At 33.9% G+C, this 52,915-nt stretch overlaps 1 protein-coding gene across 1 annotated transcript; it reads left to right on the forward strand.

The window, feature by feature from the left end:
- The first annotated feature begins 41,717 nt into the window (after nt 1–41,717).
- LOC123886058 (agamous-like MADS-box protein AGL62) lies at nt 41,718–42,329 on the forward strand. The gene has a single exon (XM_045935397.1). It carries the CDS (start codon nt 41,718–41,720, stop codon nt 42,327–42,329), a length of 612 nt encoding a protein of 203 aa, XP_045791353.1.
- Nucleotides 42,330–52,915: the final 10,586 nt, after the last annotated feature.

Here is a 52,915-nt window from a genome sequence, read left to right on the forward strand (position 1 = left end):
CTCCTTCTTTCATAGTCAGCTTGGAAAATAGTTGTTTGTCACCAGTCATATGCCTTGAACATCCACTATCCAGATACCATGAGTGTTTCATGATACTTCTTTGAGTGGCAGGCTGTATGAGAAACAACTTTAATCATTGCGATAGAACTCTTCATCAAGGTTAATGATAAAGTCATCCCAGTATTCTTCCTCTTCATTTATCAAGTTCTGATTGTTAACTTGAGAACTTGTCAGCCATTGGTCTAGGACATAAGCCCTTCTTCCTTTGCATAAGACTTGTTTCCACACTCTAGGTAGGACATATCCTTTCCTAGTTGGTAAATCTGAATGATACATTATTTCAGCTTTTGGTACCCATCTTCTGGGTCCACGCTTGTTAGTCCATACATGCTTACTATGTTGTCTAGTGTTAGAGAAAAATCTTGGTTTGGAATAATGACCTTTTTGAAACTTTCTCTTTTGAAATCTGTTATTATTCCAGGATTTGGATTGTTTATGATTCCAGGGTTTGTATTTATCACCAATCCCATGTTCTGATTGATTATATCTACTGACTCTAGAATCATAAATAATCTGAGTCCTGTACTCCATCTGAGATTTAGAATTTTTTCTTTTAAAAACTTCTGATCTTTTAGATTGACTAGCTTCAGGTACTGAAGTTCCTTTGGATCCAGAATTTGAAGTCTCAGATGTTGAAGCTTTCAGAACTTCTGAACTGATGTTCTCAGGTTCTGAACAACTTCTATCTTCTGAACTTCTTTCTCCAAATCCTGAGGAACTGGGTTCCTCTGAGCTGTCAGCTTCTAAATTACTCAGATCATCTTTGTCATTTTCAACACTACCAAGATTCTTTCCCTCTTCACTTTGTGGAACAACATAATAAACCCAAGATTTTCCAATCTTTTTGGCAGAGGTCTTCAGCTTTGAATATGTTCTACCATATTCATAGCCAAGTCCCTCTCCTCTATGTCTCATGACATTATAAACAAGATTAGCAGCTTTGCTCTTACCAAGGTTGAGATGCACAAACTGTTGAAGAGCTATTTCCTGCTCATCAATAGGTTTGTGACAAACAGCACAACCCTTTTCAAAGTCATTTACTCTATTCAGAGTTTCTTGATATAGACCTTGAAAATGTTCTGCTTGTTCAGTCAGAGTGTTAAGCTTTTCTTGTAAAACTTTTTGTTTACTTAACACTCTGAGATGTTTCTCAATGACCTTGTTAAGTGCAGTTATAAGTTGAGATTTAGAGCAGTCAGAAAATACCTCATCAGTTACTTCTGAATCTGATTCTGATTCATCGTCTGAGTCTGCATCTGAGTCAGTTGAAGCCATCAGGGCTAGATTTGCCTGTTCTTTTTCCTCAACTTCTTCCTCAGATGATAGCTCTTCAAAGGTAGCCATCAGACTCTTTCTCAATTTACTCTTGAATTGTTGCTTCTTTGAGCTGTATCTTTTGCTTTTGTCTTTAGCAGACATTTCTGGACAATCAGCAATAAAGTGTCCTGGCTTCTTACAGTTGAAGCAGTTCTTCTGATCATCCTTTTTGCTGACAAAATTTCTGGAGCTGTTACCTCTGAAATTTCTTTTGTTAAATCTGTTCCATTGCTGAAACTTGGTGAATAAAGCAAACTCATCCTCATTCATCTCATCCTCTTGACCATCAGCAGAAGATTCTTCTTCAATATCAAGAAGCTGAGTCTTAAGAGCCTTAGAAGTAGTCCTAGTTGACTGTAAAGCCACTGACTTGGACTTCTTCTTAGTTTCTGAGTCAGCATCCAGAACCATCTCATGGCTTCTGAGATTGCTTATCAGAGCTTCAAGACTCAGAGTCTTGAGATTTTGAGCTTCCTCTATTGCAGTGACCTTGGGTCTCCAAGCAATAGGAAGACTTCTCAGAATCTTCTGAACATGGTCATAGGTGGAATAACTTCTCTTAAGAGCTTTAAGACCAGATACAAGGATTTGAAACCTTGTAAACATAGTCTCAATGTTTTCATCTTGTTGCATAGTGAATAGTTCATATTGCCTTATCAAAAAACTAGCTTTAGCCTCTTGAACCTTTTCATTACCATCATAGGTAGCACACATAGAATCAAAGATAGATTTAGCAGTAGACTTGTTCTCTATTCTGACATAATCCTCATGTCTAATAGCACCAACAACAATGTCCTTTACTCTATGATGCTTAGTGTAGGTTTTTAAGTTAGCTGGTGTGAGTAACTTTCTATGCTCAATGGACAATCTTCCATGTTCATTTAAGTTTTCAAAAGTTACTCCCAGCTCAACCAAATCCCACAACTCATGATCAATAGCAGTAATATTGCTATACAATCTTTCCTTCCACCACTCAAATAATGATGCATCACCATTGAATATAGGGGCTTTTCTATTGCCACTATGTTCATGTGATTCATTACTTAAGTAGTCAAAACCAAAAGCATTTCTTGGACCACCACCAGCACCACTGGCCTCACCGGCTTCACCAGTTGTTCTAGTACTACTATCGTCTCCTCCAGACATAGTGTTCTCACAAGATCTTTACTGTCTCACTGTTAAGTGAAAGTAACAGACCAGAGCTCTAGATACCAATTGAAGGTGTGAAAACACAAGAAGGGGGGGTTGAATTGTGTTTTAGTCAAGTTTAAAACTTTTTCAAGTTCTTAACTTAACTACAACGGCAGCGGATAAATAACACAATAAACACGTTAAGAGAGAGAGAGAGAGAGAGATCACACAAGCAATTTATACTGGTTCCTCTCACAAAACGAGAGTAGTCCAGTCCCCTTGCACTTCCAAGGGATTTCACTATAATCACACAAGATTACACCTGCTCAAGCACACAAGCAAGAGACTTCTCAAAACTTTCTTAAGCACACAAGCTTAAGACAACTTACTCAAGCACACAAGCTTAAGTTTCTCAAGTAACAGAAAAGTATATAACAATATACAAATGCTCTTAACAGAACCTAATGAGTGCCAATACAAAGAGTACAGAGTATTAGACTAAAGTGCAAAAACACTTAACAGAGGTTCAGAGCTTGTATATAACTGAGTTCAGAGTTTTGTTTAGCACGAGTTCAAATCTTGATAATTGTATATATGATGTAGCTGATTCTTCTAGTATATATACCACTAGAAAAGAGTCGTTGTAAAAAGAACCGTTGGAGTTGATAATCTTTTGTCTTCAAGCAGTCTGTCTTGATGCAGTTTGTTTGTATCTAAACTGAGTAAGAGTTTCAGATACTTTGACTACTGCAGAGTGGACTTTCCTTATTCAGCTAACAATTCTGAAGACCCACGTTCTCAAGAGAGTACAGACAAAACAAGAGTGGCTGAACTGATCAGGCTTGAAAGGTCCTTTTCTTCATTGGTAGAAGAGTGGACTTGCAAAGAGAATCTTCACAGATATCAAAAAGATCTTCAGAGGTTGATGAGGCTTTAGTCACTCAAGAAGTTCTGAGGACTTCATCCTCTGAAGGTTGTAACTTCTGAAGTCCAACATCTTCTAAGAGCTTGTGAACTTCTGAATTCACATCCTCTGAGCTTCACTCAGAGCTTATCTGATGCTTATATCTGCGCACTTAAAATAAATTTTTAGTCCTTCCAATTGTTTATTAATACTTTGTTATCATCAAAACCTTTATAGATTTAGGGACAAACATTTTTAAATCAATTTTGTTCCAACAATTGAATATGTTGGCTTAAAAATCCGTCCTTTTACACTTGTAATGTTAGCGAATTTTGGTTTACCCCCTCACTAAACATGTCATGTCATCATTTATGAGAAATCTAAAGGCAACATATTCCATGAGGGGATAAAAGGAAGAAACCTTGACATTACATCGGGTAATAAAAAAAATGTTACAAGGGGTAACTAAAATTTGTGAACATTACAAGGGGTAAACACTATTTTACCCTATTAATTGATATCTCTATTCTGGATTGGCTAGAGCTCAATACATAATGTTCAACTCATAATAGTAAAAGAATAGTCATTTCATGGTATTATTCATTATGATAGTCACGTAGTGGAATTGTCACTCTTCATTCATATTCATGCATGATGTTTCCTTTAAATGCACCTATGCATCAGCACTCAAGGCACACACAGTTCACTCAATTCATACACATTCCTCTTAAGCAAATATTGACTTGAGCTTTAATATTTATGCAGGTATTTGTCCCCTCTGTGCTTGAAGCTCTTAACCATAACAAACAACACCTTAGTCTCACCAAAGGAGTTGTTTTGTTCTGCCTATTCAAAGCAGTGGCGTCGTCTGTGGACTTGTAACTTTCCTATAAGTCTTCTTGAATCCACCAAGCTACCATTTTTCTTCAACACAAACAGCTCCAATGCAGGATCACGAACAACCTGTAGCAAAACTGCAGCCACAAAACAAACCTTTGCCCAACAGTCACTCAACGCCAACTCAATTCCTATTAATTTCATTCAAATACCCTTTAGGAATGAAAGAGAGAGAAAACCAACTGATAGCAAAAAATAACAAGTGTCCATCTCTAAGATCATCCACATATTTTGTTTGTTTACCATTCATGCGGGCTTTTTGGACCGTGCTTGCGTTTTCGGTCCATTAAGCCAACTCATTAGAACACTACATCAAAACAAATTCTTCTAATTGCAACCTAAAATCCTATGTGTCACTGCTTAGAGATTGACCATCGAAAGAGGTGCAGTGTTATTCGTCGATCCGACGTTGAAACTTATTGCTCACTGTTATATATGAGTCATTTTTTTATCAAATTTTTTTGCCAGAGGTAAAACATAAAGAGACGGAGAGAGAGAAAACCAACTGATAGCAAGAAATAACAAGTGTCCATCTCTAAGATTATCCAGATATTTTTTTTGTTTGCCATTCATGTGGGCTTTTTGGACCGTGCTTGCATTTTCGGTCCATTAAGCCAACCCATTATAACACTACATCAAAACAAATGCTTCTAATTGCAACCCAAATAAAACACAAAAAAAGGGACTTTGAATATATTAAGTATTGGGGGGTTCAAGTATCAAGCGAATGGGAGCATTTAGCAATGGATCTTCTTAACACTTGGTTGGGTCTTAAGACCCACAACCCGTTTTTCTTGGCCCGCTCGGTTTGGATGTAATTGAGAGCAATGAAGAGACAAAGAAAAAAATCCTATCCATTCATTTTATCCTTTACCATGAGTTCCACTCGATTTTCTCAACTCCCCGTCAATGTTGTCGCTCAATAAGGATATTCGCTCAAGTCATCAAATCGTATCCGTTCATTATCGGGAATGGCTTCTTCATCTGCGGTCAAGTACTGTCATTTTCAATTGTTGTTTTCTTTTGTACTTTTCGACTACATGAGGGACCATTTCATATGACTTTGAAGTATGAATCTATTTGTAAATAATATAGTATACTGTAGATTCATCTGTAACATGTACTTTAGGGAAATAAATTAATACTTTTTGTCAGTTATACACATGTTTTTCAATCTCTTTATATGTCGTTTTCAACATAAATAGTTGATTAGGTTAAAGTTTGCTTTCTTAGTGTTTCAAAAATTGACAAAAGTTATACCATTAGGTGAAAATAATTAATTGCTCTATATGCGAAACCTATAGAGATTCTGAAAGCCTGACTCTGGAAGCAAGTTTCTTCAGATGTGGATTTAATCGGTGTTTAAAAAGAAATATCTGAAGTGGAAGCCCAATATAGCAGGAGGGGTGGGAGCCATCGTAGCAGTGCCCTCATTTAATCGGTGTTTAAAAAGTAATATCTGAAGGGAGGCGTAAAAAATCAAAAGTTGAATGCTATAGTTGTCCTAGATTTTAACATTTGTCTCAAAATGTTGTAGTTCATCTATTCAAATAAGAGGCTAATATTTTTGACGAAAACGAAAATTCAATTGTGTTAGAAAAAAGTAGGTTGAATTTAAAGATCAACAAATCTCTAGTTTTGTTTTGGTGATAACAAAGTATATAAGAGGATCATTCACTTCCTATTGTGTGTTAAGATGTGTAGAGCATATTAGTAGTGGTCTAACGACTCAAGGCACCATATCTCTACCGAGAACCTTGAAACATTGGGTATGTTGCTCACATTTATTATATAGCACATTCATAGTTGACGTTAATAGTCAAATATTGAATTAGATATGACATAGACATGTATTTATAATTGTGTACAATTCTAACCTTATGATCTGGTTTTATAAGATTGGCTTAAGTCCATGTCAAATTATAACGGTGAATGTGACACTGGCCACTCACAGAGTCACACTTAATCTGAACAAATTATACATCTAGCTAGATATTTATACTATTTTGAAACACAAAATCAATATATTAAAAATGAGCAAAATTAATATATAATACCGCAAATAATAAATACCTAGAATTTTTTTCCTGGTAAACTAAAGACATCCTCCACGCACAACTGCAATTAACCTCTTCTAGATATAACTGAAATATTATTCGGAATATTAATAAATAGTACCAAATAAAGTAAAATTACAAATAATGTTTTAAGTTTAGCATGACAACTAATTGTCTAATACATAAACTAAACATATAGTTATTCAATCTTAGTAAAATATCCAGTCCAACATAAATTTAAATAAAACTGCAAATAGCAACATAAACTCCAAGCGACCGCTTCTACATCCAGATGTAGTGATACCTACGCATGTCTATCTGAAAAACATATAGAATGAAATAAGACCTTCACTGTTAATTGTTTATGAATAAAAGGTGTAACACTCAAATTATATCAATTATCTTGATAACTTTTATAATTTAAGGTCACTTTGAGGTGAGCTTTTCACAAAGACAAACAACAGTGGTGGAGCTAGTATAAAAAATTGGGAGGACCGCTATGAATATAAATCGAATACGCAAAAAAAAATTACTAAAAAAATTATATTGAGAATGTGTCCAATATGAATATCTCAAAACTAGTCACAAGATAGACTATTACCATTTTTCATAAATATTATGAAATATATGTTATGTTAAGTCATGGGTAAACTTCATACTCCAACAAAAATTTAAACTTCATTTTTTTTTTTTATACACAGGGTACATTGTCAATTATACAAGTTGTTCCATAGAGATAGTCATATTAACTCACCTCTTCTTTGAGACGAGCATTTTCAAGACAAAGTTGTTCCATGTTTTCATGATTCTTACAAAATGGACGACCACATGTTATGCAAAGAGTATTCTCCAATTGTTCCTTCAACTGGATGTTCTCATTGCGGAGTCTTTCATTTTCAGCACGAAGTTCATTGTAAGTTGCTTTCTCATTTTGAGACTAGAGGTCATAATAAATAAATAAATTATTAGTGTGTCTATATACCACTTGGTAAATCATGAAAATACTTTTGTCATTAAAATGAAAAACATCTTACTAATAAAAATGAAAATATATGTACCTTTTTCATGGTCCTTTTGTTTTGAAACCAAAACTGCACTTGGGTTGGGGTAAGTCCGACCTCTTTTGCTATCTCACCTCTTTGGATCGCAGTCGGATGATCGATTGTCCTAAATATTCTTTATTTTGAAAGAAGAAAAAAAAAGATCCCAAGTATGTGAGAAAATATAGAAAGAACTATTGAATAACACACAAGAAAAAATTGAAACATATAATTTATGAACCACAAATCTAATAATAATAATAATATTGTCCATATATTTTAATTTTTCAAAATAATAACAATACATTATGATTTTTTTATTTAATAATAATTTTTTATTAAATTAAATTATAATAATATTATTTTTAAATTTTATTATTTAACATACACACACACACTTGGTCATTTTATTTAAATTTTTTAAATAATATAATAATATATTATAAATATATTTTTATTATTTAATAATAATTTTATTATACTAATTATAATAATATGTGTTTTTTTTTTATTTCATGTTCGCGATTCGGTTTCGATCGGTTTTGAGGTAAAAACTCATTTGATTCAAAGATAAAGTTACACGCGCTTATTACAAAGTTAGTTTGGTTTATTTTGGATAAGTTTTTGGATATCCAAATTAAAAATTGTAGTCTTTTTATTAAATATTAATATTATAAAAATACAATAAAATATGTTAAAAAAAAATATTACCGAATGTTAGGTTAAAAATATGGGTGTTCAAATCCGATCCGATTCAACGATTTTCACAAAATAACATATCTAAACACATCCAAACATATTTGGGTTTATGCGGTTTGAGATTTTTTGATCGGTTTGAGATTTTAATTTGTATTGATTTGAATTTGAACACCCCGAATTTTAACCTCGACGGAGGCATGCGTTGTTTTTCGTAATAATTGATTTAAAAAATAGGAGCGCTGAACCCATATGAGTTGGTGCATTGTATTGGCTTGGGACCTGAGAGTGTGCTCCTCTTGAGATCTGAGGTTCGATTATCTCTAGTGCCAATTTGAATGGGTTAATTTAGCTTCTTAAAAAAAAAAAACAAATAGGAGCGCCGCCATCCACCCAGACTAGAGATCTAAGCTTAACCATCTCGGGTGGCGTATAGGATCTTGGACATGAATAATATTGTAATCCAAATCGATAGGATCTAGCTAATTAATAGTGGATTGGATGCAAAATCATTAGTCAAAATATAATGAGGGATGCAAAATTCAACAGAATTTTATTAATTGGGTTGGATCTATTACAAGGGATTAAGGACTAAGGTGTAGTCCTCCTCTTTTATATATTTTTGTTTTATTTTTTAAATAAACTTTTGAGATATAGGTATAAAATGGGGGTGATTAAAGGTTCAACAATAATGCAAATTTAATACTCTTTCAAAGGCTAATAAAATGAATTTAAAAGAAAAAAATCTAAGAAATTTTTCGCAAGTAAAGGATCAGTTGTCTTACTCTTCCAGTCTACTTGTTTGAATGACAGAATGACGTTTGATTCCTCTTTTTGGTTTGTTAGAGCCTTCTTGTTGAGCATCAACTATGTTTCTTGACAAGTCCATCTCCAGTTCAAAAAACTTGACTTTTTTTTTATCTCTTTTGACCTAAAAAAATCAAAGGATGGGAAAATGACCTAAAAAAAATAGTGAGTAGTACTTGTAAAGAATTTGCTGCCTCAAAATATAGAAAAAAGTATATTTATTTGATAATATCAAGTATAATTAATTTTACTCAATTTAACGTTGAAATTCCTAAAATATCATTTAAATATTATATTTAAAATAATTAAAAAAGTCTTTTGACGGTTTCTTTTGATGGAAAAAAAGTCTTATTATAAAAAATATGATTAAAAAGTCAAATGTATTTAGGTCAATATTTGATCAAATATATTTGAGATTTTAATTAACTTATATTTAAGACAACAATGGGTATAGTCCCCGCGAGCATAGGTCGATGAGTAGGAACATTGCATATAAATGTCAAGGTCGGGGTTTGAACCCTAGTACTCTCGGTTATTCACTTTAAAAAGTATAAGTTTTATTAATCAGGGTTAATTAGTGTTTATCATCCGGTAATGTTAGGTAATTTTGGTATACACCTTAATATTTTTTCAATTACCCAACATGTAATGTCAAGATTCTTCCTTTTTAGTCCCTCATTGAATATGTTGGCTTAAAAATCCGTCCTTTTACACTTGTAATGTTAGCGAATTTTGGCTTACCCCCTCACTAAACATGTCATGTCATCATTTATGAGAAATCTAAAGGCAACATATTCCATGAGGGGATAAAAGGAAGAAACCTTGACATTACATCGGTTAATAAAAAAAATGTTACAAGGGGTAACTAAAATTTGTGAACATTACAAGCGGTAAACACTATTTTACCCTATTAATTGATATCTCTATTTTGGATTGGCTAGAGCTCAATACATTCAAGGCCCAAATGTTCAACTCATAATAGTAAAAGAATAGTCATTTCATGGTATTATTCCTTATCACAGTCACGTAGTGGAATTGTCACTCTTCATTCATATTCATGCATGATGTTTTTTTTAAATGCACCTATGCATCAGCACTCAAGGTACACACAATTCACTCAATTCATACACATTCCCCTTAAGCAAATATTGACTTGAGCTTTAATATTTATGCAGGTATTTGTCCCCTCTGTGCTTGATGCTCTTAACCATAACAAACAACACCTTAGTCTCACCAAAAGAGTTGTTTTGTTCTGCCTATTCAAAGCAGTGGCGTCGTCTGTGGACTTGTAACTTTCCTATAAGTCTTCTTGAATCCACCAAGCTACCATTTTTCTTCAACACCAACAGCTCCAATGCAGGATCACGAACAACCTGTAGCAAAACTGCAGCCACAAAACAAACCTTTGCCCAACAGTCACTCAACGCCAACTCAATTCCTATTAATTTCATTCAAATACCCTTTAGGAATGAAAGAGAGAGAAAACCAACTGATAGCAAAAAATAACAAGTGTCCATCTATAAGATCATCCACATATTTTGTTTGTTTACCATTCATGCGGGCTTTTTGGACCGTGCTTGCGTTTTCGGTCCATTAAGCCAACTCATTAGAACACTACATCAAAACAAATTCTTCTAATTACAACCTAAAATCCTATGTGTCACTGCTTAGAGATTGACCATCGAAAGAGGTGCAGTGTTATTCGTCGATCCGACGTTGAAACTTATTGCTCACTGTTATATATGAGTAATTTTTTTATCAAATTTTTTTGACAGAGGTAAAACATAAAGAGACGGAGAGAGAGAAAACCAACTGATAGCAAGAAATAACAAGTGTCCATCTCTAAGATTATCCAGATATTTTTTTTGTTTGCCATTCATGTGGGCTTTTTGGACCGTGCTTGCATTTTCGGTCCATTAAGCCAACCCATTATAACCCTACATCAAAACAAATGCTTCTAATTGCAACCCAAATAAAACACAAAAAAGAGGACTTTTAATATATTAAGTATTGGGGGGTTCAAGTATCAAGCGAATGGGAGCATTTAGAAATGGATCTTCTTAACACTTGGTTGGGTCTTAAGACCCACAACCCGTTTTTCTTGGCCCGCTCGGTTTGGATGTAATTGAGAGCAATGAAGAGACAAAGAAAAAAATCCTATCCATTCATCTTATCCTTTACCATGAGATCCACTCGATTTTCTCAACTCCCCGTCAATGTTGTCGCTCAATAAGGATATTCGCTCAAGTCATCAAATCGTATCCGTTCATTATCGGGAATGGCTTCTTCATCTGCGGTCAGGTACTGTCGTTTTCAATTGTTGTTTTCTTTTGTACTTTTCGACTACATGAGGAACCATTTCATATGACTTTGAAGTCTGAATCTATTTGTGGATAATATAGTATACTGTAGATTCATCTGTAACATGTACTTTAGGGAAATAAATTAATACTTTTTGTCAGTTATACACATGTTTTTCAATCTCTTTATATGTCGTTTTCAACATAAATAGTTGATTAGGTTAAAGTTTGCTTTCTTAGTGTTTCAAAAATTGACAAAATTATACCATTAGGTGAAAATAATTAATTGCTCTATATGCGAAACCTATAGAGATTCTGAAAGCCTGACTCTGGAAGCAAGTTTCTTCAGATGTGGATTTAATCGGTGTTTAAAAAGAAATATCTGAAGTGGAAGCCCAATATAGCAGGAGGGGTGGGAGCCATCGTAGCAGTGCCCTCATTTAATCGGTGTTTAAAAAGTAATATCTGAAGGGAGGCGTAAAAAATCAAAAGTTGAATGCTATAGTTGTCCTAGATTTTAACATTTGTCTCAAAATGTTGTAGTTCATCTATTCAAATAAGAGGCTAATGTTTTTGACGAAGACGAAAATTTAATTGTGTTAGAAAAAAGTAGGTTGAATTTAAAGATCAACAAATCTCTAGTTTTGTTTTGGTGATAACAAAGTATATAAGAGGATCATTTACTTCCTATTGTGTGTTAAGATGTGTAGAGCATATTAGTAGTGGTCTAACGACTCAAGGCACCATATCTCTACCGAGAACCTTGAAACATTGGGTATGTTACTCACATTTATTATATAGCACATTCATAGTTGATGTTAATAGTCAAATATTGAATTAGATATGACATAGACATGTATTTATAATTGTGTACAATTCTAACCTTATAATCTGGTTTTATAAGATTGGCTTAAGTCCATGTCAAATTATAACGGTGAATGTGAGACTGGCCACTCACAGAGTCACACTTAAGCTGAACAAATTATACATCTAGCTAGATATTTATACTATTTTGAAACACAAAATCAATATATTAAAAATGTGCAAAATTAATATATAATACCGCAAATAATAAATACCTATAATTTTTTTCCTGGTAAACTAAAGACATCCTCCACGCACAACTGCAATTAACCTCTTCTAGATATAACTGAAATATTATTCGGAATATTAATAAATAGTACCAAATAAAGTAAAATTACAAATAATGTTTTAAGTTTGGCATGACAACCAATTGTCTAATACATAAACTAAACATATAGTTATTCAATCTTAGTAAAATATCCAGTCCAACATAAATTTAAATAAAACTGCAAATAGCAACATAAACTCCAAGCGACTACTTCTACATCCAGATGTAGTGATACCTACGCATGTCTATCTGAAAAACATATAGAATGAAATAAGACCTTCACTGTTAATTGTTTATGAATAAAAGGTGTAACACTCAAATTATATCAATTATCTTGATAACTTTTATAATTTAAGGTCACTTTGAGGTGAGCTTTTCACAAAGACAAACAACAGTGGTGGAGCTAGTATAAAAAATTGGGAGGACCACTATGAATATAAATCGAATACGCAAAAAAAAATTACTAAAAAAATTATATTGAGAATGTGTCCAATATGAATATCTCAAAACTAGTCATAAGATAGACTATTACCATTTTTCATAAATATTATGAAATATATGTTATGTTAAGTCATGGGTAAACTTCATACTCCAACAAAAATTTAAACTTCATTTTTTTTTATACACAGGGTACATTGTCAATTATACAAGTTGTTCCATAGAGATAGTCATATTAACTCACCTCTTCTTTGAGACGAGCATTTTCAAGACAAAGTTGTTCCATGTTTTCATGATTCTTACAAAATGGACGACCACATGTTATGCAAAGAGTATTCTCCAATTGTTCCTTCAACTGGATGTTCTCATTGCGGAGTCTTTCATTTTCAGCACGAAGTTCATTGTAAGTTGCTTTCTCATTTTGAGACTAGAGGTCATAATAAATAAATAAATTATTAGTGTGTCTATATACCACTTGGTAAATCATGTAAAATACTTTTGTCATTAAAATGAAAAACATCTTACTAATAAAAATGAAAATATATGTACCTTTTTCATGGTCCTTTTGTTTTGAAACCAAAACTGCACTTGGGTTGGGGTAAGTCCGACCTCTTTTGCTATCTCACCTCTTTGGATCGCAGTCGGATGATCGATTGTCCTAAATATTCTTTATTTTGAAAGAAGAAAAAAAAAGATCCCAAGTATGTGAGAAAATATAGAAAGAACTATTGAATAACACACAAGAAAAAATTGAAACATATAATTTATGAACCACAAATCTAATAATAATAATAATAATAATATTGTCCATGTCTAAACACATCCAAACATATCTGGGTTTATGCGGTTTGAGATTTTTTGATCGGTTTGAGATTTTAATTTGTATTGATTTGAATTTGAACACCTCGAATTTTAACCTCGACGGTGGCATGCGTGGTTTTTCGTAATAATTGATTTAAAAAATAGGAGCGCCGCCATCCACCCAGACTAGAGATCTAAGCTTAACCATCTCGGGTGGCGTATAGGATCTTGGACATGAATAATATTGTAATCCAAATCGATAGGATCTTGCTAATTAATAGTGGATTGGATATAAAATCATTAGTCAAAATATAATGAGGGATGCAAAATTCAACAGAATTTTATTAATTGGGTTGGATCTATTACAAGGGATTAAGGACTAAGGTGTAGTCCTCCTCTTTTATATATTTTTGTTTTATTTTTTAAATAAACTTTTGAGATATAGGTATAAAATGGGGGTGATTAAAGGTTCAACAATAATGCAAATTTAATACTCTTTCACAGGCTAATAAGATGAATTTAAAAAAAAAAAATCTAAGAAATTTTTCGCAAGTAAAGGATCAGTTGTCTTACTCTTCCAGTCTACTTGTTTGAATGACAGAATGACGTTTGATTCCTCTTTTTGGTTTGTTAGAGCCTTCTTGTTGAGCATCAACTATGTTTCTTGACAAGTCCATCTCCAGTTCAAAAAACTTGACTTTTTTTTTTATCTCTTTTGACCTAAAAAAAATCAAAGGATGGGAAAATGACCTAAAAAAAATAGTGAGTAGTACTTGTAAAGAATTTGCTGCCTCAAAATATAGAAAAAAGTATATTCATTTGATAATATCAAGTATAATTAATTTTACTCAATTTAACGTTGAAATTCCTAAAATATCATTTAAATATTATATTTAAAATAATTAAAAAAGTCTTTTGACGGTTTCTTTTGATGGAAAAAAAGTCTTTTTATAAAAAATATGATTAAAAAGTCAAATGTATTTAGGTCAATATTTGATCAAATATATTTGAGATTTTAATTAACTTATATTTAAGACAACAATGGGTATAGTCCCCGCGAGCATAGTTCGATGAGTAGGAACATTGCATATAAATGTCAAGGTCGGGGTTTGAACCCTAGTACTCTCGGTTATTCACTTTAAAAAGTATAAGTTTTATTAATCAGGGTTAATTAGTGTTTATCATCCGGTAATGTTAGGTAATTTTGGTTAATTAATATGTTGACTTAAAAATCCGTCCTTTTACACTTGTAATGTTAGCGAATTTTGGTTTACCCCCTCACTAAACATGTCATGTCATCATTTATGAGAAATCTAAAGGCAACATATTCCATGAGGGGATAAAAGGAAGAAACCTTGACATTACATTGGGTAATAAAAAAAATGTTACAAGGGGTAACTAAAATTTGTGAACATTACAAGGGATAAACACTATTTTACCCTATTAATTGATATCTCTATTCTGGATTGGCTAGAGCTCAATACATTCAAGGCCCAAATGTTCAACTCATAATAGTAAAAGAATAGTCATTTCATGGTATTATTCCTTATCACAGTCACGTAGTGGAATTGTCACTCTTCATTCATATTCATGCATGATGTTTTTTTTAAATGCACCTATGCATCAGCACTCAAGGTACACACAGTTCACTCAATTCATACACATTCCCCTTAAGCAAATATTGACTTGAGCTTTAATATTTATGTAGGTATTTGTCCCCGCTGTGCTTGAAGCTCTTAACCATAACAAACAACACCTTAGTCTCACCAAAGGAATTGTTTTGTTCTGCCTATTCAAAGCATTGGCGTCGTATGTGGACTTGTAACTTTCCTATAAGTCTTCTTGAATCCACCAAGCTACCATTTTTCTTCAACACCAACAGCTCCAATGCAGGATCACGAACAACCTGTAGCAAAACTGCAGCCACAAAACAAACCTCTGCCCAACAGTCACTCAACGCCAACTCAATTCCTATTAATTTCATTCAAACACCCTTTAGGATGTTGGCGCCTCAAGAAGCATCGAACACACACACTGCACAATTTGCATAGGCTCAAGGCAAGTCTATGAGCATGAACTCTGTTTCGAGCAACTGTGCTTCGAAATAGATGAGTGAACTTCAAATGAGGAAGAAGAAGAATACTCTAGATTGCTAATGAAGAGAAAAGAAAAATTTTATTCTTCCACTAATGGGCCATGTAAAAGTTGTATTACAAGTGATACTCATGCTCCTTATTTATACAATCTAAAAGCTCACTTGCTTTGAAAGCAAGTAACAAACTTCCTTACAAACTAACTAACTTGGTTGTAACTAACTCGCTTAGTTAGTCGTAACCAACTTTATTAACAAACTAAAACTATCCTTCAACTAACTAAGTATCAAATCAGTTGAGAATTATATCACATTCTAACACCCCCCCCCCCCCCCCTTAATTCAAAACTGTTTGACACTAAGTTGCTTCCTTAAGTATTCAAATTTGTCAAGTTTCACAGCTTTGGTAAAACCATCTCTTACCTGCACTTCAGTCGACTCCATTCATTACCTTCTCTCTAATGAAATCGAACCTGGTCTCCATTCATAATCCAAAGTACCTTTAAGATACCAAAAGATCCTCTTTGTAGCTGCCAACTGAGATTTTCTAAGATCATGCATGAATTTGCTAATCACGTTCACTGAATAGCAAACTTCTGGCCTGCTGTTGCACACATATCTCAATGTGCCAACCATCTGTCGAAACATTATTGAGTCTACCTTCTCTTCATTGCTGTACTCATCAAGTTTTGTATTTGTCTCTGATGGATTCGAAATTGGATTGCAGCCATTCATTTCGATTTTTTCTAGTAACTCACCAATGTACTTTTGCTGATGCATCACTATTCCATCTTGCACTTTTACCAATTCCATTCCTAGGAAATATGATAACTTGCCTAGATCAGTCATTTCGAACTCTGATTTTAGCTTACACTTCGGCTCTTCGATTTCACTAGCTTTTCTTCCAGTTATGAGCAAGTCATCAACATAGAGGCAAATTATCACTGTATTTTTGCCATCAGAGTTCAGTTTCACTTTGAACTCCCACTTCACATCTATTTTCTTCTTCTTGTCTGGCAAGGCAACTAGCTTCCAAGTCTGATTCTTTTCGATTGATTTAAGTTCTTCTTCCATAGCCTTCTTCCACTCATTACTTTTCAAAGCATCTATGAAATTCACTGGTTCAGAGTTAACTCGAAGTGCAAAATGAATTAGCTCACCTTTATCATTAACTGCACTGTCATGAGTAACTTCACAGTCATTTGATCTGGCTGGTACATGCTTTATTCTCTAAGGCCTTGCTGATATATGAATTCTATCATCACCATTACTTGAACTGTGCATATCTACTTCATGATTGGTACCTTGATTTTGATCACCACCATTTACTGGTTCGACTTCTTCATAATCTTCTTCTCCATCTAATTCATCACTTGAATCTAGATAGATATGATTATATTGAATCTTGTAACACCCAAACCCAGTATTTATATATATCTACCTTTAGTAAAATCTTTTTCAAAATACGCAACGGAAAATCACATTTAATTTATTGAATATCGGTTCGAGTATTACACTCCTCTATCAAAATAATACTAATGTAATTAATTAGTAAAAATAGTGTTTATACAAATCTTTGAATCAAATAATGTATTTATTGATTATACAAAACAACCTAGACAATAGACTTTATATACAATATAAAACCCTTTCCCGTGTCACAATCAGAGCGGAGCTTCATCGACGACTCGACATCGAATACCACAAAACCTGTAAATCTGGACCCCCAACGGTCCAGCACATAACACATAAAAGAGAGTTAGGAAACATACTCAAAATATAAGTGTAAGTAAATGGTACTTAAACACTTCTTCATAAAAACATGCATAATCATACATTATACATATACCTCACCATCATTCATGCATATTCATATATCATGCATATACTTCATTTATCACATAATCAATCACCCACAAAATACACCAAACATATAGTTTCACGTCGTCTTGGACAATACCAAAACATCAACAAATACGCATAACTCAATTACAAATAGGAATACACATAAAGTTCCTAATGTAATCTAACACCACAAATACACGGTTCAGATTATGGTCATGACGGACCCTGCGTTGTTCATTTTATAGTCATGACGGACTCTACTCCTCACATACGGATTAAAAATCAACATTTACCAAGTACGTGTCAAACATTATTTATCATAAAATGCACACATAATCCCTAATGCAATCTAATGCTTCACATTCATGCTATGTCCTCTAGACAACTCTAATGCATGTGGTACCTTCTTCTTTATCAGAGTATCTCACCTCTAATATTCTTCTTTATCGGATAAATATAATCCGATATCCTTCTTTATTGGAATATCCAATATCACATATATTCATGAATGCATGTATATGTTTTTTCATGAATTCACTCACAATCATTTTAATTAGCATTAAGCTCTTCATTTACTAATGTGGAACACTATCCAACATTACTTCTTTATTAAGATAACACTATACCTTAATATCCTTCTTTATCGAATAACATAATTCGATATACTTCTTTATTAGAATAACATAATTCTAATATCCTTCTTTATTAAGTTGATTAACACCTTAATATACTTCACTTATACTTCATACATGATTAACAATCATGTAAGCATCAACAAGCATCAACAATCATCAACAAGCATCAACAATCATGTAAGAATAAGACACTGATTGAAAATACATGCAAAGAAAGACAGCAGATGAAAAACTGGTGAAAACTGCAACATTTTCGCCTGAGGCGAAACAAATTTCGCCTGGGGCGAAATTCTACTGGTTGCTCACTGACTAATTTTCGCCTGGGGCGAAATATATTTCGCCTGGGGCGAATTCTCTGCAGAATGAACTGGTTCTGATTTCTGCAGGACAGCCTCTCATTGCAACGATCATAACTTGGGCTACGAAAGTCCAATGGAGACGCACATATACTCGTTGGAAAGCTAACAAACAGGGCTACAACTTTTATGTTGGCCACTAAAACCAGTTCACAACGAAAAGAGGTCAAAATTGCACGTAAAGGTTCAGACCTCATAGATAACAATTTTCTACATTTCTCATTTCAAACTCTAAACTCTCAAGACTCTCACCTAAACCATTTTTCATGTTATAAACCCCAAATAAGTTCATATTCAAGTGCAACAAACATGGATAAACACAAAAGGACAGTTCATTTCTCAGATCTACGTCATAAACATCGAAAAAGTAAAGATTGACACTTTTTCATCAAAACTCTCAAGAACACAAAGTTCTTGAGTTTAATCTGTTATAAAACTCGTTTTTAACCATTAAATCCGTTCATTAATCATGTTAAAAGCATGTTAAACATATTAAGAACCTTAGGAACGATTTCCATCAAGAAAATCCGTTCTAAGCTAAAACGAAAATGGGGTGGAGGAAGTTCGGGTGAGGAGAAATCGACATTCTCCCCTTCCTCGAGTCACCCACGAATATGAAATCTACTCTCTTACCTGGATTCGAAGAAAACACGACGAAGATCTCGAATCCCTAGCTCTCCCCTTGCTCTAGCTCCCAAGCTCTCCTCTTCTCCTCTCAAGAACACAAGAACCATGAGAAATGAATTTCTCTCTCTCTTCCTTGCCCTTAATGGGCGCCCCCTCACACACACTCAAGGCCCATTGGGCCTCAAGCCCAATTGGCTTGGCCCAATAACGCGTTAACTCACTCTACTCGCTTAATAACTAAAGTATTCGATAAATAACTCAAGTTATTAACTTAATTAAAATTCCACGTTAATAAAATATTTTAACACATAAAAATAATAATATGAAAATTGGGTCGTTACAACTCTCCCCCACTTAAAAGATTTTCGCCCTCGAAAATTACGCTACTAAAACAACTCCGGATAACTCCTGTATCCGACCCTCCAACGAAACGCTCAAAACGCTACACATTACCAAGTATGACAAAATTAGTTTATCCCATCCAACACAATTTTTGTCCATTTATCAACAAGAGATCAAGGACGGCCAGTTCCTCAATTTGTCGATAGATAGTCAACAATCATGATATTGGCATAAACCATTCTTATCAAACCGCTAAAACGTCCACTCCGCACGAAACATCCATAGATTCATATTCTACGGTACTCACAACTCTACCCCAAAACAGGTACAACTAATCGAACACACTCCGAAAAGATACTCCCGTGGAATACTCCATAACTCCACAAATCCTATAAGTCTCTGATTCCCTCATGGATCACTTAACCGTGTTACATCACTTATTCATATTCGAATCTTATTCCAACTTATCACTTGATAGTTCAATTCCAACAATCACTTGATGACCAACATTCTCAAACTTCATTGACACAAGCTAAAAACTACCGTCTCTAACCGTCAAATTCCTTTTCTCACATATCTCCAATCATTGAGTCGAATCCCAACACGACTATTCCGTTCCCAAGTAATCTCTCAACCAACATTTGCATTCCTTAACGCAACATTTTCCAATACCACTTCTCCTTAATCCCTTAGCAATTCACTACTTCAAAATTAGGCTACCGCCTAAAATTGGTTCTCCAAACAATCATAACCTCTATCTCGTTGATTCCAAACGACATCTTCAATTCTCTCACACTCCATCTATCCATGTTCCCCATCATCTTGTATTGCAACAAGCACACTCTTCTCCGTTTATTCACTCATCGAATTAAATCCACAAAGCTCCAAATACTCGTCATACGATCTAATCCCATCCATTAAATTCTAATCGACCTTTGTCTTAGTATTCTTACTCATGACTCCTTGTCTAATCCCAATATGACATCTCTAGAAAATTTCCAAAATTCTCGTCCAAATACATTTTAAGTTATGCACCAAGTCACTACCGTTTCATCATCCATGATGAAACAATTTAAAATCCTTTACTTCATTGTCACCGATTGTGACCATACCTCATCAACATCCACGATGCATCTAACAAAACTAGTCTCTACCGACTCTTCCATTCCATGAATCCAAATTCCTTACTATATGTGCTCAAACACAACATCTACTCACATGTGCGGTAATCCTTTTCGCAAACTCTCACCTAACACAAGTCACTTCCAACATGACCTCCTATTACTCACTCTCAACACGTTCTCCAACGGCTAACTTTCTTATTCTTCATCATTCAAAAATAATACCTCTCTTTTAGCTTCATCTCCACTTCTAGGATCTCATTCAACTTCGACACAAATTGCCCTGTCATTATCCAAATCCAATTACCCTTTCTTCGGCAAGCCTCTCACAAAATCTTTCGAATTGTTATCCTACTTCCATCTTCGAATAAACTCGACTACTCATACAATCCTCACTTCCAACGATTCAACAAACATACCAATCCTATTATGATATTTCTCAATTCCATTCTCGTCTACCTTAAAGCCTACTTCCCTTCATCGATTAATGAACACCAACGGTTCACTAATCTTCACATCTCTTATGAAAATTACTTCACACACTAGACTTAGAACTCCAAATTGTTCAACCAATTCAACCTACTACCAAATGCACGACTCACGTAAAACTTCTTACTCAAGAATCCGCTACAACATCCGATCCACTTGGATGACAACTTACTTCAAAATCATCACCTCTCAAGAATCATAATCACTTCCTCTTCCTCATATTCGACTCCTTCCGATCAAACAGGTACTTCAACCTTGGTCCACAAAAATGATGCCTTCAAACTTTTAGTGCAACACACGATCTCCAACCGTTCTGAATACTCTTCATCTCACTTAACCAATCTCACTAATGCCCCACGATGAAACACTTGGTCCGACAACTCCTCTTCTAATAGTTTCTCACAACTTGTTGTTCCCATCCATTCCACTTCGAACAACGTCACCACTTCCTGAATATTCCGCTTCAAGAACATCTCTACTCATCTCATCTTCTCACGTTCGAAACATCTCAGAGGGATATAACCTTCTCCCCCACTTATCTCAAACTCACTCGTACTCTTCCACTAGAACTTCCGGTGCTCTCACCTAACGGTTCTATCGTCTCTAAACATATTCTTCCTAAGAAGAAACTAGTATCGACATCGTTTATACGCATGTCGCATACAGGGGACAAAACTTAACCCACGATACCTAAACACTAACACAAATTCATGCAAGCATTCAAGTGACCTATACTTCCCTCACTTCTCAAAGTTAGGAAATCAAAACAACACAAGAAAAATGAACATTGCATAGCAATAATTCATACTCACATTTATTCTAGTCCTAACAAACACAAGAAGACAAGAAACTCACATCCAATCAACTTAGGACACGACATCAACAAAATAAAATTCTTGTCTGGCTCCCTCGCTTAGCAAAAGCTAGCGAGTTCCCGGCGAGACAAGTCAAAAACATTCACAGGATATAGCAAGACTTAGCGAGACTCAGCGAGGTTCATTCTTCGCCTAGCGAGCACATCCAAAAATCTGGGTGCTCTGCTACTGTTTTGAACTTACGCTCACTAAACTCTCGTTTTCTCGACTCACTAATCCACAAAATCCAAAACATCAAGCATATAACATCATTATAGACTTGAAAGCACAATTAGAATCATGCATCACAATTACAACATAGGATTATGAGATCTTCATGTTTTTACTCATAAAACGCATAGCAATTCAAATGCCTAGTAATCATCTAGCACATGTTATAAACAAACATATAACAAACACATACCAGGACACATTAATATCCTACTCTTCTCACCATTTTGAAAATTAATTTTCACTCACTCAAAAGAAAATAACTCTATATTTTCACCAAAATCTTCAAGAAATAATATTAGTTTTTAAAATTATTTCAAATCATTACCACATGCAGTTTTATATCATGCCGGATCTTCACATGCAGTTTTACATCATGCCGGATCATCAACAATTAGCAATAAGCATCAATCCATCAAGTTTAAACTACAAAAAGGTTAAACTCTACGCATATACAACTATTATAAACATAGAAGTATAGCACTCACACCATTACTCAACAAAACAATGGATCTATTAATCCAATTCACACCACTCATAGTTCCTAAATGAACAACATGAATGATTTCACAAAACAAACAACACAAAATTGTTAGACAAACGCGACTGACACACAATACTCACTTGGTCTGACTGCACAGACCTGCTCTGATCGACACATAACCCACACAGTCCGAAGACAACGGGGCTCTGATACCAATTGTAACACCCAAACCCATTATTTATATATATCTACCTTTAGTAAAATCTTTTTCAAAATACGCAACGGAAAATCACATTTAATTTATTGAATATCGGTTCGAGTATTACACTCCTCTATCAAAATAATACTAATGTAATTAATTAGTAAAAATAGTGTTTATACAAATCTTTGAATCAAATAATGTATTTATTGATTATACAAAACAACCTAGACAATAGACTTTATATACAATATAAAACCCTTTCCCGTGTCACAATTGTAACACCCAAACCCGTTATTTAATTAACTCTGCCTTTATAAAATCTTTTTCGAAAATACGCAGCGGAAAAATTGAAAATCTGATTTATAAAGCGCTGGTTTGAATATCACAAACTTCATTCAAAGATAATACTAATACATTTATCTAGTAAAATATTCGAATGAACTAAAAACAAAACCTCGCATCGAACAATGCGTTATTAGTTATACAAAACGGATACTTTTCAAATGAAAGCTTAAGACCAACAGAGTATACTAAGAGGACTACATGCATATACATATAAAAACCCCTTTTTCCCGTGTCTCAATCAGAGCAGAGCTTCACCATTGCACTCGGACGAGGCTAACACATAACCTGTCAACCTGGACCCCCAAAGGTCCAGCAATTAACACAAAGCAGAGAGTTAGAAAACATAAACATAAATATAAGTGTGAGTAGTATACTACACACTTCACACGCTATCATACATTTCTAACTCACGCACATACATCGTCAAATGCGACTACCAATTAATCATTCATTTACAAACACACCAATCATATAGTTTCACGTCTTCTCGGACACTACCAAAGTGTTCATTTTATAGTCAGGACGGACTCTACACTTGTTCATTTTATAGTCATGACGGACTCTACACTTGTTCATTTTATAGTCATGACGGACTCTACTCACATACCAAGTCATGGCAACAATCACAGTATTAAACAATTAGTAAATACCAAAGCTTAACACATACGGAAAACACATTACAATCCAATCAGATATTGTCACATAACAATTATCAAATACATGTGCATTTACCCTAATGCATCTAATGCCAATTATCCAATGTCATGTCATCCCTAGACACGACTAATGCATGTGGTACCAATTTACATTGTTCAGATTTCAGTCATGACGGACTGTTCAGATTATAGTCATGTACGGACTGTTCAGATTATAGTCATGCACGGACTGTTCAGATTATAGTCATGCACGGACTCTACATCAGTTTTACATCATGCAGGATGCTGGCCAACTTAGACCATCTCATTCAGTTTTACATCGTTGCTGGATGGTGTCAGTTTTAGATCATGCAGGATCATCATCAATACAGTTTAAAATCATGTCGGATCTCGGTTATCATCAACCATCTCACTCATAAAGAGGAGTCACACAGTTTTATATCATGTTTGGATATGGGCTCTAGATTTCGGATAACATAATCCCATCTTCGGCCACTTTTGGAAAACATAGTCCATTTACTCTATTGGAATACACATGATTCCAATATCACAATTTATTCATGAATGCATGATTACTTTTAAACACATCAAATACATGACGCTATCTAGCTCGAAGCTATTCATTCACTGATGCGGAAACACAATTCCAACATCTAACACATTAGGATAACACAATATCCTATCACTCCAATCATAATTATTCACATGATAATTATCTGCATAACCATTTTTATACACATAAAGTTTCATTTACACTTATGTCATAAAACACACATCATTTCCTTAACATTGCAAATTAATGCTAAAACATCACATTGCTCCCTTTAAGCTACAACTTATTGCACACACGTTTATCGATCATATAACGATTAACAATAAGTATTAACAGTATCAACATGTATCAACAATCATGTAAGGATACCCTTAAACCATGTTACAAGTGCCTAATTACACTTACAAACATTAACAAAAATTGCTGTCACAGAGGCCTTCGCTAAGCGAAGCCTTAGCGAGACTTGGCGAACCTCACCAGGAAGTCACCTGCTCATGGCGAGCTTTGGCGAGCTTCAGCGAACATGTTCGCTACAGCGAACTCCTGGTCGCTTAGCGAACTATACCAGAAAAATATCTGTTCTTGAGTTTCTCTAAGGCGGTTTAACATTGAATCCACCCAAAAATCCATCTAGACATGTTATAAATTCTTATAAACAGCTATTTCAAGCATATATGGTATCAAGGAACATTAATCATCCCTTCCAAACATCCAAATACCTCTAATAATCAAAATCATGCCAATTTCTTGGGTTTTAAGCAAGTTTAACAAAACATGCAAATCATTGATCAAACATCTACATATACCCACTTTCAACTCCCCAAAGTTGTTTACCTCATCTACCATGAGTTCACTACACATGTTAGGATCAAAAGAATCCATTTTCCATTAAGAAAATCACCCACAAAACCCACAAGAAAATAGAGTGGAAAGAGTTTGGGAATGGAGGAATCGACATCCTCCCCTCTTTCGAATCACTCACGAATATGTAATCTAACTCTCGTACCTTAGCTCGACGAATCCACAAGCTTGCTCTTCCCTTTCTCTCCCACGAGCTCTCCCTCTCCCTCATGAGCTCCTCCTCTTGCTCTTTCTCAAGAATTGCAACTTATGAGACTATTCATGGTTGACTTGGCTACTTATAGCTCTCTCTATTCTCATGGATCAAAGCCCACTTGGCTTAGGCCCAATGCCTATTCCACGCCCAAAGGCCCAAACAACATAACTTCTCGCTCATTAACTTACGTTCTCGCTAAATGATTATTCGCCGCTTAATAATTTAATTATAAATCACGCCCTCGCGTAATAAAATAATTAAACAACGAATACTAAATTTTGGGTCGTTACAACTCTACCCCCCTTAAAAGATTTTCGCCCTCGAAAATTACCCGACTCAAACACAACTCCGGATAAACTCCCTCATCCGACTTTCTAATTCCCAACTTGCATTCTAACCAACGGGTTTCTAGTCATAATACCTTAACCGATACAGTCTCTTACACAAACTCCGATTCAAATTCACACTTCTTCCGGATTCGTACCAACACAACATACAAACTCCAAACCAAACCAAGTTTGACAAAATCAGTCAATCCCAATCGACACAATCTCGTCTACTCATCAACAATAGATCAAGGACAGCTAATCCCTCGATTTGTCGATAGATAGTCAACAATCGTGATGATGGCATAAACCATTCTCGTCAAACTACTTACAACTTTCTCTTAACATCTTACGGTACTCACAGCACCACTCCAAAACAAAACCACTTAACCCAAAATACTCCGAAAGACCCTTCCGTTGCATACTTCACAACTTTTCAAACTCCATAAGTTCTTAACTGCGTCGAATCTCACTCCAACCATTCATTCGGTAGCACAACTTCTACGCTCATCTGCTGTCTAACTTCTCAAATTTCTTAACACATGCCAAAAATATACTATCCAACCGTCAAATTCTTTTTCCTTGCAATTCCCCAAATCATTGCGTCGAACATTCAACATAACTGTTTTATTTTCCAAATAATCTCTTATCCAATTTCTGACTTCCTTAACATGACCTTCCCGATATCATTTCCCGTCGAAATATTCTTATCCAAAATATTACCTTAAGTCACTCGTCGACTCACTATCATTTCATCGTCCATGATGAAAATATCCAAAATATTTCATTTCCTTACCACATAGTATTACTATACTACTCTAACATATACGATGTTCCCAACATCACTTAGTCTCCACCGACTTTTCCAATAAGTCGTTGTCAATCTCATTCTTACTTCCGAATGGTACAAAACACTCTCTCTGATAATTTCTTATTTCCAATTATTCAAATACGACACTTCACACTTAGCTTTATTTCAACCTCCAAAGGTTCATCCACCCTCGACACTAATTGTCCGATCACCATCTAAATGAAAATATTTCCTTCTCGACAAACTCTTACAAAATCCATCAAATTGTTATCCCATTTCCATCTCGGAATAACTCTACTACTCGTACAATCCACTACCACTCGATAACTTAACAAGTATACCAATTTCTAACACGGTATTTCTTAATTCCATTCTCATCTACTTCTGAGAATTCACTTCTTTTTCCTTGGTTAAATAACACTAACGGTTCTCCAACCTTCACATATATTTTCTAAGCTTCTCAAATCTTTCCAAGAAATGACTACTCGGTTCTAACACACTCAGCCGCTATAAATCCTTCCTAGGCTCTTCTCGATCACCTAGTAATCCCATATTTAATCTCAGCTACTATCAAAAGTTGATTTCCAAACAACCATGATCTCCGTCTTGTTGATTCCAACACAACTCTCATCAGATTCCTCTGAAAACTTTTCATCAACAAAGCTTCCATCTTTATCACTCTTCCTCCTCTTTGAGGATGAACCATCAAGTGAAAGACAACCAATCAAGGGAACATTCTTGCTACGAGTTCCGCTAGAAACACCACCAGTCCCACTTATTGTAATCGAGTTCTCAGTTCCCTAACCACACCTTCAATCCTTGACATCAATCTCCCACTTAACTTAACCCTCAAGGTACCCACCATTCGCATACTCGTCGTATGATCATCACTAGGTTTTCTTACCCATGACGCACACGTCTTCTCCGTTTCCCAGCAACGGTGTTCACTTAACATTCAATCTGCTCCATCGTTCCCCAATGGCCACATTCTCCCTACGGCTAAACAACTTCATTCCGACTCACTCCGAAATGATCATCTGATACTTCCTCCAAAATATTCTCCAAATAAGAACTCCACTTCGAACAATGCTACTCAATCTTAAACAATCCACTTCAAGAACATCTCTATTCGTCCTTACTCCTCGCGTTCGAAACATCTTGGAGAGACAAAATCTTCTCCCCCACTTATCTCAAACCCACCTTTACACTTCCACTAGAACATCCGGTGTAAGCACCTAACCGTCCTATCGATTCCAAATTTATTCCTCCCAAGAGAAATCTAATACCGACAGCATTCACATGCATGTCGTATGCAAAGGGTAAACATAAGGTAAGATATCTAAGCATCTACTCAAAACCCCGGTGCAGTCCTTTTGACATACACACCACTACAAAATACATAAACACACTATTCCCATCTATGCTAATGTAACAACCTACGTAACAACTAGCATATATAAACACAACAACATGTCAATACATATATTTATAACTAAAATATATGTAAGACAACAAAACATCCATGTACACAAGACATCGAGTCAAGTACATGCATTACATTTCATTTGCCCGCATACTTACAACACCTACTCAAACATGTATAAAACATAGCATGTTCTAAAACAAGTTCTCATCATGAGAATACATTCACATAGTTCAATTAAAGAACCACACTAAGTACTAGTAATCAATCTACCACATGTTATAAACAAACATATAACAACACACATTAGGATCTACTTACATCCTACTCCTTTCTCACTCTAGTGAAAAATTCATTTTCACTTACTCAAAAGGAAATAATCTTATGTTTTCAACAAAATCTTCATCACATGCAGTTTTACATCATGCTGGATCATTAACAATACAGTTTTACATCATGTCGGATCATCAACTATTAGCAATAAGCATCTACAAACCAAAAGTTCAAACCACACAAATTTTTAAAACTTTAAGCATAAAAATACTCAACCACTACTTGACTTGATAACTTATAACAATGATAAGTATCAATCGCATCAAGTACACACAACAAGAAAAGACAGACACAACTGGCACACACGCTCACTCGATCTGAATGCACAGACCGGCTCTGATTGACACCTAACCTCACAGTCCGAAGACGACCTGCTCTGATACCACTTTTGTAACACCCAAACCCGTTATTTAATTAACTCTGCCTTTATAAAATCTTTTTCGAAAATACGCAGCGGAAAAATTGAAAATCTGATTTATAAAGCGCTGGTTTGAATATCACAAACTTCATTCAAAGATAATACTAATACATTTATCTAGTAAAATATTCGAATGAACTAAAAACAAAACCTCGCATCGAACAATGCGTTATTAGTTATACAAAACGGATACTTTTCAAATGAAAGCTTAAGACCAACAGAGTATACTAAGAGGACTACATGCATATACATATAAAAACCCCTTTTTCCCGTGTCTCAATCAGAGCAGAGCTTCACCATTGCACTCGGACGAGGCTAACACATAACCTGTCAACCTGGACCCCCAAAGGTCCAGCAATTAACACAAAGCAGAGAGTTAGAAAACATAAACATAAATATAAGTGTGAGTAGTATACTACACACTTCACACGCTATCATACATTTCTAACTCACGCACATACATCGTCAAATGTGACTACCAATTAATCATTCATTTACAAACACACCAATCATATAGTTTCACGTCTTCTCGGACACTACCAAAGTGTTCATTTTATAGTCAGGACGGACTCTACACTTGTTCATTTTATAGTCATGACGGACTCTACACTTGTTCATTTTATAGTCATGACGGACTCTACTCACATACCAAGTCATGGCAACAATCACAGTATTAAACAATTAGTAAATACCAAAGCTTAACACATACGGAAAACACATTACAATCCAATCAGATATTGTCACATAACAATTATCAAATACATGTGCATTTACCCTAATGCATCTAATGCCAATTATCCAATGTCATGTCATCCCTAGACACGACTAATGCATGTGGTACCAATTTACATTGTTCAGATTTCAGTCATGACGGACTGTTCAGATTATAGTCATGTACGGACTGTTCAGATTATAGTCATGCACGGACTGTTCAGATTATAGTCATGGACGGACTCTACATCAGTTTTACATCATGCAGGATGCTGGCCAACTTAGACCATCTCATTCAGTTTTACATCGTTGCTGGATGGTGTCAGTTTTAGATCATGCAGGATCATCATCAATACAGTTTAAAATCATGTCGGATCTCGGTTATCATCAACCATCTCACTCATAAAGAGGAGTCACACAGTTTTATATCATGTTTGGATATGGGCTCTAGATTTCGGATAACATAATCCCATCTTCGGCCACTTTTGGAAAACATAGTCCATTTACTCTATTGGAATACACATGATTCCAATATCACAATTTATTCATGAATGCATGATTACTTTTAAACACATCAAATACATGACGCTATCTAGCTCGAAGCTATTCATTCACTGATGCGGAAACACAATTCCAACATCTAACACATTAGGATAACACAATATCCTATCACTCCAATCATAATTATTCACATGATAATTATCTGCATAACCATTTTTATACACATAAAGTTTCATTTACACTTATGTCATAAAACACACATCATTTCCTTAACATTGCAAATTAATGCTAAAACATCACATTGCTCCCTTTAAGCTACAACTTATTGCACACACGTTTATCGATCATATAACGATTAACAATAAGTATTAACAGTATCAACATGTATCAACAATCATGTAAGGATACCCTTAAACCATGTTACAAGTGCCTAATTACACTTACAAACATTAACAAAAATTGCTGTCACAGAGGCCTTCGCTAAGCGAAGCCTTAGCGAGACTTGGCGAACCTCACCAGGAAGTCACCTGCTCATGGCGAGCTTTGGCGAGCTTCAGCGAACATGTTCGCTACAGCGAACTCCTGGTCGCTTAGCGAACTATACCAGAAAAATATCTGTTCTTGAGTTTCTCTAAGGCGGTTTAACATTGAATCCACCCAAAAATCCATCTAGACATGTTATAAATTCTTATAAACAGCTATTTCAAGCATATATGGTATCAAGGAACATTAATCATCCCTTCCAAACATCCAAATACCTCTAATAATCAAAATCATGCCAATTTCTTGGGTTTTAAGCAAGTTTAACAAAACATGCAAATCATTGATCAAACATCTACATATACCCACTTTCAACTCCCCAAAGTTGTTTACCTCATCTACCATGAGTTCACTACACATGTTAGGATCAAAAGAATCCATTTTCCATTAAGAAAATCACCCACAAAACCCACAAGAAAATAGAGTGGAAAGAGTTTGGGAATGGAGGAATCGACATCCTCCCCTCTTTCGAATCACTCACGAATATGTAATCTAACTCTCGTACCTTAGCTCGACGAATCCACAAGCTTGCTCTTCCCTTTCTCTCCCACGAGCTCTCCCTCTCCCTCATGAGCTCCTCCTCTTGCTCTTTCTCAAGAATTGCAACTTATGAGACTATTCATGGTTGACTTGGCTACTTATAGCTCTCTCTATTCTCATGGATCAAAGCCCACTTGGCTTAGGCCCAATGCCTATTCCACGCCCAAAGGCCCAAACAACATAACTTCTCGCTCATTAACTTACGTTCTCGCTAAATGATTATTCGCCGCTTAATAATTTAATTATAAATCACGCCCTCGCGTAATAAAATAATTAAACAACGAATACTAAATTTTGGGTCGTTACAACAATCAGAGCGGAGCTTCATCGACGACTCGACATCGAATACCACAAAACCTGTAAATCTGGACCCCCAACGGTCCAGCACATAACACATAAAAGAGAGTTAGGAAACATACTCAAAATATAAGTGTAAGTAAATGGTACTTAAACACTTCTTCATAAAAACATGCATAATCATACATTATACATATACCTCACCATCATTCATGCATATTCATATATCATGCATATACTTCATTTATCACATAATCAATCACCCACAAAATACACCAAACATATAGTTTCACGTCGTCTCGGACAATACCAAAACATCAACAAATACGCATAACTCAATTACAAATAGGAATACACATAAAGTTCCTAATGTAATCTAACACCACAAATACACGGTTCAGATTATGGTCATGACGGACCCTGCGTTGTTCATTTTATAGTCATGACGGACTCTACTCCTCACATACGGATTAAAAATCAACATTTACCAAGTACGTGTCAAACATTATTTATCATAAAATGCACACATAATCCCTAATGCAATCTAATGCTTCACATTCATGCTATGTCCTCTAGACACCTCTAATGCATGTGGTACCATCTTCTTTATCAGAGTATCTCACCTCTAATATTCTTCTTTATCGGATAAATATAATCCGATATCCTTCTTTATTGGAATATTCAATATCACATATATTCATGAATGCATGTATATGTTTTTCATGAATTCACTCACAATCATTTTAATTAGCATTAAGCTCTTCATTTACTAATGTGGAACACTATCCAACATTACTTCTTTATTAAGATAACACTATACCTTAATATCCTTCTTTATCGAATAACATAATTCGATATACTTCTTTATTAGAATAACATAATTCTAATATTCTTCTTTATTAAGTTGATTAACACCTTAATATACTTCACTTATACTTCATACATGATTAACAATCATGTAAGCATCAACAAGCATCAACAATCATCAACAAGCATCAACAATCATGTAAGAATAAGACACTGATTGAAAATACATGCAAAGAAAGACAACAGATGAAAAACTGGTGAAAACTGCAACATTTTCGCCTGAGGCGAAACAAATTTCGCCTGGGGCGAAATTCTACTGGTTGCTCACTGACTAATTTTCGCCTGGGGCGAAATATATTTCGCCTGGGGCGAATTCTCTGCAGAATGAACTGGTTCTGATTTCTGCAGGACAGCCTCTCATTGAAACGATCATAACTTGGGCTACGAAAGTCCAATGGAGACGCACATATACTCGTTTGAAAGCTAACAAACAGGGCTACAACTTTTATGTTGGCCACTAAAACCAGTTCACAACGAAAAGAGGTCAAAATTGCACGTAAAGGTTCAGACCTCATAGATAACAATTTTCTACATTTCTCATTTCAAACTCTAAACTCTCAAGACTCTCACCTAAACCATTTTTCATGTTATAAACCCCAAATAAGTTCATATTCAAGTGCAACAAACATGGATAAACACAAAAGGACAGTTCATTTCTCAGATCTACGTCATAAACATCGAAAAAGTAAAGATTGACACTTTTTCATCAAAACTCTCAAGAACACAAAGTTCTTGAGTTTAATCTGTTATAAAACTCATTTTTAACCATTAAATCCGTTCATTAATCATGTTAAAAGCATGTTAAACATATTAAGAACCTTAGGAACGATTTCCATCAAGAAAATCCGTTCTAAGCTAAAACGAAAATGGGGTGGAGGAAGTTCGGGTGAGGAGAAATCGACATTCTCCCCTTCCTCGAGTCACCCACGAATATGAAATCTACTCTCTTACCTGGATTCGAAGAAAACACGACGAAGATCTCGAATCCCTAGCTCTCCCCTTGCTCTAGCTCCCAAGCTCTCCTCTTCTCCTCTCAAGAACACAAGAACCATGAGAAATGAATTTCTCTCTCTCTTCCTTGCCCTTAATGGGCGCCCCCTCACACACACTCAAGGCCCATTGGGCCTCAAGCCCAATTGGCTTGGCCCGATAACGCGTTAACTCACTCTACTCGCTTAATAACTAAAGTATTCGATAAATAACTCAAGTTATTAACTTAATTAAAATTCCACGTTAATAAAATATTTTAACACATAAAAATAATAATATGAAAATTGGGTCGTTACAAATCTCATCTTTGTGCACATGATCTGTCCTTAAAATCTTAATTGATTTATCAATTTCTTTTTCAATTAAGACTTTAAATCTTTTAAACACATCTAAAGCTTCACTCTTAAGCTTTATTGTCTCCAGCCTCAACATTCTTGTATATTCATCAAAAAAGTGATGAAATACTTGCTTCCTCCCAATGATGACACTTCAAAGGGACCACAAATATCTGAATGAATCACTTGTAAGGTTGCACTATCTCTCTTAGGCATATCAGACACAAATGAATTTCTACTGTGCTTACTCTTCACACACACTTCACGAATTTCATTTCCGATATTAATTTTAGGCAAGCCAATCACCAATTCCTTAGAATTCGAATTACTCAGGCTCCTAAAATTCAAGTGACCATACCTTTTGTGCCATAATGCTTCAACATCTTCACTCGCTGTTGTAGCCAGGCACATCATAGCGTCAGTTGCAATGTTGCATTTATAGGTCCTGTTCTTTGACAAATTGCACATAAAAACCTAACTCTTCATTTTGTTGAACAGCTTAAGTGCATTATCTTCCATGTTCACTAAGAACCCTTTTTGCACCAATTGACCTAAGCTAAGCAAATTACACTTCATCTTTGGCACATACAGTACCTCCTCAATTATCACTTTTCTACCATTCTTGCTTCTGATGACAATGTTACCAGTACCTTGCGCAACTAGTTTACTGTTGTCAACCAACCTTATGCTTGTCTTCTTGCTTGCATTAAAGTTGGTTAACCATTCTCTGTGTGGTTTCATATGATTCGAGCACCCCGAGTCAAGATACCATTCTTCATTTTTCACATTATCATCACAGGTAGTAGCCATCATCAACACAGCATTAGCATCACTTTCTTCTGCTGCATTGGCATCTTGTTGGTCCTCCTTGTACCAACACTCATTAGCAAAGTGACCATATTTTTCACAATTATAGCACTTTACCTTACTCTTATCAAAGTCCCTCTTCTTCTTATTTTGATTCTTGACAAACCCTTCTTCTTTAGAAGATTCAAATTTATCATTTTCCCAACTACCTTTTCTTCTCTTTTTGTAGTTCTTGCTATTATCATCTTTCTTGTTGGCTTGAGCCTGCAGGGCTTGTTGATTCAATCTCTCTGAACCTCTACCAAGCACTTTGATCTCATGTGCTTCTAAAGCACTTTGCAATTCCTCAGTTTTCATAGTGGTTGTATCTTTCGAATACTATATAGCCACTACTACATAGTCGAAACTTGGAGTTAAAGACCTTAAAACTTTCTCAACTACCATTTCATCAGTGATGTTCTCTCCATGGTTTTGCATTTGATTCACAAGTGCAAGAAGTTTCGAGAAGTAATCACTTACATTTTGATCTTCCTCCATCACCATTGACTCATACTGTCTTCTATATGCCTACAACTTCACTTTCTTTACTTTGGATCCATCATCATGATAGCTTTCAATAATATCCCGGGCCTCTTTAGATTTTGTTGATTTAGCAATCTTCTCAAAGTGTTCAGCATCACAGTTTTGTTGAATGTAGAACAAGGCTTTGCAATCTTTCTTCTTGTTCTCTTTGAATGCATTCCTCTATTCATTTGTTGGATTCTCTACCAACTCTTCATAATCATTCAGAACCACATCAAGACAATCTTGAGCTCCAAACAAAGATTTCATCAATGCATTCCACCTATCCCAATTCTTTCCATCAAGAACCAGAATATTGGTTCCAAAACCATGAGTATTCATCTTGATATTTTCAAGAAATCAATACACACAACTCACTCAGTGTTTCCCAATTGATTTCCCCTCACAATTCACTCTTGTTTCCCTGTAATTGAACCAGACTCTCGATGCCAATTGTTGGCGCAGCAAGAAGCATCAAACACACACACACACACACACACACACACACACACTGCACAATTTGCATAGGCTCAAGGAAAGCCTATGAGCATGAACTTTGTTTCGAGCAACTGTGCTTCGAAATAGATGAGTGAACTTCGAATGAGGAAGAAGAAGAATACTCTAGATTACTAATGAAGAGAAAAGAAAAAATTTATTCTTCCACTAATGGGTCATGTAAAAGTTGTATTACAAGTGATACACATGCTCCTTACTTATACAATCTAAAAGCACACTTTCTTTGAAAACAAGTAACAAACTTCCTAACAAACTAACTAACTTGGTTGTAACTAACTCACTTAGTTAGTTGTAACCAACTTTATTAACAAACTAAAACTATCCTCCAACTAACTAAGTATCAAAGAGATGTTTGGCCTTCCAAACAGTAAGTTTAGAGCTCACTTGATCTATTAAATATTGAAAAACATCCCTTCTAGTTGTCTTGCCTGTAATTACTATTAGTGGCGAAACTAGCCGAAATTTTATCGAAGGGTCCAAATATAAAAAATAAAATATTATTTTTATGAGTTATTTTAGAAATAGAAAGTGTCAATTTCTAAAATAATTTTTATCTTTTCTATTTCTATAAAGTTTAATAAAAAAATTAGTTTAGTAGAAAAATCTAGATTACTAGAATAACTAGCTATAAAATATACTAACTTTTCTTTGTGAGCATAAACTATACTAACATATACATTAAAAATTAAACAAATTAATAAAATGGGGTAGCAAAGGCTACCCCCAAAGCTTGTACCAAATAAAAAATAAAAAAAAAAGGGAAATCAACAATCAATAACATAGTAATATTTACTTATTTTATTTTATGTAATCAAGTGAAATGGATGCAAAGCTAGAACTTCATGATGATCGACGGGAAAATAAACACAAAATTTCACAAGCATGCATCATGAATAAAAAATGTGCCCCTCTAGAATATTTTATTTTTGAGCTTATTCAAAACAGCTTATATAAATAAATAAGATTTTATGTATTTTTATGAGTTTGTCAAGGTTTTTATGAAATAATAGGTTAAAAAAGTACAATTTTGTTAGTGGGAACTTATAAATTACTCCCTCCGTCCCAATTTGATTGACACAGTTGACTGTTTCACGTATGCCGATGCATAACTTTGACGATTAATATTTTTAATTGTATAACAGTAAAAATCATAAAAATTTAATATTTTGAAAATACTCATCGAGGCGAATCAAACAACATCTTATATGCTGATATTTATTTTTGTTTATTAGTAGAAAAATAAGGTCAAAGCAACAACTGTGAATATTGCACAACAGTCAACTGCGTCAATCAAATTGGGACGGAGGGAATAACATAAAAACTTATTTATTTGCATATGTTGTTATGTATAAGCTCAAAAATAAGTTATTCCAAACAGACCGGCCATATTTATACGAACATTTTTTTTGGTCAAGTAGAGGTTAATAAATGGAAGATTCTGGGTTTAAACTTCGGCCCTACAAATAAAATGTAGGGCCGGTCCCCACTATTTGATGGCCTGACTCCGAAAATTATAAGTAATATAAAAAATAATCATCTTTATAACTTACATACCATTCTTATTCTTGCGCAAAAAAAAAATTCTAATCAATTACCACAAAATATCTTCTAGCTATAAGTTTAAGAATGCAACATAAGAGGGGGTAAATTAGGTTTTAAAATTTTTTACGGTTATTTTAGAGATTTTTGCTTCTTTATATTTTTTCGGAAAGTAACTGGGTTTGTTATTTTTATTTTTTAAAAAATCACACCGCCCACTTGCGGGGACCCCATTTAAAGTCAGAGTTTTTTTGCTCTGTATGGACTAGCCCACCGAAATTGGCACAAGTGGGAATCGAATTTGAGACCTTGAGAGGAGCATACTCCAAGATCCAAGCCAACATCACTAAACCAACCCAAGTGGGGTTTGATATTTTTGCAGTAAACTTCGGGAGATTATTTGCCTTAATTCTAATGTAAACCTATATTAATTTTGAGATACCACACATGAACTTAGAACATCAGATATATCATACATTCATGTAAACTTATTTGTGTATCTTCCACCATGAGATCATAAATAAATAGGAGTGTTCAATTATATGAGTTAGGGGTTTCAAAATAATTGCCGAATCAAACCGAACTGCTAAACTATACCGAATCGAACCAAAAGTAAAAGAACAATTATATGAGTTCATGAACCAAACCTATATTTTGAGCACGGTTCTTTAAAAAGACTTAATTGAAAATAACCAAACTAAACTACTAAGAACCGACCTGTGAACTACCCTTAATCCTGTTTGCGATTTCTTCGGCCTCAACTTGTGAATGATAAGTTCGGTTAGTTTTTTCTCTAAATCAAACTATGAAACCATGAATTAATTGCAGCCATAAATTAATCACAAATAAATCATAAATCTAACCTACAAATTGTTAGATCTTGTCTTGGGTGTCTAGTGCATATAACTTGAACAAGAAGAAGATGAAGTGATATGGTTTTTTGTGTTTTTGTATTGCGGAATTTGGTGAGATATAAATTTAGGGAGAAAACTCTCCTCAAATATAGGGTTATATGAAGAATACTAAAGTTCTTGTTTTATTCATTATGCTTATGGCTCTATATATAGAGCTACATAAAAACAATCATATATTTTTAAAACAAAACTAATCCTATAATAAATTCTAAACAAATCTTAAATATTCTAAATAGAAATATAAATCATAAAACCTAATATTATCATATTTTAAATATAAATCTAAATAATATTTAAATCTAAGATCTTCAGAAGATATTTAGGCATATTATTCTCAACACTCCTCCTTGACTGAATATCTTTTGTGCGTATCCAATCTGAGCTTCTTGAAAAATTATTCTTCTTGTTTTGATTCTTCTTCTTATCGCAAGCTTTAGCATCTTTGTGCCTTGTGGACTTCATGGTAGAAACATTGCATTTGTTATGACTTTTAGGTGATTTTTCACAAGCATATTTATTCTCCTCCTTAACTTGAAATTTCTTCAAAATACCTGAATCTTCGCGATCTTCTTTGAATTTAAGTTCTTTTTTCTCTTCAATAATATGATCATTCTTCATTAAATCTAAAACAAATCTTTTGCCTTTAATCTGAGATGTGATCACTTCCTTATTGTTTTGATCCTTAATCACACAACTTTTATGTTCAAATATCACTTTATAATTTTTCTCCAACAACTGAGCAACACTTAAAAGATTCTGATTAATTTCAGGAACATATAAAACATTGGAAATTTGTTTCATACCTGCATGAGTTTTAATTGAAATTGTTTCAATGCCTTCTACTGCAATTTGTTCTCCATTCCCAATTCTGACTTTGGAAATAGAAGTTTTATTGAGCTCTTTGAAAAGATCTCGATCATAAGTCATATGGTTTGTGCAACCACTGTCAATGAGCCATTCTTTTGACGGTTTGTTGGTTGTAAAACCTGAGATTGCAAGTAGTAGTTCCTGGTCTTCTTCATATTGTTCATGAGCAATGTTAACATCTCCTTGTTGTTGTTGTGATGTGCATACCTTCATCATATGACCTAATTTACCACATTTTTCACATTTTGTATCAGGCCTCCACCAACAATTCTTTGGTGAGTGATTATCCTTTTTGCAATGAGGACATGGTTTGTGTTGGTATTTCTTTCCAAAACCTTTTGCTAGACATATACCATCTATAGTTCTTTCTTCCCTCATAAGTCTTCTTTGTTCTTGTGCATGCAATGCATGTAACACTTCTGGCAGAGTGATTTTACTCAAATCTTTTGTGTTCTCCAAGGCGGCTATAGAGGCTTCATATCTTTCAGGTACCGTTACAAGGAGTTTTTCCACAATTCTGGAATCAGAAAATTGAGTGCCTAGTAATCGTACCTTATTAGCAATACCTAATAATTTATCAGCGTATGTCTTGATTGTTTCATCCTCCTTCATTCTTTGCAACTCGAACTCTCTCAATAAATTCATAACTTGCATGCTTCGAATCCTTTCATCTCCTTTATATTCTTCTTTTAGGTAATCCCAAATTTCTTTTGGTGTTTTGAGAGTCATGATTTTAATAAAGACGGTTTGTGAGACACTTGCAAACAAACAAGTCTTTGCCTTTTGTAACATCCCCCGGGCCCCATCATGGCGATCCCGGCTGTCACCTCACAATCTTCTCCACCCCCCTCTCTAGTGGAGTTTTTGCCTTCCGTGGGAATCGAACCACATACCCTGGGGTTCAAGTACGTGTTCAATCCACTCTCACTACCAATTGAGCTACGTAGCTCAATTGGTAGTGGAAATGGATTGAACACGTATTTGAACCCCAGGGTACGTGGTTCGATTCCCACGGAAGGCAAAAACTCCACTAGAGAGGGGGGTGGAGAAGATTGTGAGGTGACAGCCGGGATTGCCTACTAAATACGTAGAAAAGGGGCCCGGGCTGTTACACCTTTGCCCTCTTGGTTTTTCTTTCTTTATGAGTTTTCATCTGTTCTGCTGTGGGATCTTTTGGTAACGAAGAAACATCGTAATCATCCTCCACAGTTTCCGATAGATCTAGAGCATCTAAGAATGCCTCCATTCTCACCGCCCAAAGATCATAGTCTTCTCCATCAAAGATCGGAGGAGCAACCTTTGAAAAATCCATCTTCACAGGTCCTTATGAACGTTGGCTCGGATGCCACTGATATGGTTTTTTGTGTTTTTGTATTGCGGAATTTGGTGAGATATAAATTTAGGGAGAAAACTCTCCTCAAATATAGGGTTATATGAAGAATACTAAAGTTCTTGTTTTATTCATTATGCTTATGGCTCTATATATAGAGCTACATAAAAACAAATCATATATTTTTAAAACAAAACTAATCCTATAATAAATTCTAAACAAATCTTAAATATTCTAAATAGAAATATAAATCATAAAACCTAATATTATCATATTTTAAATATAAATCTAAATAATATTTAAATCGAAGATCTTCAGAAGATATTTAGGCATATTATTCTCAACATGAAGAACATGATGATCGTAATTGCACAAAAGAATTTTAAAGTGTGTGAACACATTGCACTTTAAATTCGATTCTCCACCACCAATTCATGGACACCAAATAAAATGGGTAAATCGATGAATCCCCTTCAGAAGACTTTGAAATCTTAAATATGGATTGCCCACTACCAAACTATCGACTAATGATAGTTTATAGAACTCTCACTCAATCGGTGAAACAGCTCCCCAAAACAGCGAGAGAAGCCGGAAAAGCTAAAGATTTCCCAATAACTCTTAGGGAGGATTCTTCAAAGTCGTTTCAGCGCGCCTTGCTTCTCTTGGATACTCAATGAATGTCTTCTTTAAACCTGCACACTTAAGCAAATCATTAGTAACACCAATTGTCCTTTAAATATTTTGTTATCATCAAAATCATAGAAAGAGATTAACAAACCAATTTTGTTCCAATAGTAATTACTATTGAACAAACATCTCATAAACATATTCAATCAAATTTAACAGCTCCAACAAATTAATGTATTAGACTCCCTTGTAATATTTATTAATAAAAAATAGGCTTAACTACACATTTGGTCCCTTACGTTTATTTTAGGTTTCTATTTGGTCCCTTACGTTTAAAAAGTATCAATTTGGTCCCTTACGTTTATTTTAGGTTTCAAGTTAGTCTTTTCCGTCAATTTTGTCACATGTGGCATTCAATTTGCATATGTGGACAAACATGTGGCACTTGTACACGCTGACACGTGTACTGTTCAAACGGTGTTAGTGACAAAACTAACGGAAAGGACTAACTTGAAACCAAAAATAAACGTAAGGGATCAAATTGATACTTTTTAAACGTAAGAGACCAAATTGAAACATAAAATAAACGTAAGGGACCAAATATGTAGTTAAGCCTAAAAAATAAAAACAATAGTAAAATTATTGTAAATTTTTGGAGTTATCCGGTTCAACTTATCCTACAATTGTCGAATAACCTAAGATATATACAAATTTGTAAAAGAGCATCATTTAATTGAATTATCTACCTTATAAGTCAAGAAAATCCGATTTGATGAAAATCTCTCGATCAAGAAAAATATTTAATGTAGGAAGAAGGTGCAATGTTTCAAAAAAGATAAATCACATATTGACACGTCACAATATTAGTTAGAATATACAAAAAAAAAAAAATTAAATTGGCTATAAAATTACCCCCTCAAACCCTAATTTCAATGCGCCGTTTAACACATCCACCCTATTAGTCCCCCCTAATTCTCTCTTTTTGTGCTTCATCCATGTCAGGCGGAAAGAAAACCCGAGGTCGTCAAAAGATTGAAATCAAAAAGATAAGCAATGAAAGAAGCATGCAAGTTGCCTTCTCAAAGCGCCGTAATGGGCTCTTCCAGAAAGCTTATGAGCTTTTCACTCTCTGTGGGGCATATGTTGCTCTAATTATATTTTCACCTAGTGGGAAGGTTTTTTCCTTTGGTAACCCCGATCTTTATACGGTCATAGATCGTTATTTCTCACGGGTCCCACCTGTAAACAACAACATTAGGCAATTCATTGAGGGTTTTCCTAGCACCAACGTGCGCGACCTCAATGCTCAGTTGACTCAGGCCAATGATGCACTAGATCGCGAAAAAAAGCGTGGCGATGATCTAAGTCATATTTGCAAGATGATTGAGGATCCATCTTGGTGGGCTTCACCCATTGACGAGATGAACAAGGATCAACTTGAATTGTTGAAGAAGGCTTTGGAGGAGCTGAATAAAAATGTTGCTGAACCAGCTGATAGGCTTGAAATCCTGGGTGCTCCTGCCCAAACTCAACAGGCTCAAATGTCTCCACCACATGTTTTTCAGAATCCTATGGGAGGAGGAGGAGGAGAAAATGGACCCTCCTGATCCTTTTGATATGGGGGATTAAATCCACCTTAGATGCCCCAAAATATAATTATAAAATTATATTTCTAATTTATGTTTCATTATGAACAACTCAGAATAAATGGCATCTTATTTATATTTCAATATTTCTCCAAAATTTTAATATTTTGAAGTCCAATGAATTGATATTTCATGCCCTCGTCGTTGTTTAATTATCTAGTTGGGCCTTTTTTACAATTACCATATATCTTAATAGCGTGCTAATTATTGCGAAAGTTCACAGCAAGAAACGCAAGAATTCCTCATATAAAAAGGACAGCAACAAAATAACTTGATGGAGCAGAATACATGGGGTAGTTGGAAATAAAATAAGCAGCTCAGATCTATTCTTCTCTTTCGTTAGCCAATTAATCGTAAAAACAAGCATTATAATACATAATGATTATTATATACATAAATATATATCTTAAATACAATAACATATCTTTGTCAAAAAAAAAAAATACAATAAACATATCAATGAACATGTCATTATACCATTATAAAATTAAATACATGATGATTTTAGAGTTAAATATATTTTACTTTTTTACTATGTATTCATTCATTCAAATTGAAAATACATCAATCATTACAAATTCAAGATTGCTAAAAACTGAAAAAAGATGAATCTACAAACAATCTTGCAGCACCTAGGTTAATAGCATACAACGGCATCATGAAAGTGCCTACAAATATGACAAAATAAAAGTAACCAGAATCTTCATACTCCCGGATCGGCAACGTTGACGTCCAAGTCTTCATCGGATTTGTAATGAGTTGAGGTAGATATGTCAATTTGAATCAACGAAACACCGTACTAAAATGAAAACCAACAAATGCCGCACGAGACGACGATAAACACAACGCCGCACAAGACGACCACAAACACAACGTCGCACAAGACGACCACAAACTTAAAAAACAAAAAACGAAGAAGCAAATCTATGTGAATAATCACTTATTTAAATGAAAAGAAAAAGCAAAAACAATTTAAAGGGGTGATTTTGGGTCAAAAATTGACCCTAAAACCACTCCTCCTTGGTGGATGAACAAAAGAAAAAGCTAGGGTTGATGGGAAGGGGCAGCGGCTGTGCAAATGAGAGAGAGATGCAGAGTTAAACACTAAGATACATTAGGTAAATATGTTTTGAGTCACTACAAAATTGTGTTCTTTCAAGTTTAAACCGTATTAAATTTTAATGGTAATTTTAGTCTTTCATAATATAATTTAATTTCGATTTACACTTTTTCTATTAAGATAATGAAAAAAACAATTAATAGAGTAAAGTATAATAGCTTGAATATTAATATTGTATAGTGCGAAATTAGTTTCGTTGCAAAATTACTCGCCGGTGCAAGATTGTTGTGTCATATATGAATAATATTGAACTTGTTGGGATGATATTTCTCATTTTAATTTAATTTCTCATATATGTGACGTACAAAACAAAATTTGTAGACTATAATTCATAGGATTGATGTTTATTATATCTACCTAGAGTGAGAAAAAATTACTTGTGATAATATACTTGAAAACTATTTTTCTATATATCATTTTGAAAAAGATGGAGTAGTAATATATATTCCTACTACATCATGCAGACTTGCAGTTATTTTAGGCATCATTGATAAATATATGTTCGGTATTTTTTTATATTCCGATGACAAATATTTGTTCCATAATTTTTATATTTATCAATGATAAATATTTACCCCATATTTTTTTATGGATCAAAAACAAATGTTTGTCCTACTTCTTTTTTTTTCTTTTTCATATTAATCAAATAACAAATATTTGTTTAGTGATATTTTTAAGTATCAACTAGTTTAAAGACCCGTGCATTCGCATGGGTCCATTGACTTTTATTCGATATTTAAGTTTATCATTATATTAAGGTAGAAAAATTATTTAGAGTTAAATATTTAAAAAAATGTTATATAATATTGTTAAATATAAGTGGAATTTCGTCAATAAAAGAAAATAATGGTTCCGTGTATATTTTTATGTATCAACTAGTTTAAATTTGACTCTAAAATGGTGGTAGATGATGTGCACAAAAACAAGCCAAATTGCTCTGAGTATAGTTCACTTATTTGTAACTGTAGAACCTTACTCTTGCAAGGGCAGCTTTAACTCATGCTTCTCGCATTCCTTTTAATGTTATTCCTCATTGTATTGCTACAATAATTATGAATGAAATGTCTTATGTTTGCTTGCATAAAAAAAAAAAAAAAACTAGTTTAAAGACCCGTGTATATTTTGAAAAAGGTGGGGCCTACTCTACCATTTCATAAATTGCGGGTATATGCCCATCAATCAATAAGAACAAGTCACATGAGTGGATTTATATGTGGTACCCACAAGAAACTTGTAACAAACGTTTGAATTTGCACACATACGTAGACTTGCATAATATAGCTTGTTCTCATTGGTTGATGGGTAAATACCCTCAATTTATGAAAGGGTAGATTAGACAAAACCTTAAAAATATAAGTAGAATTTCGTAAAAAAAACTAGTTTAAAGACCCTTGTTATATAAAATTGTTAAAATATAAGTGGAATTTCGTAAAAAAAAAAAGAAAATAATGGTCCCGTTTATATTTTTAATAAAAATTATAAATTTATTAGGATTATTTATCGTAATTTAGTAAGTTTGATGCTAATTAACTTTATTATATTATTATTATTGGTTAGTGTTTATCTTTCTTTTCTTTTTTTGACGAAAAATATTTTGTGTTTTTTTTATAGAGTGTATTTTTTTTTTTTTATTTCTTTATTCCTACTTTTATGCAGTTTCTTCTTTTTTTTTTTTTGGAATCAAGCAAACTTAGTGTATTTCATTTATAATAATAGTTTCAATACAAGGTGGACAATAATCAAAAATTTGGGGACTAGCATTAAAATGAGTTGCCTGCGCAAGATCATGAGCTACTCGATTGGTTTGTCTCCTAACATAACTGACCTTACAGTTTTGACTCATATTTAATAATCTACGACACGACTCAATAATAACACCAAACTCGGTGTTGTTTCTAGACTTCTTATTTATAGCTTGTACCACTTGGAGGCAATCAGTTTCAATTTGAACATTTGACATATTAGCATTTTGTAACCATTGAAGTGCTTCCAGAACACCCAGTGCTTCCACCTCTGCTATCTCTGGTTTTCCGTTAAGTCTTCTCGTGTATGCACGCACAAATTTCCCTTGATCATCGCGCACACATGCCCTATACAATATATGTTCAGCTCCGCATAGCATGCTCTATCTATATTACATTTTAGTGCTCCCACCGGAGGTTTTTTAAGTTTCTTCTTATTTTTCTATAATTATTTTATTGACTAATCTTATATAATCTTGTTATTGATATTTTTTGTTGCTATTTTTATGCGTATAGTTTGTTCTGTTTTGTTTCTATTGTTAAGCATATCTTCTTTTTATTGTATTTATCTTATATTATTTTTATATATATTTTTTAGTGAAATTACAAAGAAGGATACAAAATCTGCAACGTTGTTTAAACTAAAATAAATAAGGACAAATTAGTAAATTGGGTGGTAATCAATTTTAATATATTAGAAGTCGATGACAAATATTTATCTTGTGTTCTTTATTTATAATTATCAAGGATTGATATATTTTTGTCATTGTTTTTATGTATCAATGTCAAACATCTATTTTATCCATGAGTATTATTAAAAAAAATGTGAACATTAATATATGATTAGAAATATTGGCCCCAGTAAAAATTATAAAAAAGTAGAGCATGCGTAATAATATATCATTATAAATATAGGTCTGCAGAGAGATTATAAAAATTAGACACACATATTAATATATGATTAGAAATATAGGTTAGTGTTTTTTTAAAAAAGAAAAAGAAATAGGCACGCATATTATTAGATGACTAGAACTTCGACCCGTGCGGTGCACAAGTCTAATTAGCCTAATACGTAAGAAATAAAAAAATTGTAATATTAAAAGGTATTTTAAAAAAAATATTGTAAGCAAAGGATGTGAGTTTGACTCCCACTGTGGACAAATTTAATTTTTTTTAAAAATTTAAAACTACAATAAAAAGAGAGGGAAAATGAGCGGGAAAAAGATTAGGTTTAGGGTTCGCGTATCGGAATAAACTTAGAATATATAAGAGGAGATTATAAATGCATTTAATATTAGGATGACAAAATTACACTACAGGTCCTTTATCTTATTTTTTTGTAACATTTTGGTCCACTGTAGACAAATTAACTTTTTTAAATATAAAACTACAATAAAAAGAGAGGGAAAATGATTAGGTTTAAGGTTAGCTTATCGGAATAAGCTTAGAATATAAGAGGTATGCAAAGGATGCGGGTTCGATTCCCACTGTAGACAAATTAATTTTTTTTTAATATAAAACTGCAATAAAAAGGGAGGGAAAATGATTAGGTTTAAGGTTAACTTATTGGAATAAGCTTAGAATATAAGAGATAAGCAAAGGATGCGGGTTCGATTTCCACTGTAGATAAATTAATTTTTTTAAATATAAAATTGCAATAAAAAGGGAGGGAAAATGATTAGGTTTAGGGTTAGCTTATCGGAATAAGCTTAGAATATAAGAGATAAGAGATATGAGAAGATTATAAATGCATTTAATATTAGGTTAACATATTAGGATTTTTAATTTCAATCACAATTAAAGCACATGTTCTAGTGGTTAAAAAACATTATTATAAGCAAAGGATGCAGGTTCGATTCCCATTGTAGACAAATTAATTTTTTTAAATATAAAATTGCAATAAAAAGGGAGAGAAAATGATCAGGTTTAGGGTTAGCTTATCGGAATAAGCTTAGAATATAAGAGATTAGAAATACAGATTATAAAAAAAGTAAACACACATATTAATATATGATTAGAGATTATAAAAAAATCGGCACGCATATTATTAGATGATTAGAAATACAGATTCCCGTATAAATTACTACTATAAAAAAAAAGAAAAAGGCATGCATCTTAATATATGATTAGAAATATAAGTCTCATAGAAATTATAAGAAAAATATACACTTGTATTAATATATATATATATATATATATATATATATATATATATATATATATATATATATATATATATATATATATATATATATATATATATATATATATATATATATATATATATATATGAGGAGAAATATATGTCTCAAAATATAGGTTCCACAAAAATAATTAAAAGAACAAAATGGCCTTATTTTGGCCAAGTGTCCATTTATTAGGAGGGCTAATGTGTATCTTTCTATAGTATTTTTTTTCTTAACTAATCTAGTGATTAGAAATTACACCTTTAAAATGAATAAGTGGGATAATTGAGGTTTGAACTCCGACCCCTAGCATATATGATGGAGGCTCTGCAAATGCAAAGAATCGCAACCAACTAATAAAGTGATAAGTTATCGTTCTCCACGAGAATTTAGAAAGTAAAGTTGTTTTGCATTCGTTTTGTTTGTTTGAGAGAGTTTTGCGTTAAAATAAATAACAATAAAGTAATGGACGAGAAATTAAAGAGCAATAAATAAAAAGGTGTGCAAGTAGATGCACAAGGTGGTTAAGTGTTTCGAATCCCTCCCTTACTACTGCTTGGTAAGTGGCGTTATAATATACCTCATTACTAGTTATAAGCTACCAGATTAATTTCCATCAAAATAAGCCTAGTATTACTATACTTATTTATATTGCAATCTGACTTAGGTCGAACCAATTAAGCGTTGATAGGTTTAGCTTTCGTTATTTCGTATCATTACCTTTAACGGGTTCAACCTATAAAGAGTGCGTCCTAACCTTTAAAAGTTCAGAATTTAACAAGTTCTCTACCCCCACTCGATTTCCTAATATCATTGCAGAATTTAACTACGTGTGATTCTTAATTCTGCCGCTGTACCGTCAGATACTGAATTTAATGGTCTCATATTGGTAGGATGAAATGTATTTTGGTCTGACCTATTAATTATGTTGTCACGGGATCAGCTAATTTCCTCTAGGTTCATTAACTTAATGTGATCAATATTAAGAATGAATAATTAAAACAAAGACAAATATAGAAAATAACTTAATAACAATTGAGCATAAACTTTATCGAACAAGTAGGGTTACATGTCTCAAGCATTCATAAGGGAGTTCATCTACTCGACCTAACCTAGTAAAAATAAATTACAAAGACAATAAAAGAAAATAACTTTATTGGCCTTGGAGTTCATTGGCCCTCCTTGCCTCCTCCTTATAGTTCTCCTAACTCTAGAGTGAATATTGAATAGCTCTCGATATTTCTGAATGAATAATAGTGAAGGAGGAGGGTTCTATTTATAGTTTTCCAGCTGGATTTGAGCTTTTTCTGCGCACCCATCGTATCCATCGTAACCACGATAGCATGTAATTTTGCCTCATCGTGGCCACGATGGATCATATCATGGTACGATGGAAGATTTGATCAGGATTTTCTATTTTTCTTCAACCGTCGTTCATCGTGCCACGATGGTATGTCATCGTGGTACGATGGAAAGATTTATTGCAGATTTTCTTCAATTTAAACCGCCTTCTCATCGTGTCGCGTTGGATCTCATCGTAAGTACGATGGTGTGCGCTATTTTTGACGTTTTTGCCCTTTTTTTATGTTTTTTCCACTTTTCTTACTTCTAGGCCAAATAACTTCACTTTTCCATATATTTGCTTGCTTTTGGGCTTCAATTGCTATTAAAACTACCCTAAATTACTATTAAAAACATCATATAATTGATTGTCATCAATATATAATGCAATGTCTTGCCAACTGAGCTAAGCTCACGGGGACGAGGACAATTATTATTTATTTATTGTGTAAAATGCCAACTACCACCCTGAAATATTAAAATTCGTCAAATACCCTATGAAATTGTAAAACGTCAATCAAATTGGCCTCTGCTTCGTTTGTTACGTCTATGTTGAGACTTCAAAAGCACATTGTTTGAACATTCAACCTCCTAGCATCACCAGAATCATCATTATCATTGCTTTCAAAATCAGAACCAAGAGATTCTAACCACCCAATAGACCAATCTGAGTCATCAGATTCATAACCAGACAAGAAACATCAATCACCACAATCATACTCTTTATCAATTCTTGTCTCATCCATATTTTCCTCGTCAAAATAGACAGAGTAAACGGAGCAGAGGACAATTTGATTGACGTTTTACAATTTTAAGGGGGTATTTGCCTATTTCCAAATTTCAAGGATATTTGACATTTTATTCTTTATTTATTACTAGATATTTCATGTAACGACCCAAATTTATTATTCACTACGTAAGTGTTTAATTATTTGGTGACGTGGTTTTTAAGTAAGATAGTAACTTTAAGTTATTAATCGAGAGTTTTAGTTAACGCGCGAGTTAGTGAGAGTTAACACGAGTTGGGCCAAGTTAGTGGGCTTGAGGCCCAATGGGCCTTGTCTCATGAGAGGGGGGCGCTATTTATAGCCCATTAGAGAGAGAAAGTCTCATTTTCTCAACAATTGTGAAGGAGGAAGTGAGAAGGGAGAGCTCAAGAGCTAGGGCAAGAGGAAGTGAAGGGATTCAAGAGCAAATCTTCGAGTTTTTCTTCGAATAAGGTAAGAGAGTAGATTTCATATTCGTGGGTGATACGAGGAAGGGGAGAATGTCGATTTCTCCTCACCCGAACTTCCTCCACCCCATTTTCGTTTTAGTTTTGAATGGATTTTCTTAATGGAAATTGATTCTAAGGTTCATAACATGCTTAATATGCTTTTAACATGATGTATGAACAAATTTAATGGTTAAAAACGGAATTATAGATGATTAAACTCAAGAACATTGTGTTTTTGTGAGTTTTGAGTAAAAGTATTAAATCTTTACTTTTTCGATGTATTTGATGTAGATCTGAGAATCAATCCGTCCTTTTATGTTTATATATATGTTATGTACATGAAAATAAACTTATTTGGGATTTATAACATGAAAAATGGGATTTTTGGGTGATTTGGTGTGAAAAACACGAAGTTTGAACATTGCTGTCAGAAGGCCGTCGCTAAGCCTTCGCTTAGTGAACAGGTGGTGAATCCTGCTATCCTGAGGCCCTCGCTGAGCGACCAGAGGCCCTCGCTGAGCGACCAGCTTGCTGTCGCTCGCAAGAAGCTGTCCATGTACTGACCTTGCTCGCCATCCCTCGCTAAGCCGTCGCTGAGCGACCAGTACTGTGCAGAACATATTTTGTTGATGTTTTAAAGTGCAATTAGGCTCTTGTAACATGGATTTAAGGTATCCTAACATGCAATTAGGTGTTTATAACCATGATTAATTGTATTGTGATGAATTGTTGATTATATTTGTGGAATATGATTGTTTTTGATTGTGTTGATGATGTTTGTTTAAATATCAAAGAAGTATATTAAGGTGTTAATCAACTTAATAAAGAAGGATATTAGAGTATGTTATTCTAATAAAGAAGTATATCGAATTATGTTATTCGATAAAGACGTATATTAAGGTATAGTGTTATCTTAATAAAGACGAAATGTCGGATAGTGTTCCACATTATAAATGACGAGCAAAATGCTAATTGTGTGAGTGTGAATTCATGAATTACATACATGCATTCATGAATTGTTGATGTATATTGGATATTCCAATAAAGACGGATATCGGATTATATTTATCCGATAAAGACGAATATTAGAGGTGAGATACTCTAATAAAGACGATGGTACCACATGCATTAGATATGTCTAGGGAACATAGCATGAAGATTGTGGCATTAGATTGCATTAGGATATGTGTACATTATTTGATATTTGATATGTGACACATATGTTGCATTTATGTGATAATTGTTATGTGACACATATTTTGCTAAGTGTGCTTATTGATATTCGATGAAGTGATGTTTGATTTTAATGATCTAGAACTTATAATTGAATGATAGATGATGATGTATATGTATAATGTATGATTATGCATGAGTTAGAATATGCATGATTTGTAATGAAGTGTTTAAGTACCATTTACTTACACTTGGATATTATTTGAGTATGACTTCTAACTCTCTTTTATGTGTTATGTGCTGGACCGTTGGGGGTCCAGATTTTACAGGATATGTGTGTTTCGTTGTTCGAGTCTTTGGTGAAGCTCCGCTCTGATTGTGACACGGGAAAGGGTTGTATTTAGTATATAGAGTCTTCATGACTATTTGTATTTACTTTGGAAAATGTATCTTTATAAAGAAAATTTATTTTGTATAAACTAGCATTTTACTAATTAACTACATTAGTATTGTATTGGTTGAAGAGTGTAATGCTCGAACCATGACTTTTATAATAACAAACTTTGATTTTCCGCCGCGTATTTTGAAAAAGATTTATCTTGGTAGAATTTTATTAAATAATGGGTTTGGGTGTTACATTTCACCCGTGCGATGCACGGGTGAATATTGTGGATTTTGTGGTAGCAACACATTTTTTATTTGATTGAATAATACATATATAAACCTACATAATATATCCAATACACTGATGTGAATAAATAATAGCAAAAGGGAAACCAATTATGAATATACAAACAATTAATAGACAAACATGATATGGAGAAAAATCAACAGTTTAAATCCATATTATACTTTTCAAAGAGTAGTGTATCAACAACAATGAGATGATGAATAGAGAAGAGATGAAATTAAATAAATACAAAAAAAAAAAAACACAACTTGAGTTTTTCCAAGACAATTTGAAAATGCACGAAAAAGAAATAAAATAGAATAAGCTACCTATGAATTCAAACAAAATGTTAAATAGGTTAATTGTTCTTCAAAAAGGAATAGTCTCCTTTATAACATAATATTAAATAAATTTAATTTCTCAAAGTATCATAAGAGAAGTAATAATCTATAAAAAATTTAACTAAACATCAAGTGATTCATTTGATTCACAACTTATTATATTGTTCCAATTTATCCCTGAAAATTCTTCTTTTTTTCATCTTAACCTTCTTCATAACTCATTGTGAATTCCAAAACAGTTGAAGTGACCCACCATCTATTAAGTGATAAAATAATGAAATTGAAAGAAATAAATTACTCTCATTTGTAGTTAGACAACTTATAAGACACTTAGAAATAATGTACTCAGTAACTTGTAGCAGTTACCTCCCTTTTTTGCACCAGTAGCAGTTGTCAACTCCTTACACTTAGCTGAAACGCTCCAAAAGTTCTGCATTATGCAGAAAAAAAATCTACAAAAAAAAACAGTCTCCAATGCAAAAACTTTGTTTTTTCAAACAAAGCATCCATGTTAAAATAAACAAATACATCGAAAACCACAAATTTATCAAAAAGAAGAAATAACTCAAAATTACAAATTAATCACTAAATAAAATACATATCCGATCTAAGACTTAGGAAGTTTTCCCAATGCAATGTTTAAATTATGGTGCGAGTAATCCAACACTAAATCCACGAATTTATAGAACACCAATTGAACTATATTAGGGAGGGATCAAATTACATCGGTGTAACATTTGAGTAATGTTACACCGCTC

The sequence above is a fragment of the Trifolium pratense genome, linkage group LG5 (genome assembly GCF_020283565.1).
Source record: "Trifolium pratense cultivar HEN17-A07 linkage group LG5, ARS_RC_1.1, whole genome shotgun sequence".
Lineage (NCBI taxonomy): Eukaryota > Viridiplantae > Streptophyta > Magnoliopsida > Fabales > Fabaceae > Trifolium > Trifolium pratense.

Coding starts and splice junctions, on each gene's coding strand:
- LOC123886058 (XM_045935397.1), top strand. CDS start 41,718: ATGTCAGGCGGAAAGAAAACCCGAGGTCGTCAAAAGATTGAAATCAAA.